This window comes from Mus caroli, unplaced genomic scaffold (genome assembly GCF_978045245.1).
Source record: "Mus caroli unplaced genomic scaffold, Mus_caroli_1 scaffold_14, whole genome shotgun sequence".
NCBI classification, from domain to species: Eukaryota; Metazoa; Chordata; class Mammalia; order Rodentia; family Muridae; genus Mus; species Mus caroli.
The window spans coordinates 112,530,180-112,602,268 of record NW_028227269.1 but is presented as its reverse complement, the minus strand read 5'-3'; the positions used below and the strand labels follow the sequence as shown (position 1 = coordinate 112,602,268).

At 38.9% G+C, this 72,089-nt stretch overlaps 1 pseudogene and 1 gene segment (V, D, J or C); one reads left to right on the top strand and one right to left on the bottom strand.

The window, feature by feature from the left end:
- The first annotated feature begins 24,212 nt into the window (after positions 1-24,212).
- On the top strand, positions 24,213-24,703 carry LOC110306612 (Ig heavy chain V region MOPC 47A-like). The segment is given in 2 exon segments: positions 24,213-24,258; positions 24,363-24,703. Coding segments are annotated over 2 exon segments (387 nt in total).
- A 7,344-nt stretch (positions 24,704-32,047) lies between these two features.
- Positions 32,048-32,611, bottom strand: LOC110306481 (jupiter microtubule associated homolog 2 pseudogene; annotated as a pseudogene).
- Between the last annotated feature and the right edge of the window lie 39,478 nt (positions 32,612-72,089).

Below are 72,089 nucleotides of genomic sequence, written 5' to 3'. Positions count from 1 at the left end.
AGCGGAGTAGTACTCTATTGTGTAAATGTACCACATTTTCTGTATCCATTCCTCTGTTGAGGGACATCTGGGTTCTTTCCAGCTTCTGGCTATTATAATTAAGGCTGCTATGAACATAGTGGAGCATGTGTTCTTCTTACCGGTTGGGACATCTTCTGGATATATGCCCAGGAGAGGTATTGCAGGATCCTCCCATAGTACTATGTCCAATTTTCTGAGGAACCGCCAGACTGATTTCTAGAGTGGTTGTACAAACTTGCAATCCCACCAACAATGGAGGAGTGTTTCTCTTTCTCCACATCCTCGCCAGCATCTGCTGTCACCTGAATTTTTGATCTTAGCCATTCTGACTGGTGTGAGGTGGAATCTCAGGGTTGTTTTGATTTGCATTTCCATGATGATTATGGATGCTGAACATTTTTTTTAGGTGCTTCTCAGCCATTTGGTATTCCTCAGGTGAGGATTCTTTGTTTAGCTCTGAGCCCCATTTTTTTGTTGTTGCTGTGTTTTGTTTGTTTGTTTGTTTTGAGACAGGGTTTCTCTGTATAGCCCTGGCTGTCCTGGTACTCACTTTGTAGACCAGGCTGCCCTTGACCTCAGAAATCTGCCTGCCTCTGCCTCTGCCTCACAAGTGCTGGGATTAAAGGCATGTGCCACCGTGCCCATGCCTGGCAGAGCACCATTTTTTAATGGGGCTATTTGATTTTCTGGAGTCCACCGAAACTTAGAATACCCAAGATACAAGATACAATTTGCAAAACACATGAAACTCAAGAAGAACGAAGACCAAATTGCAGACACTTTGCCCCTTCTTAGAATTGGGAACAAAACACCACATGGAAGGATTTACAGAGACAAAGTTTGGAGCTGAGAAGAAAGGATGGACCATCTAAAGGCTGCCATACCCAGGGATCCATCCCATAATCAGCCTCCCATAATCAGCCTCCAAACACTGACAACATTGCATACACCAGCAAGATTTTGCTGACCCTGATACAGCTGTCTCTTTTGAGGCTATGCCAGGGCCTGGGAAACACAGAAGTGGATGTTCACAGTCCGCTATTGGATGGAACACAGGGTTCCCAATGGAGGAGCTAGAGAAAGTACCCAAGGAACTGAAGGGGTCTGCAACCCTATAGGTAGAACAACAATATGAACTAACCAGTACCCTTGGACCTCTTGTCTCTAGCTGCACATGTATCAGAAGATGGCCTAGTCAGCCATCATTGGGAAGAGAGGCTCTATGGTCTTGCAAACTTTATATGCCTCAGTACGGGGGAATGCCAGGGCCAAGAAGTGGAAGTGGGTGGGTAGGGGAGTGGGGGGGGGGTCTGGGGGACTTTTGGGATAGCATTTGAAATGTAAATGAAGAAAATACCTAATTAAAAATAAATTAAAATAAAATAATAATAATAATAAAATTAAATAGAGTTAGGGAACTCTGAGAATTGGATAAATCATTTCAAGTCAGAAGCCTTACTTCACTGACATATTTTGCCCAACAGAGACAAATTTCCTAATTCTTCTCAAATAGATTCACCACTGTCTACAGATCCACTCATTCTTCCTCAGGAGAGTCCTCTGTGCTAAAAAGACCCCACAGTACAAGGCTGAAGGCCAAATCCTGACTAACAAGCTATCATAGGAGCTTTCTTCAGGGCATGTGTGTCCTGGGGCTGCTCCTGTGCTTTGTTTCTGCTCTCTGCTGAGTGTCTCAGAGACAATCCAAGGAGCTTCCAGCTCCCTAGCATTAATTTCGAAACTCAAAGGTATCCAATGGCATGAAGTCAGCAGGTTCCAGGTTCTCTCCATTTCTGGTGGGCATCCAGTGGGCAAATAGCCATAGGATATAAAATAAAATTTTATATCAGTGTTGATATATATGCATTGTATTGACTCCACCAAAAGGATCCTTCCTTGTCCAGGGGATAATATCTACATCATATAATTGACAAAACCTGCTAGATAATACTGATCTAAATGCAATTGAAAGAACAAAGGTTATTTTTTTTTTATAAAAACAGAGATATGTGTGTTAAAAAGGAAGAACACTGAATATATGTCTCTCATCAATAATTTAATGAAATTTAATGTCAAAAGTTTATCCTCATATATTGAGGATATATTCAAGGTAAAAAATGTGCTCACATCTGTGACTATGTTGATACTTACTCTAGGTTTCATGGATATGGATGCTTATAATTTGAATTTGTAAATATGCAGTCATCTGATGTCAAGTACATTTGCTTCAAATAAAATATGTATTCATGTTTTCATGAACTAAAATGAACAAAATCAATAGTTTTCCCTTCACATTTAGGGAAATTTTATAACTTTACCAGACAAGTCTAATTCTGAACAAGTGTTTTCTCATAGAGAATCTATATACAGCAAGGATAAATACAAACACAGAGACTGGGATAATATACCAAACCTGAGCCTGATCTGGCAACATAATAGTATGCAATGCTATTTAAATTTCTTATTTTAAAAGGAGGCATGACTTGTTTCTGCCCAGTCCTTGCTGCTGGGACAGAACCCTATTTCATCTGCTCCCATGAAGACTCCATATCTCAATGAGTCCTTGAAGACCCACTGCACTCAGAGCAGTTGAGCAGTTGAGGACCTGCTGCACTTAGAGCACTTGAGGAGATGCTGATGCTTCTCTCAGAGCAGTTGAGGATTGGGTAGACTCAGGGAAGTTGGAAAACAGATTGACTGCTCCAATGAAGACTCAATAGTCTGAAGGCCTCCCAGGGGATGTACTGCAGCCAAGGCAACAGATCACTATCTTCTCTGCTCCTGTGAGGATCCCCAGTTGGAAAGCCTCACAGGTGATCTGTGACAGAGGGGGCTGCAGGCCTACCAAGAGACATGAAGTAACCCAGGGACAAAAGAGGCAGACTCCATACAGTCACCAAGACTAACAAACACCAGGGATATCCAGATGGTGAAAGGCAAGACCAAGACCAAAAGCAACAGAAGCCAAAATACACAGGCATCATCAGAACCCAGTTCTCTCAGCACAGCAAGCCCTGAATATATCAACACACCTGAAAATCAGGAATCTGTCCTAAAGTCATATCTCATGAAAATAAGAGTCCTTTAAGTAGGATATCAATAACTCACTGAAAAAAAATTATAGAGAAACACAGGTAAACAGATGAAGGAATTGAATAAAGTGATCCAAGACCTAGAAATGGGAGTAGAAACAATAAAGAAAATACAAATGGAGGCAAACCTGGAAATGGAAAACCTAGGAAAGAGGTCAGGAATTAGAGGTGTAAGTATCACCAACAGAATACAAGAGATAGAAGAGAGGATCTAAGGTGTAGGTGATATAGTAGAAGAGATTGACACAACTGTCAAAGAAAATTCAAAACATAAAAAACCCCTAACCCAAAGTATCCAGGAAATTCAGGACACAAGAAAATACCAAATCTAAGAATAATTGGAATAGAGGAGAATGAAGGTTCCCAGCTCAAAAGACCTGAAAATGTCTTCAACAGAATCATAGAAGAAAACTTCCCCAACCTAAAAAAAAAAAAGATGGCCATAAAAGTATAAGAAGCCTATACAACACCATAAATGGCACCAAAAAAGAAAATCTTTGTATTATATAATTATCAAAACACTAAATGCATAGAGCAAAGAAAGAATATTAAAAGCTGAAAAGGGGAAAAAAAGGTCAAGTAACATACAAAGATAGACCTATCAGAATTACACCAGACTTCTCAACAGAGACTAGGAAAGCCAGAAGATCCTGGTAAGGGGGTCATCCAGAATCTAAGAGAACACAAATGCAAGCCCAGGCTACTATACCCAGTAAAAATCTCTATCAACATGATGGAGATATGAAAATATTTCCAGGACAAATCCAAATTCAAATAGTATCTATCTACCAACCCATCCCTGAAGAGGATCCTAAAAGGAAAACTCCAACACAAGGAAAGATAACTACACCAAAGAAGGGACAATATATTAAGGATATTACAACAAAGGCAAAAGTAGAGTGGCACAAGCACATAAAGCCACCTATTAAAACAAACATATAAACCAACAGCCACCTCTCTTTAATATCTCTCAATATTAATGGACTCAATGCAGCTATAAAAAGACATAAGATAACAGACTGGATACACAAACAAGACCCAGCATTTTGCTGCAAACAAGAAACACACCTCAGTAACAAAGACAGGCACTATCTCAGAGTGAAAGGATGGAAAAAGTCTTCCAAGCAAATTGTCCGAGGAAACAAGTAGGAGTTGCCATCCAAATATCCAATAAAGTAGATTTTCAACCAAAAGTTTGAAGTGTGATAAAGAAGGACACTTCATATTCATCGAGGGGAAAATCCAAGAGAAAGTCTCAATTCTAAACATCTATGCCACAAAAGGACACAAATCCATAAAGTAAACTACTACAACTCAAAACACACATTGAACCCGACACAATAATAGTGGGATACTTTAACATCCCACTCTCACCAATGGACAGGTCATTGAAACAGAAACTTAAAAGAGACAGTGATGCCAGGCAATGGTGGCACAGGCCTTTAATCCCAGCACTTGGGAGGCAGAGGCAGTTGGATTTCAGAGTTGGAAGCCAGCCTGGTTTACAAAGTGAGTTCCAGGACAGCTATACAGAGAAACCGTGTATCGAAGAAAAACAAAACAAAACAAAACAAAACAAAGAGAGAAACTGAAACTAAGAGATTATGGACCAAATGGATTTAACAGATATCTTTCATGCAGAAATTAGAGAACATTTCACTCTAAAACAAAAGAATGCACCTTCTCCTCAGTACTTCATTGTACCTTCTCCAAAATTGACTATATCATTGGTCACAAAATAACCCTCAACAGATATAAGAAGACTGAAATAATACTATGCATCCCATCAGATCTCCATGCCCTAAGGTTAGTCTTCAATAACAGCAAAAACTACAGAAACCCCACAAACATGTGGAAACTGAACAACTCTTTACTCAATGATAACTTGGCCAGGGAAGAAATAAATAAAGAAAAAACTTTCTGGAATTTAATGAAAAAGTTGACACATCATACCCAACTTAGGTAGAAGCCACACAGCTTCTGGGAAAGGCCCTGTTTCCCGCCTTCATCTTCTGCCAAGAGGCAGGTCTGAATGCCAGATATCTGTGCACCTTCCCTGCAAGAGGAGAGCTTGCCTGCAGAGAGTACTCCGACCACTTAAACTCAGGAGAGAGCTAGTCTCCCAGGTCTGCTGATAGAGGCTAACAGAATCTCAAGGGAAGAACAAGCTGTAACCAGAGACAACTATAACAAATAATTCCAGAGATTACTAAGTGGCTAAAGGAAAACATAAGAATCTTACTAACAGAAACCAAGACCAGACACCATCATCAGAACCCAGCACCCCCACCTCAGCCAGTCCTGGACACCCCAACACACCCAAAAACCTAGACCCGGAGTTAGAAGCATATATCATGATGATGGTAGAGAACATCAAGAAGGACTTTAATAAATCACTTAAAGAAATACAGGAGAACACTGCTAAAGAGGTACAAGTCCTTAAAGAAAAAAAAAAAGGAAAACACAACCAAACAGTTAGAAGTCCTTAAAGAAAAACAGGAAAACACAACAAAACAGGTGATGGAATTGAACAAAACCATACAAGACCTAAAAAGGGAAGTAGACACAATAAAGAAAACACAAAGTGAGGCAACGCTGGAGATAGAAACCCTAGGAAAGAAATCTGGAAGCATACATGAGAGCCTCAGCAACAAAATACAAGAGATGGAAGAGAGAATGTCAGGTGCAGAAGATTCCATAGAGAAAATGGGCACAACAATCAAAGAAAATGCAAAATGCAAAAAGATCTTAAGTCAAAACATCCAGGAAATCCAGGACACAATGAGAAAAACAAACCTACTGATAATAGGAGTAGATGAGAATGAAGATTTTCAAATTAAAGGGCCAGCAAATATCTTCAACAAAATTATAGAAGAAAACTTCCCAAACCCAAAGAAAGAGATGCCCATGAACATACTAGAAGCCTACAGAACTCCAAATAGACTGGACCAGAAAAGAAATTCCTCTCGACACATAATAATCAGAACAACAAATGCACGAAATAAAGATAGAGTATTAAAAGCAGTAAGGGGAAAAGGTCAAGTAACATGTAAAGACAGGCCTATTAGAATTACACCAGACTTCTCACCAGAGACTATGAAAGCCAGAAGATCCTGGACAGATGTTATACAGACACTAAGAGAACACAAATGCCAGCCCAGGCTACTATACCCAGCTAAACTTTCAATTATCATAGATGGAGAAACCAAAGTATTCCATGACAAAACCAAATTCATACTCTATCTTTAAACAAATCCAGCCCTTCTAAGGATAATAATAGAAAAAATCCAACACAGGGATGGAAACTCCACCCTAGAAAAAGCAAGAAAGTAATCCTTCAACAAACCAAAAAGAAGACAGCCCCAAGGACAGAATGCAAACTTTAACAACAACAACAAAAAAACCTTTAACATTTAATAGGAAGCAACAATTACTTTTATCTCTTAATATGAGTGGAGTCAATTCCCCAATAAAAAGGCATAGACTATCAGATTGCCTACACAAACAGGACTCAACATTTTGCTGCTTACAGGAAACCCATCTCAGGGAAAAAGACAGACACCACCTCAGTGAAAGGCTGGAAAATATTTTTCCAAGCAAATGGTAAGAAGAAACAAGCTGGAGTAGCCATTTCAATATCGAATAAAATCAACTTCCAACCCAAAATTATCATAAAAGACAAGGAGGGGCACTGTGTACTCATCAAAGGAAAAATCTTCCAAGAGGAACTCTCAATTCTGAATATCTATGCTCAAAATACAAGGGCAGCCACACTCATTAAAGAAACTTTAGTAAAGCTCAAAGCACACATTGCACCTCACACAATAATAGTGGGAGAATTCAACACACCACTTTCACCAATGGACAGATTATGGAAAGAAACTAAACAGGGACACAGTGAAACTAACAGAAGTTATCAAACAAATGGATCTAACAGATATCTACAGAACATTTTGTCCTAAAAGAAAAGGATATACCGTCGTCTTCTCAGCACCTCATGGTACCTTCTCCAAAATTGTCCAAATAATTGGTCACAAAACAAGCCTCAACAGATACAAAATATTGAAATTGTCCCATGCATCCTATAAGATCACCACGGACTAACTTCAATAAAATATATAAAAAATAAAAAGCCAACATTCTCATGGAAACTGAACAACACTCTATTCAATGATACCTTGGTCAAGGAAGGAATAAAGAAAGAAATTAAAGACTTTTTAGAGTTTAATGAAAATTATCCACAACATACCCAAACTTATGGGACACATGAAAGCCATTTCTAAGAGGAAAACTCATAGCTCTGAGTGCCTCCAAAAAGAAACTAAGAGAGCACACACTAGTAGCTTGACAACACACATCAAAGCTCTAGAAAAAAAAGGAAGCAAATTCAATCAAGAGGAGTAGACTGCAGGAAATAATCCAACTCAGGGGCGAAATCAACCAAGTGGAAACAAGAAGTCCTATTCAAAGAATCAACCAAACAAGGAGCTGGTACTTTGAGAAAATCAAAAAGATAGATAAACCCTTAGCCAGACTCAGTAGAGGGCACAGGAACCGCATCCTAATTAACAAAATCAGAAAAGAAAAAGGAGACATAACAACAGATCCTGAAAAAAATCCAAAACACCATCAGATCTTTCTACAAAATGTTATACTCAACAAAACTGGAAAACCTGGATGAAATGTACAAATTTCTAGACAGATACCAGGTACCAAAGGTAAATCAGAATCATATTAATGATCTAAACAGTCCTATATCCCTTAAAGAATTAGAAGCAGGCATTAATAGTCTCCCTACCAAAAACAAAACAAAACAAAAACAAAAACAAAAACAAAACAAAACAAAAACAAACAAACAAAATACCAGGACCAGATGGGTTTACTGCAGAGTTCTATCAGACCTTCAAAGAAGATCTAATTCCAGTTCTTCCCAAACTATTCCACAAAATAGAAGTAGAAGGTACTCTATCCAATTCATTCTATGAAGCCACAGTTACTCTGATACCTAAACCACAGAAAGACCCAACAAAAATAGAGAACTTCAGACCAATTTCCCTTATGAATATTAGTGCAAAAATACTCAATAAAATCCTTGCTAACCGAATTCAAGAACACATCAAACATTCATTCATCCTGACCAAGTAGGTTTCATTTCAGAGATGTAGCGATGGTTTAATATATGGAAATCTATCAACTTAATCCACTATATAAAAAAACACAAAGATCATCTTCTCAAATGCTGAGAAAGCATTTGACAATATCCAACACCCATTCATGATAAAAGTCTTGGAAAGATCAGGAATTCGAGGCCCATAACTAAACATGATAAAAGCAATCTACAGCAAACCAGTAGCCAACATCAAAGTAAATGGTGAGAAGTTGGAAGCAATCCCACTAAAATCAGGGACTACACAGGGCTGTCTACTTTCTCCCTACCCATTCAACATAGTACTTGAAGTCCTAGCCAGAGCAATTCGACAACAAAAAGAGATCAGGGGATATAAATTGGAAAGGAAGAAGTCAAAATATCACTTTTTTGCAGATTATATGTATATATAAGTGACCCTAAAATTTCTACCAGAGAACACCTAAACCTGATAAACAGCTTCAGTGAAATAGCTGGATATAAAATTAATTCAAACAAGTCAATGGCCTTTCTCTACATAAAAGATAAACAGGCTGAGAAAGAAATTAGTGAAACAACACCCTTCTCAATAGTCAAAAATAATATAAAATACCTCTCGGTGTGACTCTAACTAAGGAAGTGAAAGATCTGTATGATAAAAACTTCATGTCTCTGAAGAATGAAATTAAAGAAGAACTCAGAAGATTGAAAGATCTCCCATGCTCATGGTTTGGCAGGGTCAATATATTAAAAATGGCTATCTTGCCACAAGCAATCTACATATTCCATGCAGTTCCCATCAAAATTCCAACTCAATTATTCAACAAATTAGAAAAGGCAATTTGCAAATTTATCTGTACTAACAAAAACCTAGGATAGCAAAAACTCTTCTCAAGGATAAAAGAACCTCTGGTGGAATCACCATGCCCAACCTAAAGCTGTACTACAGAGCCATTGTGATAAAAACTGCATGGTACTGGTATAGCAACGGACAAGTAGTCCAATGGAATAAAATTAAAGACCCAGAAATGAACCCACACACCTCTGGTCACTTGATCTTTGACAAGGGAGCTAAATCCATCTAGTGGAAAAAAGACAGCATTTTCAAAAAATGGTGCTGGCACAACTGGTGGTTATCATGTAGAAGAGTGCAAATTGGCCCATTCCTATCCCCTTGTACTATGGTCAAATCGAAGTGGATCAGGGAACTCCACATAAAACCAGATACAGTGAAACTTATAGAGGATAAAGTGGGGAAAAGGCTCAAAGATATGGGCACAGGGGAAAAGATTCCTGAATAGAATACCAATGGCTTATGCTGTAAGATTGAGAACTGACAAATAGGACCTCATAAAATTACAAAGCTTCTGTAATGCAAAAGATATCATCAGTAAGATAAAAAGGCCACCGACAGATTGGGAAAGTATCTTTACCAATCCTAAATCAGATAGGGGACTAATATATATAAAGAACTCAAGAAGGTGGACTCCAGAAAATCAAATAATCCCACTAAAAAATGGGGCTCAGAGCTAAACAAAGAATTCTCACCTGAGGAATACCGAATGGCTGAGAAGTACCTGGAAAAAATGTTCAGCATCTTTAAACATCATGGAAATGCAAATCAAAACAACCATGGGATTCCACCTCATACCAGTCAGAATGGCTAAGATCAAAAATTCAGGTGACAGCACATGCTGGTGAGGATGTGGAGAAAGAGGAACACTCCTCCATTGTTAGTGGGATTGCAAGTTTGTACAACCACTCTGAGTCTGGCGGTTCCTCAGAAAATTGGATATAGTACTACAGGAGGATTCTGCAATACCTCTCCTGGGCATATATCCAGAAGATGTTCCAACTGGTAAGAAGGACACATGCTCCACTATGTTCATAGCAGCCTTATTTATAATAGCCAGAAGCTGGAAAGAACCCAGATGTTCCTCAACAGAGGAATGGATACAGAAAATGTGGTACATTTACACAATGAATTTCTACTCAGCTATTAAAAAGAATAAATTTGTGAAATTCCTAGGGAAATGGTTGGACCTGGAGGGCATCGTACTGAGTGAGGTAACCCAATCACAAAAGAACTCACATGATATGTACTCACTGATAAGTGGATATTAGCACAGAAACTTAGAATACCCAAGATACAAGATACAATTAGCAAAACACATGAAACTCAAGAAGAACGAAGACCAAAGTGTAGACAATTGGCCCCTTTTTAGAATTGGGAACAAAACACCCATGAAAGGAGTTACAGAGACAAATTCGGAGCTGAGACTGTCCAGTCCAGCAGGACCTAGTTATTCTGTGGGTTGAGGAGGACTGAGGCCTGCAAGAGAAGCAGACAGAGAAAAAGGATCGAGTCCAAGTACAGAGTTGTTTAGGTCTGTTTAATGAAGGCTAAGAGCCAGGTTATAAGCACACAGTGAGAAAAAATAGGGAGGGGTCAAGGGAGAAAGGATGGACATCTGGGGCAGATGCTGATTACAGGCTTCCTGCAACTTATCTTGGAATGTGGGCCCTAAAACTATCCCAGGCGGGCTTCAAACATTCTGCAGTTTATCTTGGAGTGCCTGTCCTGACTAAACAGTCTCGAGCACCAAATGGAGACATGGAGGAGGAGGTGAAGCTGCATTAATCTAAACAGTTCTTGGTACCAAGTGAAGGAGAGAGTGAAATTGGCAGTCTCAGTTGCCAGGTGGAGGCAATAAAGGAGGGGGTGACATAATTCCCTTCAAAGGTTCAGCCAGATCTTTAGGGTGAGAGTAACTGTGGAATTTAGTTTCCCACAATTTGGTCTCTCACATGAGACGAAAGGATGGACCATCAAGAGTCTGACATACCTGGGGATCCATCCCATAATCAGCCTCCAAACGCTGACACCATTGCATACACCAGCAAGATTTTGCTGAAAGGACCCTGATTTAGCTGTCTCTTGTGAGGCTATGCTGGGGCCTGGCAAATACAGAAGTGGATGCTCACAGTCAGCTATTGGATGGAGCACAGGGCCCCCCAATGGAGGAGCTAGAGAAAGTACCCAAGGAGCTAAAGTGGCCGGCAACCTTCTAGGTGGAACAACAATATGAAATAACCAGTAACCCCGGAGCTCATGTCTCTAGCTGCATATGTATCAGAAGATAGCCTAGTCGGCCATCATTGGGAAGAGAGGCCCCTTGGTCTTGCAAGCTTTATATGCCTCAATATGGGGGAACGCCAGGGCCAAGAAGTGGGAGTGGGTGGGTAGGGGTTGGGGGGGTCTGGGGGACTTTTGGGATAGCATTTGAAATGTAAATGAAGAAAATACCTAATTAAAAAATAAAATAAAAAATCAAATAGAGAAATACTTGAAGCAATCCCATTGAAATGAGAAGACAAGGATGTCTGCTCTCTCCTTATCTATTCAATATAATACTCAGTGTTAGCTAGAAGAATAAAAAAATAAAAAGAGATAAAGAAAAAAATGAAGGTTTCATAATTTGCAGATGACATGATAGCATACATAATCTACCCACAAAATTCTACAAGAGAATTTCTCCAGCTCAAAAAAACAACCTCAGCAAAGTGGCCAGATATAAAATTACCTCAAATAAATCAGTAGTCTTCCTCTCTACAAGGATAAACAGGCTGAGAGGAAAAAAAAAATTAGGGAAACAACTCCCATCACAGTAACCACAAATAATATAAAACATCTTGGGTTAACTCTAACTAAACACGTGAAAGACCTGTATGACAATCACTTTAAGTCTCTCATGAAAGAAGTTGAAGAAGATCTCATAAAATGGAGGGATCTCCCATGCTCATGGATTAGACAGAATTAATATAGTAAAAATGGCCATCCTACCAAGGGCAATCCCCTCCAAAATCACAATGCAATTCTTCAAAGACATGGAAAAAGAAATTCTCAAACTCATCTGAAAAGGCAAAAAACCCAGAAGAGTGAAAACAATTCTTAACAATAAAGGAACAACTGGGGTGTAATCACCATCCCTGACCTCAAGCTTAACTATAGAGCAATAGTTTTAGATACTGCATGGTATTGGTTCAGGGATAGATACATTAATCAATGGAATAGAATTGAAGACCCAAAAATCAAACCACACACTTATCATCACTTGGTCTTTGACAAATATTCCAAAAATATACAATGGAAAAAAAAGAAAGCATCTTCAAAAAATGGTGCTGGTCTAACTGACTATCTGTATGTAAAAGAATGAAAATAGAATCTCATTTGTCACTTTGTCACAAATCTTAAGTCCAAGTGGATCATGTACCTCAACATAAAACCAGATACACTAAATCTAATAGAAGAGAAAGTGGGAAAGAGCATTGAATTCATTGGATCAAGGGTGAAATTTCCTAAACAGAACTTCAATGCCTCAACAATTGATAAATGGACCTCATGAAACTGGAAAGCTTCTGTAAGGCAAAGGACATAGTCAATAAGACAAATTGGCAACCTCCAGATTGGGAAAAAATTGACTAACCCCACATCTGATAGAGGGCTAATAACCAAAATATATAAAGAAATCAATAAGTTGACCACAAACAAACAACCCAATCAGAAAATGGGTTATAGAACTAAACAGAGAATTCACAACTGAGGAATCTTGAATGGCTCAGAAGCACCTAAAGAAATGTTCAAAGTCCTTAGTGATCAGAGAAATGCAAATCAAAACGACCCTGAGATTCCACCTTACAGTAATCAGAATGGCTAAGATTAATACATCATTTGACAACACATGTTGGAGTGGATGAGTGGTTGTGAAGGAAGAGGAACACTCCACCATTGCTGCTGGGATTGAAAACTGGTACAACCACTCTGGAAATAAATCTGAAGTTATCTCAGAAAATTGGAAATAGATCAACCTGAAGACCCAGCTACACTACTCTTGGGAATATACCCAAAAGATGGCCCAACATGCCAGAGGGCACGTGTTCCATTATGGTCATTGTGGCCTTATATGTGAGAGCCAGAAGATGGAAACAACCTATATATCCCATGACAGAAGAATGGATACAGAAAATGTGATTCATTTTCACAATGGAGTTCTACTCGGCTATTAAAAATGAGCACCATGCTGAAGATGACTTGTGTGGGTTTGAAATGGCACTTTGAGTTTCTGTGTGACACAGCACATGTGAATGCAAGCGCCAACCACCACGCCTTTAATGTATAAAATCTTTGTTATCCAAACCAAGGGGAAAACCACAGCTCACTTCCCTGGAGTTTACTCTTTTTTATATGAATGTTTGTTACTGTGTCTCCGCATAATGTCCCTAATGTTGTTACATACATGCCAGATTTGACTAACCACTAACTTAGTTGCGTAAGTTAACATCTAGTTACATGACAAGGCTGCTCCACTGTCGAGTCGCTTTGTAAAGGTCTGAACACTGTTAAGGGGAAAGCTGAGTGCGTGCTTGCCTCTCTAACAACAAAAAGGTGTGTCTTGTGCCAGTTGTACTATTGAAATATATTTTTTCCTTTTAAAAAAAATGAGGACATCATGAGTTTTGCAGGCAAATGGAAGGAACTAGAAAATATCATCCTGAGTAAGGTAATTCAGACTCAAAAAGACATGCATAGCATATAAGTGGATATTAGGGGAAAAAAAGATGCAGTCCACAGAACTCAAAAAGGTCAACAAGCTGAGGTGCCAAATGAGGAATTCTCAGTCCCACTTGGGAGAGAAAAGAAAGCAATAACAAGTGGGAAGGGAGGGAGGGACATGGGAGGGAAAATGGATGAGATGAGGAATAGGGGAGAGAGGAACCTAATCTGGTACTGGATGAGGGAAAATGACCAAAGCCCTGACGGCCATCAGAAATAATGTAAACAGGCAACCTCAGGAAATAAGAGGTTGGGGAGACCCTCCAGAATGCACCAGAGAGCTTGGAGTTGTGGGACTCTCAGGACTCAAAGGAAGGGACCTAAGATGAAATGCCCAACAGTAAGGAGAGGGAACTTATAGAACCCAGCTCCAGCAAGAAGACAGGACATCAAGTGAGGGATGGAGTTGCCATCATACAGTCACATCTCTGACCCATAATTGTTCCAGTGTGAAAGAGTTACAGGGACAGAAATGGAGAGGGCCCTGAGGAAAAGAAGGTCCAGCAACAGGCCCAGAATGGGACCCAGCTCAAGGGGAGGTCCCAAGGCCAGACACTATTAATGATACTGATACTATGGAGTGCTCATAAAAAGGGACCTATGATGATTGCCCTCCAAAAGACCCAATAGGCAGTTGAAAGAGTCAGAGGCAGATATTTGCACCCATCCAATGGACAGAAGCAGCTGAAAGCTGTTGTTGAGTTAAGGGAGGCAGAAATAAAGCAGAGGAGTAGGGCGGTACTGTAGGAGGATCAGATGTCTCAATTAATCAGGACCCCCAAGATCTCCCAAGCACTGGACAACCAAACAGACAGCATACACCAGCTGATATGAGGTTCCCAGAACACATACAGTACAGGACTTCCGGGTCTGTGTTCATTCAGAGATGATGCATATAACCCCCAAGAGGCTGAAGGTCCAAGAGAGTTTAGAGGTCAGGTGAGGTGTGAGATGGGGTCTTCCAAGTGGAGATAAGGGCATGGAGAGGATCTATGGGGTGTGGAACATTCAAAGGGTGGACTGAGGGTGGATAAAATATAGACTGCAAAAAATAAATTGATTTTTAAAAATGCATGACATAACTATATATAATTGTCAAAATTCTCAGTGTCCAAAAAGGCCCTTGCATCTTCTCTGAGCAATGTCTTATTATGCAGTTAAACCCAGAGCACACTATATAGCAAGAGGAGATGCAAACTGGTATTTCTGCCACTCAACAAAACCAGCCCAGGCTGAGCTTCACCTGTGGCAGAGGAGCTCAGCACTGGATTCTAGCCAGGTCTCTCCATTCATTGATTAGAGCTAAAAACATGCTACTCATCATGGAGTTGGAGCTTAGAAGGGTTTTCTTTGTTGATCTTTTAAAAGGTAATGTACAGACAAGAGACTCTGTTTGTGTAAAAGAACATACATAAGATGGACAGAGGATATATGTGACAGTTTTCTGACTCTGATTCTCTCTGTTTTCAGGGATACAGGATGAGGTTCAGCTGGTAGAATCTAGAGGCGGCTTGATACAGCTGGGGGTTGTCAATTAAATTCTCTTGTGAAGCTTCTGGATTCACCTTCAGTAATTCCTGGATGAACTAGATTAGACAAGCCCCAGGGAAGGGGTTATAGTGGTTAGCAGATATTAAAAATGATGATAGTACAAAGTGGTATGCAAGAGTCTGTGAAGGACAGATTTGCCATCTCCAGAGACAATTCTAAGAACTTATTGTATCTACAAATGAACAAGCTGAGAAATGGGGACACTGCCATGTATTACAGTATGAGAGAAACAGTAAGGAAATTGAAAGCTCAGACACAAAACCCTCCACAAGGTGCTGATGGCCAGCAGAGGGCCCTGGCAGAAGGGGATCACCAAGTCAACAGAAGTGGTGAAGGACTGTGAATGGTAAGATATTTTATGCCTGAATGGTCTCAAATTATGGTTCACATTTTTCCCAGAAACCTCTACAGCGGCATGCATTCTAATAACCAAGTATTTAAAGAAATATGTCCATAATTATGATGTACATATTTAAATACAGGATACTGTCTCTTCTTAACAAAATGTAGGGCATTAACATGGCAGATATGACTCACCTGTGGGCATTAGGATCCCGTCCTGAGGAAGAATGGAACCAACCATTAGTTTTAAAACAAATGAAATTGGAGGATGGTATTGGTTTCCCTAGTGATTAAAACCAAAGCTAGGTATTCCAGGTCCACTTGTGAGAATCCAGGCCTAGATGCACTATACGTCCTTGAGTAGTAGTCTGGAAAATGCATCCAAGGATATGATATGCTCAGAATATCTGACTTCAAATAGTTATATCCTGTACACTATCACTGAGGTTAAATTCTATGATCAGCTCAGTTTTATTCTGCCTTCATTTTGCCAGAGATTCATCAGTTGTGCAAGTGGCAGATAGTCACCCTTTATGTACTAAAGCTGTAGAGAATCCTGTAGTGATATGTGGTTGTCCTTATCAAGAATGTTTACTTTTACTTTGCAATGACTAATGATCAGTCCGTACTACAGAATTAAATCTGAGAGACTTGTTCTGAACTACTGGTATTGCATATAACAGCTTAACTCCTTGGGCTACAGAAAATACATCTTTCACACCTGAATCTCTGGAGTTTGTCATTCCTTTATGTAAGTGATTTTAAAAGTGCTTCCATTGAATCATTCTTACCTATCCAATGAGTAACTGAAAGAATACAAACTGTAGATTAAATTTAGTCAATGTGCATCCCATGTGTTGTTAAGAATATAAGTTGATGCAATGGTGTCAGCGTTTGGAGGCTGATTATGGGATGGGTCCCTGGGTATGGCAGCCTCTAGATGGTCCATCCTTTTGTCTCAGCTCCAAACTCTGTCTCTGTAGCTCCTTCCATGGGTGCCTTGCTCCCAGTTCCAAGAAGAGGCAAAGTATCCACACCTTGGTATTTTTTCTTCCTGAGCTTCATGTGTTTCACAAATTGTATCTTATATCGTGGGTATTCTAAGTTTCTGGGTTAATATCCACTTATCAGTGAGTACATATCATGTGAGTTCTTTTGTGATTGAGTTACCTCACTCAGGATGATGCTCTTCAGGTCCATCCATTTCATTTGCCTAGGAATTTCACAAATTCATTCTTTTTAATAGCTGAGTAGTACTCCATTGTGTAAATGTACCACATTTTCTGTATCCATTCCTCTGTTGAGGAACATCTGGGTTCTTTACAGCTTCTGGCTATTATAATTAAGACTGCTATGAACAGAGTGGAACATGTGTCCTTCTTACCGGTTGGAACATCTTCTGGATATATGCCCAGGAGAGGTATTGCAGGATCCTCCAGTATTTCTATGTCCAATTTTTTGAGGAACTGCCAGACTGATTTCCAGAGTGGTTGTATAAGCTTGCAATCCCACCAACAATGGAGGAGTGTTCCTCTTTCTCCACATCCTTGCCAGCATCTGCTGTCACCTGAATTTTTGATCTTAGCCATTGTGACTGGTGTGAGGTGGAATCTCAGGGTTGTTTTAATTTGCATTTCCTCAAAAAGACCCTGATATAGCTGTCTCTTGTGATGCTATGCCGGGGCCTGGCAAACACAGAAGTGGATGCTCACAGTCAACTATTGGATGGATCACAGGGCCCCCAATGGAGGAGCTGGAGGAAGTACCCAGGGATCTGGCAGGAAGTGTAACCCTATAGGTGGAATAACAATATGAACTAACCAGTACCCTGCCCCGCCCCCAAAGATCCTGTCTCTCACTACATATGTATCAGAAGATGGCCTGTTCAGACACCAGTGGAAAGAGAGGCCCATTGGTCGTGCAGACTTTATATGCCTCAGTACAGGGGAACGCCAGGGCCAAGAGGTGGGAGTGGGTGGGTGGGGGAGTGGGTGTGGGAAGGTGTGGGGGACTTTTGGGATAGCATTGGAAATGTAAATGAAATAAATACCCGATAATAATAATAATAATAAAGAATATAAGTTGAATATTTAGAAATGTGTGAAAGCCCATAGTTAAAATGTCGCCTTTGCTGCTGAAATTAAGGGAAAAAACAAAATGCAATTGTTATAGTTGGGTATGTCCCCCTAGTAATTCACTTATTTTGGCCTTTTTTTCTCCTTGGATGCTGTTGGTTACCACCGTGAGAGGGAAAAAAGAGTAGAAGGAGAGCACGGGGTTCAAACCTCCATTGGATGATAGAATGTCCTTCATAGACTGCTGAATCAAGAAGAGTCTACTTTATTGTTTCAGGGAAGGGTTTTGTTTCATGGAATTCCAAAAAAAATGTTTCATTAATTAATAATAACCAGGTGATTTCCTGTGAGAGTTGGTGTCTCCCTCCTGTAGTCAATGCTCCTTTTCCTTGCTCATTTTAACATTCAGTCATTTCTGTTTTGGTAGGGAGGAGCTCATAACCAAGATAAATGATGGAAGTATAAGTAGGATGATTATAAAATCTATTGGTGCAGGCTCTTTATAAGCCATCACACAGAAATTATCTTTCTGCGGTTAAGGTAATGAAGAGACAGTCCTTTGCTGTAAATCATAGGAGTTTCCAGAGTCAGTATCCATTCCAAAATTAGATATCTTTTCAGAATTCTACTGATCTAGTATTTTAAAGGAGCTCACGATGATCAGGAAGATTCAAACCTCTTCCAAAACACAGAGTCATGTTGATGTTCCTAATTCTGTGTCTGTGATTCTCCAACCCACAGAAAGGTGACAGAGCATTGCAAAATGATCCAGCAGGCAATCATGAGCTGATAGTGAGAGCATTCCATACATGAATAATTTTAGATACAAGGATGGCAGTGGGATATCCACTGATTTGTCTGAACACCCTGAAGTATTTTACCCTCATCCTTTGAAATGCCAAGAATGAATTGATTCAACAGGCAGAGAGCAGATACTTTGAAAAATCTTAGTTTCTTTGTGTAATGGAAACATAAAACATATGAATACACTTATTCAGGTTTTCAGCATCTTGACTTATCAAGGAAATGGAAATTAAAAAGTTAGTTTGAGATGTCACTTGTTACTCCATCAGCAATAATTAGTACTGAAGCTGGATCCAGAAGTTCTCTGGAAATAATTTGGAGTGGATGGGTTATATAACTTATTATGGTAACACTGGCTACAAACCATCTCTTGAAAGTCAAATATCCATCACTAGAGATACTTCCAAGAACCAGTTCTTCCTGAAGATGTAAATGACAATGTAAATTAAAAAGTTAGTTTGAGATTTCATTCAGTCCAAGCAATAGGAATATTTATTAAGGAAACAAACAACACCAAGTGCTGATGAGAATTTGTTGAAAGGGAATACAAAATGGATGGTTGGATTAACCTGTTGTAGTTCCTATAGAATTTTGTCTGGATGGTCTATTAAAAGGTAAATATATAAGTAATCTGATCAATCTGCATCACCCCTGTGCATACAGATAAGGACTCTGTATTAGAAAGGTACCAGGTCAGCCATGTAACAATAGAAGAAAGGGTACCAAGTTATTGGAAAGGCAGAAACACATATTCTGTGTATGGAAAGAGAAAAAAAAAAACTAGGAAGAGTGTGGGCTGCCGAATAAAAAAGGAAGAAAACTGTAATCCAAGTGTGAAAAGACGGTTGACACTGAATTGAGACCTTAAGAACCCAGGAGCAGCAGAGGGTCAGTGGGGTGGATGGTCTAGGAACGGAACGCGGACTCATGCCTAGATGTGTTTCCAGTGATTTATACAGTGCTTATGCCCTCTTTTTGAGACTCACACTGTAAGAAACCAGAGACTGTGATGGTTTCATTTTAATAACCAAGTGTATTTAGTATTCACCCTACTCAATTATGAAGGTAAAACTCAGACACTGTCCCTCACCTGCACTGTCACTGGACACTCTATCAGCAGTAATAACTACTGGAGCTGGATCAGGAGTTCCCTAGAAATAATCTGGAGTGAATGGGGTATATAACTTATTATTGTAGCACTGGCTACAAACCATCTCTTCAAAGTTGAATCTCCATCACTAGAGATAATTTCAAGAACCAGCTCTTCCTGAAGATAAACTCTGTGACTATTGAGGACACAGCCACTTATTACTACACAAGAGACACTCTGTGGGATCTTCAGTATGAACCCAGACATAAACCCTCTTGTAGAGCATATCTCTACCAAGAGGGGGACACGTAGCATACAGTAAGCATAGGAGCAGGAAACTTCTGGGGAAGTGAGATGATGGAGAAGAGAAACAAGAAGAATTGAACACTTGTGGTTGAGTATTGAGGAAAGGAACAACATGACTGAGCATTAATTGTCATTGCATAAAAATTTTTTACACTCACCCTGTAAGGAATGTTCAGAGAACAGGAAGTTTTAAATGAGTAAAATTAACCCATATATATTCTGTATTGATAATAATAAGAGCACATATGTCTACAATATTTATGTCAGTGTCTTGGAGTAGAAATATAGATACAATAAGAAATAAATGTCTAGTTCCTGGGAGATGATCAAAATTGCTGATGAACCCACAAAATTCCAATAAGTTGCCAAAACACATTTCTAATTTCCTCCAATTGCAAATTGGGTATTGATAATCAGGTAGATGAATTTTGAAATTAGTACCATAGAGGTTAATAAGGGCAGTTGTCGACATAGCTGCATGACTGTACCTCAAAAGATATTCAGATGTCTGCTTTAGATTCCATTAGAAGAGCTCTGAAATCTTATTTTCTATGCAAGAGCCCTGAGGCTTCTGGGCTGATTATTAACTATAGATTTTATATGAAGAAAGTTGTGAAGAGCAAAGAGACCTGAGATTACCAATATGGATTTATCAAGATAACAGAGTTGAGGGCTTGACTCTGTTAATTGTTAAGAGCACAAGCTGCCCTTCCAGAGGACCAGGATTGAATTTGCAGCACCCACATTGCAGATGACAACGTCTCTAACTCCAGTTTCAGAGGATCTGATTTTCTCATACAGGTCTAAATACAGGTGAAACAAACATTGATTTTTAAAGATAAGGGTTCATATCAAGTCCATTGTTCTTGTCCATTTGACAACATGGTCTTCCCCAAAACTCTGATTTCTAAAAAGGAATAAATCAACTGTAATGATATCAAGTTATTTCTTCACATGCTGAATCTATTAGATGAAATTTCAATTTTATCTTCTACAATCTAACGACTCTCAGAGGCAAAGAATTTCTTATTAAGTTCTGGACATAGAGTGTCATTATATACTGAACTCCAATTTTCTGAAGCCAATATCTTTCTTAAGAAATGCATTTAATTTTAATAATAATTTTATATTTTCACATAAAGTTTATCATATACTTAAAAGCTGGTTACTTCTATTTACTTTCAGAGTCTTGTCATTGATATGACTTTGTCACCAGTTAGGGTAGTTTGAATGAAAATAACCCTTTTTAAACTTGTATCCAGTGCCAGAATTAGGAGATGTGACATTGATGGGGCAGGTGTGGCCTTATTGGAGTAAGTATGTCACCGAGTGTGGGATGTATGATCTCAGATACTCAAGTGAAGCCCAGTGTCACTCTCTGTTCCTGATATCTTCTAACCCAGATATATAACTCTAGCTACCTCTCTAGCACCATGTTTGCTGTCAGGCTATCATTGATCTTGCCATGAAAATAAAATAAATGTCTGAACTACAGTCAGCTCCAATTAAATGTTTTGCTTTGTAAGAATTGCTTCTGTCATGGTGTCTCTTTACATTTATAGAACATCAACTAACACACTGAGTTTCATATTCATGTGAGCTAAATAGCAAAGGCTTATATTTAATAAACCATCAGAGCCACTCTCCTTGACTTGTCCAGTCTGGCTCTTGTGTGAATAAATTCCAAACACTGATGCATTTTCCTAGACAATGTGCTTCAAGGTTTGTCCATAACATTGATCAGTACTATCTTGCAGCGAGGAGACTTCAGAAATCACGAGGCTTGTCCAAAAGTTCTTACCATGAAAATACCTAACCACTGAGAAATTCATGATGTATCTATCTGTATGATGTATCAATCTGTGAAAGAATTGACAAATGTGACCTCATAAAATTGATATGCTTCTGTAAGGCAAAGGGGACTGTCAATAAGACAAAACTGCAATGTACAAATTGGAAATAGATCTTTACCAACACTGCATCTTATACAAGGCTAATATGTAAAATATCCAAAGAACTCAGGAAGTTAGATGCCCATGACTCAAATAACCACATTAAAAATGGTGTACATAACTAAACAGTTTTCAACAGAGGAATCTAGAAAGGCTAAGAAGCTCTAGAACAATATTCAACATCTGTAGTCATCAAGGAAATGCAAATCAAAACAACCGTGAGATTCCATATCATGCAAATCAGAATGTCTAAGATCAAAACTCAGGCAACAGTAGATAATGTTGAGGATGTAGAGAAAGAGGAAAACTCTTCATTGGTGATGGGATTTCAACCTGGTAGAAACAGTTTGGGAAACAATCTGGTGGTTCCACAGAATATTGGAAATATTTCTACCTGATGACCTAGCTACACCACTACTTGGCATATACCCAAAAGATGCTCAAACATATAACTAGGAACATGCTTGACTATGTTCATAGCAGCCTCATTTATAATAGTCAGAATATGGAAAAAAGCAAGTGTTTCTCAACAGAAGAACGGATACAAAAAATGTGATACATTTACACTATGGAGTATTACATATCTATGACTTCATGAAATTCACAGGCAAATGCATGGAACAAGAAAATATCATCCTGAGTGAGGTAACCAAGACACAAAAGGACACTCATGCTATGTACTGATTGCTTAGTGGTTATTATCCCCAAAGCTCAGAATATCCATGATACAACCCACAAATCATACAAAGCTTAACAAGAAGACAACTAAAGTGTGGATGCTTCAATCATACTTAGGAAGGGATTCAAAATAATCACAGTAGGTAGAGGAAAGGATGGATCTGGGAGGGACAAAGGAGAATGAGGGTAAAAAGAGGGGCAGGATCAAGTAAGATAAAAATGTTCAGAGGGTCTGGAAAAATTATTAGAAATATGCAGCAGTGGAGGGTAAGGAACTGAGGGAAGCCACAAGAGAGTCCCAGACTCCAGGGAAGCAACCCAACCGGGATTATATTATCCAAACCTCCCAACAAAGGGGAGAGAGAACCTGTAGTGATCATCTCCAATAGATAAGCATGGTCCCCAGGTAAAGGATGGGGCTAGCTAACCAGCTCAGTTTTTTATTTATTTACATTTAAATGCTGCTCCTCATCCCAGTCCTCCCTTATCCCTCATCCCTCATCCCCTTCTCCTTTGAGGGGGTGGTCCCCTCTGGGTATTCCCCACCCTGAAACAAAAATAATGTTTCCCAGTTCTACCAAATGTCCTGATTATTGACTAAGTTTTTCTTTACTGACAAATGCAATTGCAGTGTGTATATTTGTCACATTTCTTTTATATATTCAGTAGGTCATGGACCTCTAAGATGATACTAATCCAAAATTAGTATCAGTTATTATTAAATTTTCCACATTAAATTTGAGTTCTTTGAGAAGTCATCACACTGATTCCCTTAATACTTGTACTAATTAACCTAACACCATCAGCATTCAAATATTGTACTTTACACACATTGGCAGCATATAAAAGACATTTTAATATACATTATTCATTTTAATGGTCCAGATGAAATTTAAAATTAGAATTAGTTTGGCTTTTCTTAATAGCTAGTGAAATTTGATATATTTAGTGGTTATTAATAAGAGGAGAAAATCTTTCTTATATATTTTTGAATAATATAAGTAGATAGAATCTACACTAAGCTAAAACATTAACCCAAATAACAAAACCAACAGAGAGAAGAATTAAACACAGATGGTTCTCTGAAAAGAAAACATGAATGTACAACACATATATGAACCAGTGTTCAATATTCTTAGAAATCAGAGAGAGGAAACCAAAGGTGGCATTACTCCATCTCATTTCAGTAAGAATGCTTTCACTGATAAAATAATCATCATTTCTGATGTAGACATAAAGTAAAGGAATTCCTGCATAACGCTAGTAGGAAGGTGAAATGGCTAAGTCAAAATATTGAAGTTTTATCACAGACACATAACAAACAATATTGTAAAAGTGCTCCTGCTGCAAATCCATTTCATTAGTGTATTCTGTAATAACTGCATATTCTACAGCTTCGACCCATGAGTTGATGTTATAGCAGGAAGACATGCAAATTGGAACCCACCCCCTTCTCATAAAATCCTGCCAAGACTCTCGCTGTACCATATGAACCTAGTCTTGATTTCCCCAGCCTTCAGTTCACAGATTCAGTGATCAGCCTTGAACAGAGACCTGTCACCATGAAGTTGTGGGTGAACTGGATTCTACTTGTAGCACTTTTAAATGGTAATTTATGGGGAACAAGGGATGCTGAGTATGTGAGTGTGTGTAAGTAAGAGGGACAGTGGATCTGTGTGACATTTTCCTGAACAAATTCTTTACTATTGCAGGTATCCAGTGTGAGGTGAATCTGGTGGAATCTGGAGGAGGCTTGGTACAACCTGGGGCTTCTCTGAGACTCTCCTGTGCAGCTTCTGGATTCACCTTCACTGATTACTACATGAACTGGGTCCGCCAGCCCACAGGAAAGGCACCTGAGTGGTTGGGTTTGATTAGAAACAAAGCTAATGGCTATACAACAGAGTATAGTGCATCTGTTAAGGGTCGGTTCACCATCTCCAGAGATAATTCCCAAAACATCCTCTATCTTCAAATGAACACCCTGAGAGCTGAGGACAGTGCCACTTATTACTGTGCAAAAGATGTACACAGTGAGGGTACTTCAGTGTGAGCCTAGACACAAATCTCCTTGCAGGGGTGCTCAGGACCAACAGGGGGCGCACATGACCAGAGAAAGAGAGTGCATTGCCTCTCCTTTTACTACTTAACATCTGGAATTTTCTCTGGAACTTATCATGCTTTATCTCCAAAGAAGTGTTTGCATTGGAAAATGACAACTGAACAGAATTGCTAATTTATGAGAAACTATATGTGGGTGCAAATTTCTTTTGTAAAGAAGGAAATTTTGAAGACACAAACACAGATATGTTTTGTTTCTAATTATAGTTTGCCTTTAGACATATTGCTTTATGACTCCTTGTGCATCAATTTAATGTGTTGAACTTCTACCATAAATGACACCTCCAGGTTACCTTTAAAAATAGATTACTGTCTTACTCTGCACCAAGATTTTGGAGCTTGGTAAAATTATTGGAAAATTATTACAGCAATGCACTTGTCATACTTGTATTTGAAAGTATTACTTTAAATAAAATATAACATGTTAAGTATGTGTTCATGAAAAATATTTTCTATAGTTTGATAAAATCCTATTTATATTATACATATTATATTACAGTATTTTTTTAAATTCAGTTTTATGATAAACTTTTTGAGAAATACTGACCAAATACGGAACTCTCCCAAATCTTGACATAATTCATTAACAGAGTATTCATTAAATGGTAGTCTTATTTTTTTATTAATGGCATTAACTCAATGGCCTTACTTTACTAATATAATACAATCAAGTCTTTCTATCTAATTCTCTTAATTTGTTTTGTGAAGAAAAGTATGATCAGTGAGATATCTTTGTAAACCAGATAATAAACACTAAGGATAGTATTAGGTTTTCCAAATGGCTTTTCTTTTGCAGTTAAAAGCAAACGTTATATATTTTTATTTTTTGTACCAATGGATCTTAGATTATACTAAGTCAATGTCGTACTGTATTTTAAATGAATCTGACAAAAATATCCTGAAGAATTGCTAATAAATAATTAAAAGCTTATGATCTCTAAGTTAATGTATAGAATAATTAATAACCATATAATTTTTCCTGCAATTTGTGTTTTAAAAAATGCATAGGATCTTCTCTTGTGCACTTCTCAACAAACAGGCCTACAGATGGGGCAACCTTGATGGAGCTGCTGATCAAATACACCCCATTTAAGTTCATGTCACCAACAATCTTCTTAAGAAAGATCACTGACTAGAGATAGTGCTTACCACCCAAACAGACAGAGACTACATAAGGATAGATGATAATCCTTGTAAGGAAAACTGTACCGTAGAAAACTCTAATTCCCTCCACCTCCCCAATCTTCTCTAATTCTCAGGGCCACTGTTATACTTCATAATCTCTACTTTGACTTTCCAATGGAATCATTTGGGTTGAACTGCGGCTTCTATAAAGGGACAAACTTTAAGACCTCACACAACCAGTAAAAGAGCAGCTTCTACTACAACACATCACCACCTATTACAGTCAATGGGACACCTTTGTGTTCACTATAAAATAAAAGCTCAAGGGGCTGGAGACTAATACAAAATTTAACGGCAATTAATAAAACCATATGAGTCTGGGGTTCTCCCCCAAAAGGGTGCTGCTATGACACAGCCACCCTTGACAATGTCCACCTATTGGAAATAGATATTAAAAACTGCCTTCTTCTATCCCTCTCCACCCTTGAGATGGTGAACACATTGTGTTATAAATAGCCACCCACCCCCCCTTTAACAAATCTGGTCCAGTCTTACCACATGAATGTACCATTCTCCCTTGAGGAATATCTAACTGCCCAAGCCTTTACCAAGAGGCTTTGGCCACTGCATTAAAACCTTATTAGTAAAAGGGCACAGTATATATCACTATATGGATAATATCTTACTATGGGTAGATTCTTCCACTTCTCCTCCCAACTTCAAGATCACTTAATTCCTTCACTATCTTCTCTAGAAATCAAAGTAACACCTCACGATATAAAACTTATTCTACCCATTGCATTTTTAGGCTATAAACCAGAACTTTTTGGCTAACCTTAATTGGCTAAACTCCTAAGTTTCTCTTCCCATAAGCACCCTTCAACATCTTGTCAACCTCTTAAAATGAGATAAAAGGCTCTCATCCCATAGGATTCTGTCCCCTGAAGCAATCCAAGTTCTAAATTCTGTCAATATATCCTTAAAAGACATGGCTCTTGGCAGATATGACAAAACAGTGTCCATACACCTCCTTATCTTTAATATCTTCCCTACATTTGTGGGAAGATTAAAAGTGGCAGGTATGGAGCACTACAACCTTTAGGAAAAGAACCTGACATTCTTGTCATCCCCCCTTTTCCTCTATGATGCTCAATAGGTAATCAAATATCACCTATCAGTTTAATGGGGTTTCCAGGACATATTGACATTACCATGATGAAAAATGGAACTCTGCCCTCCCTCTGTTGTAATGGATGCCCCTCAAAATATTTTGTAAAAGGCCCCCTCAATATTTGGAGCCCCCTCAATATTTACTGATGGAAGAAAAAGGGAGGCTGCAGCTGTAATATCCTACTCCCCTGTGGATGAACCCCTTATTCTTCAATTCAGAGAGCTTCCTCATCACTCTTCCTAATATAAATAATTGTATATGCTATCTATCTAGCCCTAAAGGAAGTCAAGGTGCTCCTAAGCTTTTACAGTGTATATTCTGTCAATTTGTTTCCCTGGCTGTCAAGATTCTTTGTCAAACTAGATGCCAGCTGACTTTCCCCTCTATTCACACTGGCTTCTTGCAGGAATGAGCCTCCCCATCTATATCCAGCATGTCCGATCTCATAGTCGCCTGCCAGGCCTATATCCAAAGGAAATGCCCTCACTGACCAAACCACCTCAACAGGAACATGCAAAAGCTCCAATGAGCAGGCAGACTAATTCCATTAACACATACACACAAATATAAAGGGGCTTTATAGTTGCTCTCCCCACATCAGCGTGTTCAACTCTAAAGGATAAAAACCTGTTCCTCTTGTGCATCCCTTATTATCACCCCAGCTTTATAAATGATGGACAATAATTGCTGAGGCCTTAAATTCAATGGTTTATGGAAAAGCAATGTAATCCATACATCCTAATTCAGTAGACAAAAGGTTTGCATTACCAAAGATACATACTCACACTTTATGTGGGCTACAGCCCCAAAGAGTGAAAACTCAAAAGGTTAATTCATCATATGTTCTCCATCTTTACCATCATGGGCATTCCTCAAAAGACAAAGACTGATAATGACTTTGCCTTCACTCAATTCAACACCTGTACACAATGGGAAATTAGTCACTATACCATAAGAGCTAAGAAATAGTGGAAAGAACACTTCAAACCTGAAAAGCCCAACTTCTAGAACAAAAGACAACCATCTAAACCCTAATGTATAATTAACAATTGTTCTGACTATGCTATACTGTCATCTACAAAAATACCAAACACGTCCTATCTCCCGCCATTGTCATACACCAAAATTAATGCTCCCTACCCTAGTATGATAGCATGATCCTTTGGATGGAAATTGGAAGGTACCAGATCCCCTCCTTACAACCTGGAGGGGTTTTGTTTATGTTGACCCACAGGATTAGCCTAAGTTTACCTGGATTCCCACAAAAAATTTCTGATATCACCTTTCATACCAAGAAGATGGCCTGTCTCTTGCTGGCAGATCAAGGCCAGAGGAGGAGGAAGAGAAAGAGGTAGCAACCACTTAATTGAGAGTGATCACAGTGCAAGCAACCAAGGTTTATGACCATATTCTAATTGATGGTCTCCTGAGAGATCTCTGCTTGAGTATCTGTTAGCAGAACACATAGTATTGCACATTCCTCCAGCTCTTAGGGTGGTAGGACTATTTCCTATGTGAGGACTATAGTAAAATGTTTTTTCTTTGGGGTAGCAGGATTTTTTCCTAAATGATAATCCATGCTGGTTGATAGTGGTTTTCTCTGTTAATGTCATCTTGAACTGAAGTATGAATTCTGGTCTTTTTAGTCTGAATTTTCACTGTATAAGTTTTTAGTACTTTATTCTTTCTGTTTACATTTAAAAGGAATTATATTTTGACAAACACTTACTTTGCATTTCATATTTTTCATATAACTAGTTTGAAAAATCATTCCTACCTGGTGTTTTGTGGCATTTCCAGAAATCTTAACTGTGATAAACTTGCATTAAAATCAAGAATAAAAATGTGTGTTTCTTCTTCCATCTCTTATTTTTTTCTGTTGAGACCTGTTTTAATTTAGGCAGCTATAATGCATGTGTTTGATGAATTATTCAATTGATCCTTCCTTATCAAATTTTCTGATTCACTTGATGTTTTTAAATGTTATTGTGTTATTTTATTCCATGTTAACTGCTTTCATGTATTCAAGAACTGTGTATCCTACCTTACTCCTCATTTAATCTCATTACAGTATAAAATTATTGTTGTTTCTGCTTTATACATTAGTTACATTTTCAATGTTTTGTGTGTGTGTGTGTGTGTGTGTGTGTGTGTGTGTGTGTGTGTGTGTACTTATATGGTTTGGTAATGAGAGATAAACATTTTGGGAGTCACCCTTTGCTGAAGTGAGATATTTGTTTATCCTGATGTGCTTATTTACACATCTTAGGTGCTTAGCATTGCTTTTACCTGATACAGTATTTTAGTTTCTTAAAGGTAGTTATACTTTAAGAGAATTACAAAGGCATTTTACCACCTCCTCTTCTATATAGTTCTTTGTACACTTGAGCTTCTGATCAGATACAGCCTACCATGGTCACCTTTATACAGCATATGATGAGGAATGTGTGTTCTGATCCAAAATATGTCAATGTCTGAATTTCTGAGAAGGGATTGTTCAAGGATAATTAACTTTATTCACTGTGCTGAGGCTATGCTATATGATCCTGTCATCTGTTGATTGTTAATAACACTCTTGATTCCTGTGAAAATTATCCTGTCTTTTTTTTTTTTTGTATGTGGTTAGTAAGTTTAATTCAACCATTATACCCAGTTCTGCCTCATAAAAAATAGCAAAATGTTCCTATCAAAATTGTATTATCGCCGGGCGGTGGTTGCGCATGCCTTTAATCCTAGCACTTGGGAGGCAGAGGCAGGAGGATTTCTGAGTTCGAGGCCAGCCTGGACTACAGAGTGAATTCCAGGACAGCCAGGGCTACACAGAGAAACCCTGTCTCGAAAAAGCAAAAAAATAAAATAAATAAATAAGTACAATGTAAGGGCAGGTTCCTTGCTCTGAGACAGCGATAGAGAAATATTGGCACCAGATACACTTAAAAAAAGTTTTAATCTTAATGTAGGTGACAATTGTACATTACTGGATTTAGCTGGGCACTAATTTACAAATTCACACTGAGTCCAGCTACAGCAGAAGATAGAAGGATGGGAGATGAATAAGGCAGCCACTGCTGTGGACCATTGTCTCAGGTCCCCATATCCTCTCAGCCATCCAGGCCAGCAGGTGGCGCTTGAAGCTTTTCTCTCATAGGGCTAACAGCAGAATCAGCATAGTGATGCTAGATTCCTCAGGACAATCCAATTTGGAACTCACAAATCATTTTCTACTTGAGAGAGCAGTTATAAAAGGTTTATCTCTATCATTGTATTATTTCATTATAAGCTAAAAAAGTTAGTGTCTGGGCTAAATAAAGTAAACATCATTTATGACATTTTCTTAAATGGAAAAAAATGCTCTAAATTCCAAAATAGATCTCATGATGACTGAACCACGAACCATTTGAGTCGTTAGAGAATTACATACATGTAAGACCTGTTACTTGGCTTCAGGATACAGGGCATCTGAAGAGGAAAACTCTTTGGTTGATAAAGCCACGGTCAGAGCCCTCAACAGACCCGGTAGGACGCAGAGCCCAGCAGGTGCCTCCTGCAGGCACTTGTAGGTCGGTGTGTCGGTGTGTGGCTGCAGGATTGCCACTTTTCTAAGATTTACTGAGGACATTTTTGGCACCTACCGTGAAGCGCTCTGTAGGCACTAGAAGAAAAAGTAGTACCACTCAGAAGCCCTTTCCACAGATGCGCACCAGAAGGGAAAGAAGGAACCCCCCCCCCCACCCAGGGCTGACCAGGGACATCTGCCTGGCAGGAAGTGACATGACTGTACCTCTGCTGTCAAGTGACTGTTCTGATTTTACTGCCAAAACACTTAGTATCCTGGCTTAAGGAGCACTGTTTATGAGCAAGGTCAAGAAGTCTAAAGCTTTCTAAAAGCAGCTCTGTGCTTTGGTGTACAGAGTAGCACTTTTCTAAGCGTTGAAGCAATGCACAGGTATTTATAAGAAGCTAACACTAAAAACACCTTTCCATACATTGGTAAAGCAGCCAACGAACCCAACATCCTTCAGTGGGCTTTCCTCCCAATTATAGGAACAAAGCAAGACAGGAGAACAGGAACCCACCCAATACCTGGACATATATGGCCCTGCAGAGGCCAGAGACCTTCTGTACAGAAAGAACCATGAACAGGGAGAACCCCTCACAGGTGAAGAACTAAGGCCTATGCTTAAGGCTGATGAGACAAACAAAAGGAACAACCCATATGCAAATCTGGCATGTCAGGAACTAAGCCAACTGTAGAGGAAGACAGGCTGCTACCTCAGACCTGGCCATGATTTTAGATGCAGTATGGGACAACTCAGAAGATTGGTGTATAAAACAAAACAAAACAAAACAAAACAAAACAACTTCCACCCAGGACAGGACTGAGAATAACGGCTTGATTTCCTGTTGACTGCTACCAAAAAGAGCAATCATGTTTCAATACTACAGAGTGACATAATGGGGGAAGGAGAGGACACATTAGGGTTCTGAGGTATCTCAGAGGGGGAAGCATTTAGTGATAGGCATTTCCTGAAAGGCTTAGTTAGTGCAGACTCCACTTTGTCTTTAAGAGTTTCTGTTTGTGTGTGTCTCCTCCAGCCCACAGTGAGAGTAGTGTGGGTTTTTTTTTTTCAACCAAACCATACTTTGATGCCCAACAGCCAGCAGCCTGCTAACACAAGGACAAGAAAGACCCTGGAATCCTTCTGTTAACAGCCCAGCTCTTCTGCCTTCCCCACAACTTTACAGATGTGTTTCATAGAGAGCAGTTAGAGAGGAGGGACCAGAGCATCCCAGTTTACCCCACAATGTATATCTTGGCATTCCTCTGTGCAGCTCTGCCCATGACAACAAGGCCTATGAGCAGTCAACCCCACACGCATGACAAACCCTCTCCCACCCCAGCTCATTTGAGTTAAAGGAAACACTAACATTCAATACTCTCTCTCTGTCTGGTCTGGTTACAGGCAGAGCAGGAGCTTCTCAATAGAAGGAGAGGCTGGATTTGCCTCCTGGTGGGTTCAGGACTTTGTTGTGGGAGCGAGGTCATGGCCCCAGTCAGGGCTCATGACTGTCAACTGTAGGTGTGGGCTCCAGTATCTTTGCATGCTCTACTTCTTTTGAGCTTCCTTTGTCGCCCTGCTCTCCTCTGGGTGTGGAGTCTGTTGCAGCTTTCAGGTCAGACTTAGAGTCTTCACGTTCACACAGCAAAACATGATCCTTGGGCTTGTTTGGGTGTGCCAGAAGCACAGTGGCAGTGACTGGGGACCCAAATATGTCACTGGTCTTCCCACCGGGTGGATTCAAACGTTGTCGAGTTTGCACAGGAGTTGATTCATCGAAGATCCCACTTCCTTTGCCTCCTGGAGGATTTGTTATCTTGAGTATGTCTTTAGGTTCTTCAGTTGGTCCGAAAATATTAGATGCCATCTTATTAGGCTTGCTTGAAGGAATACCTTCTTCTGGACTTCCAAAAAGATCACTGGATTCTCCTCCCGGGGGCTTCATGGACCTGGAACCCGACTTGCCAGCTTGGCCATCCGCGCGCTGGAACCTCCTGTCTTTTGTTAAGAGTATATTATTTTTCTACATTAGGAGACCTTTGGGTTGATGTCCTTCTGAATTTTAATGGAAGTGTGTAGAATTGAGTGTGTGTGTGTGTAGTGTATGTGTGGTTTGTAACCTGCTTTGCATCTTCTTAAATTCTTGAGTGTAAGGTTAGATGATTATCATCAGTTAGATTCTTTTTCAGATATCTGTGCATGGAATGTCCATATGTCTCATGATTTTCCCATTTATATTCTGGATATTCCTCCATCAATAAGACCATTCCTCTTAATAATCTCACTACCAACGGTCTAAGCATATTCAAACCAACCCACCCTGTTTCGTTATTTCTTTGTTTCAGTTCCAATGGAGAGTCTTGGGCAGATTTCTCGATAGCACTTACTTGTATTTGGTGGAAAATACACAGTGAGATGGGGATGAATGGTTCATAAACCTTAATAAGTCTTAAACCTCCACTCTTCTCCCTGAGGACTGTGCACATCACATTTCAGATAGGATCCCCTCTTCTTTTGGGTACTTCAGTTTGTTACTCCATGACCTTCATCATTGTTCACTGTAGGACTTTATATAAATTTATGTATTTGGTAAAGTCTGCGTCTATATGGAAACAGACCTTTTGAACATGGTTCTTGTTTTCTACAGGACATGAAGATGGAATTACACATTTAGAAAAGTATTGAACATATGCATCTGAGAACATGCTGTATTTCATGAGAAGTGGAATCTACTCTCCTAGAAAATCTCTCACACACAATTAGCCATTTTCTCTAAATCCATCATGGATAACATGGATATCAGTTATAACCTTAACAATGACAAAGCCAGCTCATTTTTTCAAGAGCCACTGAAATTCCAGCTTTATTTTTGAAGAATTACCTTCACTGTAAAAACAACAACAAAAACAACAACAACAAAAGCTGAGAATGTCTCTCTTAGTTATTTTCTAGATGACAGAAAAAAACATGAAACTGCGTAAAAAATTCTGAGAAAAGTTAGGGGAGAAGAAAAAGTTAATTAAGTTGAATCAAAAAGTAAAAAAAAAAAAAGCAACATGCACATGTGTAAAGCATACAAATATGATGAATTCGGTAATTATGTTCATGTATCATTTGAAATGAGAAAATCCAGTAGACATTAACAACATACTTCCATATAATCATGAGTGTTTGAAAGTTGCTGTTTACAATTCATAAATTGGTAAATTAGTAATTTTAGATTAATAATACCTTCTGTTTAATGTATAAATATATTGTGGAAACAGAGGGGTAGGCAATTAACATTCTGACTTACATAAAATTTTCTGGCACAAATATTAAATATATAGTGAGTAAACAATTTTTAACTGTAAAACTGTCTGCACAGTCTGTCCTGTTCAGCTGGGATTTACACATTTCCTCTGTCACCTCTCTTCCTCTCTGCATCTCATGAGCACAATGCTCTCCATTCCAGGATTTTCTCCATTTCATGTCACATTTAACTCAGCTCAGGCAGCATTTGTCTTCATGTATCTGAAATTTCTTACTTAGTACAAATTAGACAGGGTCAACCCTATTCTATCACAGGACAGCTTTTTTCTTCATCTCAAGACCACATCACAGTATTTTACTAAATTCTCATTTTCTTTATCCATTCCTTCTTCTATAAGCAATGTGATTTTTCTTGATAATTTTTGTTGCACCTTTAGCATTTAGTAATGTGTTTTGATCATACTCAACTGTAATTCCCCTTAATAAGTCCTGAATTTCCACAATCAGCAAACCACTTTCAACTTGATAATAATATACCTTCCTTTCATATCTCTACCCCTATTAATAATTCCTTAACTGTTGCACCTCTCATTGACACACGTCACTACAGTTTATTCATAGTATAGTAGTTGATTAGGAGAAGTTATTGTGTTACTATTTTTTTTGTTGTTGAACAGTACACACCAGTGTGACCAATTTGTCTACACTCAAATCAAGAAAATGTCCAGGTCTGTGCATTGTCTTCAGCAGTTTTCTTTTTCTCTTTCTGCGACGTTATTCTAAGTACGTGATGGACATCCCAGCATGTGTTTAATTTTCATTTTAATGATGGAATTTTTTTACATACTTATGAACATGAACATGAGTTGTTCATAAAAATATTTGTAATATGTTTGACTATTTATTTGAATTTTCTTTTCCTGTGACTGATTTGATTTAACTGCATATATATCCATAAGCCCATAATCATATTTATGCTGTGTAAATATTTTCAAATGCTGCTACCAAGTGTTCAGTGCTAAAATCCTGTAAAAGAAGCCCTGAACAAACAAAGCAATGTGTGTGTGTGTGTGTGTGTGTGTGTGTGTGTGTGTGTGTGTGTGTGAATATCTAATAGAAAGTGGAAGGCCATCAGAGTTTGGAAGTGAGAAATATAGGTGGCATGATATTTGTTTTGTTTTCTTCTTTTTTGATTTATTTTTAATATAACTAGTATTGTTTATAGAAATATACCTATGGTGTTGTCCTTTGTTTATTGGTTTTGTTTTTGGGAAGTGTCTGAATGTCTGATTGTTTTTGGTATATAAATTCATATCATCTGGACTATTAAATTGTCCTAGGCAGGCTTGATGTGTGACAGTAGGACGCAAGAGCAGTGAGGAGGATGTGGGTGATTGGCTTGTGGAGCTCCCTCATAAAGGCAAAGGGAGGGGGAGAGGGGGGATGAGATATGAGGTGTATGGAGGAGTAACCTGAAAGGGGTGTTCCAGTCACATATGTAGCACATGATGGCCTTGTGAGACATCAATGAGAGGAGAGACTCTTGGTCCTTTGAAGGATAGATGCCCGAGTGTGGGGGAATGGCAGGCTGAGGAAGCAGGAGTGGGTAGATGTGTAGAGGAACACCCTCTTAGAAGCATGGAGGGGGGGTTGTGATAGGGGGGTTGGAGGGAACTCCAGGAAAGGGGATAAAACCTGAAATGTAAATATAGAAAATATCTAAAAAAAAAAAAACCAATCTGTCCATAAATAAAATGAATAATAAAATAGAAATTAATTTGTATAATATAAAGCTATTACTATAAATAAAATGTATGATAGGGATTGATTCTACAGTATGGGCCACCTTGAAGATACATAACTAAAGTGCATGAAATATGGCTCATATAGTACTTTATTAACATTTTCAATAATTGTGTGTTAAATTAGCCATTGCCCATTGAAGCTATAGATCTTCCCGTTGAATAGTATAATTTCCATATCAAATACACTCTTTAAAATTATCTCTAATCAATTTTTTTACAGTCCAGTCGTTATTCCCCTCCAAGTCTATCCTCTGACAGTTGCTCATCCCATTCCTCCTCCCCCATGTCCCCAACCCCCACCCTGGAAGGCCTCCCCACTCCCTGGAGCCTCAAGTCTTCTGTGGGTTAGATGCATCTTCTCTCAGATCCATCAGTCCTTTGCTCTATATGTGACAGAGGCCTTGGACCAACTAGTGCACAAGGCCTGGATTGTGGCTTAGTGTGTGAGAGATCTAGGGGGTAGCCATGCTATGCTCCTGTCTGTAAACACACCACAGTAGTAGTAATAGTGTCAGACCTTGCAGGCTCACCTCGAGATGAATCCTAATTTGTGACAGCACAGGATTTTTCCTTCAGTATCTTCTCCATTTTTGTCTCTGCAATTCTTTCAGGCAGGAACAATTCTGGGTCAGAGTTTTTGACTGTGGGACAGCAACACCATTCCTCCACTTGATACCCTGTCTTTCTACTAGAGGTGTAATCTATAATATCCCTCTCCTCACTATTGGGGATTTCATTTAAGGTTCCTCCCTTCGAGTGCTGAGACTCTCTCACCCTTCAGGTATTTTGTACATTCTAGAGGGTCCCACACACACAACTTTTACCTCCCCAGGTTGCTTGTTTCCATTCTTTCTGATGGCCCTCAGGGCTTCAGTCCTGTACCCCAAATACCTGATCATGTTCTCCTTTCCCCCTCACTGTCCTCTCTTCCACTCAGGTCCCTCTCTCCCTCTGTATCCCATGATTGCTTTCTTCACCCAAGTGGGATTGAGGCATCTGCACTTGAAACCTTCTGCTTGGTAACCTTCTTGAATTCTGTAAATTTTATCCTGAGTATTCTGTACATTTTCTGGCAAATATCCATTCATTAGTGAGTACATACCATGAATGTCCTTTTGAGTCTGAGGTACCTCACTCAGGATGATATTTTCCAGTTCCATCCATTTACCTACAAAACCCATGATTAACTCATTCTCAGTAGCTAAATAATATTCTCTTTTGTAAATGAACCACATTTTTGTATCAATTCTTCCATTGTGGGACATCTGAATTGTTTTCAGTTTCTGGCTATCTCAAATAAGGCCACTAAGAACATAGTATGTATTTGCCCCTGTGACATAGTGGAGCACAAGCTATGCCAAAGAGTGGTATAGCTGGGTTTAAAGGTAGGTCTATTTCCAATTTTCTGAGGAGCCTCCAGATTTATTTCCAGAGTAGTTGTACCAGTTTGCTATAGCACCATCAATGGAGGAGTATTCCTTTTTCCAGACATCCTCACCAACAAGTGCTGTCACCTGAGATATTGTTCTTAGCCATTCTGATATGTGTGAGGTAGAATCTCTGTGTCATTTTGATTTGCATTTCCCTGATCACTAAGGATTTTGAACATTTCTTCAATGCTTCTCTGTCATTAGACATTCCTCTGTTGTAAATTCTCTGTTTACATCTATACCCCATTTTTTTTTTATTGGATTGTTTGGAATTTTGGAGGTTAGCTTCTTGAAGTCTTTTTAAATTTTGGATACTAGCCCTGTTTCTAATGGGAGATTGCTGAAGATATTTTTCCCAATCTGTGGGTTGCTGATTTGTCCTATTGACTATCCATTGCTTTACAGAAGCTTTTTAGTTTCATGAGATTCCATTGATCAATTCCTGGTCTTAGAGCCTAAGCCATTAGGGTTCTGTTTATGGAATCCCACCCATTGTCACTGAGTTCGAGCCACTTTCCCAATTTATCTTTTATTAGGTTCAGTGTATCTGCTTTTATGTTGAGTTCCTTGATGAACTTGGTTTGAGCTTTGTTCAAGGTGACAAATATGGATCTATTTTCATTTTTCTACATACCGACTGCCAGTTAGACCAACAGTATTTATTGTAGATGATTTCTTTGTTCCATTGTATTTTCTTTTTTGCTTCATAGTCAGAAATTAAGTGTCTATACGTGTGTGGTTTTATTTCTGGGTCTTCAGCTCTATTCCATTGATCCATCTCTCTGTCTCTGTACCAGTATTAATAAGTTTTTATCGCTATTTCTCTCTAGTATAGCTTGATCGGGATAGAGATTCTCTCAGAAATTATTTTATTCTTAAGAACTCTTTTTGCTATCTTGGCTTTTTGGTTTTCTGTATGAAATTGATAATTGCTCTTTTTATGTATTTGAAGCATTGTGTTGGAATTTTGATTGGGATTGCATTGAATCTGTAGATTGATTTTGGTAGGATGGCCATTTGTACTATGTTAATCATACCAATCCATTAACATGGGAGATCAAGCCATCCCACTGCCCTTATTTACAGCTGATCCTAACACCCCCATTTCCCTCCCCATCTCTTCTCCCTCCAAATTTACTTCATCCATATGCTTTTTATAACTATTTTATTACCATAATGAAACTACAAATGATTGTAGCAAAAGTATTAAAATAACTAGAAAGAAATGCTTCACTTAGATGTCTCTCTGTCTCTGCTTCTTTCTGCCTCTCTCTCTCACAAACATACCACACACACACACACACACACATGCACATGCACACACACACACACACACACACACACACACACACACACCATGAAAATAACAGGACCTAGCATTCATTGATCATGATTATTTCTCAACATCAATTTTCACAATTAACCAATAAAAATGACACAGGCTAACAGAGTGGATGCATAAAGGATATACTTCATTCTGCTGCATATAAGAAACATACCTCAGTAACTATGATAAACAATACTTCAGAATAGAGGGTTTTTTTTTTCTCTCTCTCTTAGGGAGCAGAACTAGGAAACTGTTCTCTTACCAAGAGAAGGTCGTCACTGATCAAAGACATTAAAAATACAGTTGTGGAAGAGTGTCAATGGCGACATTGGGTGAGAAGGTAGAGGTGAGGCCATGCCAAGATTTGTTCCCTCTGATCCCAACAGTCCTCAAGTTTTCTTATTCCACACTTACACTATAGGAAGGCAACGACCAGGATGCCTATATTGTAATAACTAAATGAAGTCACTATCCAACTTCCCCAAGTATTAAGGCAAGGGAATCTCCCCATATGGATAAGCATCTCAACAAGCATCCAAAGATGAGTTCCTCCTGCCTCTGAATTCTGTAACCACTGAGGGCACTCTCATGTATTACTGTGTAGGACACACAGTAAGAAAACTTCATTGTGAACCCAGTAGAGGAGCTCTGCACCCTAGGAGGCACTGAGCTTGCACCTAGCCCAGGAATACTACTTCAGACCACAGAAAGATAAAGGGGTGTTTTCATTTGTTTATATGTTTGATTGATTGATTTTGTTGTCTGTTTTGGTTTTGGTTTGACTGTGCTTCTCTTCTTACTATTGGCAGTGAGGCTTCAGGTGATTTCTCTATCTGTTCATGAAATACTGTGTCTTGGTAAATTCCACTATGTTTATTTTTCACTATGTCTCTCAGGATTGTTCCTTTGTGAACTAAAATATTATCAGCCTAACCATCTCTCTGGCTTTGAGAAAAAAAATATTAATAAAAACACCTTGAAACTCAGTTGACCTTGGCATGGCAGTATTAGTCACACTAAAATATTAATCCAACATTTGATTGCTCATATCTTCCACCCTTAGATACATAAGTATGTTGGAGCACATTCTATACTACTTACACAAAGCACTTGATGTGATGATTAGAAAAGGAGACAGAGTTATGTGAGATTCCATATATCATGAAACTTTTATTTCTACCATACACTACACAACAAGGGATTCCATGGGGTCAGGTGTTTATGGATGACGCACATGGTCTCCATGGTTAGTGATTACTCCCTCCAAAATAAGGAATGTTTTGTTCAAACAAATATATCATTTTATATTAAAATTAAAACATATTTAATAAATACTAAAGTGTACATGGCGATAACTACTGTTTTTAAAAACACCAGAGAAAAATCTACCTCTGTCATAAAAGATAATTAATTTTTTTGTATATAAATATACATCAACCTGCACAATTTGAATGTGGTCTTTGTTTTGTGATATCTTCCTATAGAGTGTAACTCAGATAACCCAAATGCAGATCCTGAAACACAGTCCCATACCCTAGTATTAGGTGTAAAAGCAGCAAAGTAAGTGGTCTTATAATATATAAGTGTAACAAGAGTCACATTCAATTCTGTGATATTTTTGCCAAATTTTGTCTGACCATTTGAGACAAATGGAAGGAGGAAATTTGAGACAAAACAAAGAGTAGATTTAATGTCTGAAATAAACTTATGGTATACTAAACACGGAGGCACCACATACAAAGTGATGAGAGTACCTCAGAACCTGCACTGGACACCTGACTCTCCTCTGCTGAGACCTGTATCCACCACTGATACCCACAGCTCAAAGATCAGGCATAAAAACAAAAAGAAACAAGGACTCAAGAGATATACATCCAACCAGTCAGGAAATACATACAGATTATAGTCAGTATTAAGGATGCCTCTGATTCAATAGGGCAAAATGAAGTTGGGAAGAAGACATAGTGTAGTAAATGAACAAAGAAAAGGTCATATCCATCTTCACAGAGCAATGTCTATGTGGACTGATATATATCATTTCTTATTTTTCTGGGAGTAGTTGGTCAAGGTAAGGATGAAGAAATTATTCCTGAGGTCTGCGTCTCTAGTTCCTCTAGACAACTCAAAGTAAACTGCTCTGTCAAGGTAGGACAGTTGGCCTGTGATTTGCTTCCATTTTATATCCTCTAGATCCCCACTTACTCAGAGTAAGACCCAGTCTAAGGCTGAAAGACAGGTCCTGGCCAATGAGCATTAGTCTCCTTTTCATCTGAGCCTCCATCAAATAATGTATGTCCTTGTACTTTTTCATGCCTGGTGGCTTTTCTCTGAAGTGAGGGTCACAGGGTTTAAGGTATGGGAAATGAACATGTGACTTATAGTGTGTGTGACATGATAATTTTCATTATTCTCATATTTCCTGTCCCCATGTATAGCTGAATGAGTTACGTATGTCTTGGTGAAACTCTCACAGGTCCTGTCCCTCAAATGTACTCTCTCTCTCTAGATTCTCTTAACAAATTATCATATTATCTTGCTCTACCAGCATTAAAGAAAGAAATAGAATATGGTAGCATTATAATACTGATTATTAGAGGCACATCTAATTGGAATATCAAATCCAGAGTCAGTATTAATGGAGATACTTCCAACAGACACTCATTTAAATTGAGCTGCATTCCATCTCTTATTGTGCCAAAGACACAAGGGAAGAAGACCTTAATGTTAACTCAGAAGAGCTCAGGACCAACTTAATAACTGATGAGGCTTCTCAGAACTGTTAGATGCTACTCAAATTTTAGAAGGTTAAGAACTGACCCATGTGCTTCCTAACATACAAGCTTATGGGAGATTAAGTGTTAGAATATGTGGCTTTCCTTTCCCGCCCAAGCAATCCTTTAGAGACCCTTTGCCTTGTCATATTCTATGATATATTCTTCTCCTGTAAGTGTACCCACTTAATTTTGTCATGCCATAAGATACATATATACTCTTAAATTGTATTATTGCTTACCCAGAAAGTTTCTTGATATGAATACAGTTTTCTTATAATCATTAATTGTAGTTGATCTTTGTACAGACTATCTCTTCTGTTTTCAAAAAGCACTTCATGTTTGAACCTTTGTTTTTCCAGTATCTGTATCTTCTGGTTGGGGTATGTTTTGTGAAGGTGGTTTTGTATTTTCACTTATTTATTAGCATAATGGCAAAGAGCTCACTGGATCTTGGTATTTTCATTCCTATATTTCTTCGCAGGCCTCATGTTAGCATTCACCATATTCACTTGGTTATCTTAATAAAGATCTACCAGACAATATCTAGGCAGTAAGGGGAAGATGAAATTTCCAGGCTAAGAGGGTCTCTGGGAGAAGAAATCAGTAGTAGGTGATTTGCTAGAGGGGCATGGAGGTTGAGGATATGAACATCAGGAAAGAGGTAGACCTGGCCACATGGCAGGATGTAATGCCAGTATTAGCCTGATTAATTTAGATGAGATGTTGTGGAGGTAGAAGAAGCTAAAGGGAAAACTATAATAAATATTAATAAGTCTCTGTGCCATTATTTAATTGGTAGCCTTCTCCTTATGTATGTATGCTTTATTCTTATTTTTCTTAAAGAGGAAATATAAAATTACAATAATTGCTGAACATTCAATTATTTCACTGTTGATAATTGAAACATAATTACACAGGCTCCAAGAGTCCTCTACCATTGTACTCTTCATTTTTTAACGCAGAAAATATTTTCATTTTTAAGCTCCAGCTCTCTTCTTTCTTTAGATACTTTAACTTATTTAACTTAATATTTATTTTTATGATGGTCTATTAACAAATTCTTTTACTTTTCACTATGGGAAAAATTTTCAAACCTATATTCCCAAATCAGAGGCTGATGTGTGCTGACTTCTAGGGATCAGCTTCCTAGACATGGTTTCTTTTCTCAGCCACATGAGCTGCACAGTCCTATCGTCCAATTTGAGGCTCATGGTTATGTGATGTTTTCTTCCATCACTGAGGGCCTCATTTTCCACTAGGTTATGGGACTCAGTAACATCTGGCTTGTAAAGCAGCATGCTCAGCTGAATCTCAGCCACTCAGCTGTTTTTGCCACTTGCTCATTGCTCTGGCTGCTCTTAGGTCCTCCTCGAGCCCCAAGGAATTTGTCCTTGGTGCACATGTTTTGAGACAGTCTGTATTCTCATGTTTACAGAATTGGCATCTAGATTTTGGAGATCATAAATGGCAACAAATATCTGACAGTACTAGAAACATATATAATTAACTACCTGACCCCAAAAGTTAGCATGGTCTGAGGCTGGGAAATACTCACAAAAGATCTAAACTGTTTTGTTGTCGTTGTTGTTGTTGTTGCTCTGTTCTGTTCTGTTTTGTTATTTATTGGATATTTTCATTACTTACATTTCAAATGTTATCCCCTTTCCAGGTCTCCCCTCATGAAACCCCCTATCCCATCCTCCTTCCCCTGCTTCTATGAGGATACTTCCCCACTCATTCACCCACAGCCCCTCCTAACCCTGGCATTCACCTACACTGGGGCATCAAGCCTTCCCAGAAACAAGGGTTGCTCCTCGCATTTATGTCCAACAAGGTCATCTGCCACATAAGTGGTCAGAGCCATTTGGTTGGTTGTACAGTCCCCAGGATCTCTAGAGGGTCTTGCAAGTTGACACTTTTGCTCTCCCCATGGGGCAAAATACCTCCTCAGCTCTTTCTGTCCCTTCTCCCATACTTCTATCTGGGACCCGGAGCTCAGTCCAGTGGTTCTCTTCAAGCATTCACTTCTGTGTTTGTAGGGCTCTTGCAGAGCTCTTAAGGAGACAGCCATTTCAGGCTACTGTCATCAAGTACTTCCCAGCACCCACAATAGAATCCAGGTTGGATAACTGAATATGGGATGTTTCCCCAGGTGGGGCAGCCTCCGGAAGGCCTTTCCTCTGTCTCTGCTCCACACTTTAATCTCCATATTTCTTTCTGTAAGAATTTTGTTCCCCCATCTAAGAAACACTGAAGAATTTACACTTTGGTCTTCCTTCTTCTTGAGCTTCATGTGGACTGTGAGGTGAATCATGGGTATTCCAAGGTTTTTTACTTATAACCTCTTATCAGTGAGTACATGCCAGGTTTGTTCTATTTTGACTGGGATATCTCACTCAGGATGATATTTTCAAGTTCCATCCATTTGACTGTGAATTTCATTAAATCATTGCTTTTAATATCTGAGTAGTCCTCCAGTGTGTAAATGTACCATGTTTTCTGAATCCATTCCTCTGTTGAGGGACATCTGGGTTGTTTCCAGTTTCTGGCTATTATAAATAAGGCTGCTATGAACATGCTGAACCATATGCCCTTATTACATATTGGAACATCTTCTGGTTATATGCCCAGGAGTGCTATAGCTAGGTACTAAGGTAGAACTATGTCCCATATTCTGAGGAACCGTCAGACTGATTTCCAGAGTGTGAGGTGGAATATAAGGGTCATTTTGAGTTCCATTTCCCTGATGACTAGAGATATTGAACATTTCTTTAAGTGGTTGCCGGCCACTGGAGTTTCCTCAGTTAAGATTTCTCTGTTTAGCTCTGTTCTCCATTTTTCAAAGGGTTATTTGGTTCTCTGGACTCCAAAATCTGGAGTTCTTTGTATATATTGGATATTAGCACTGTATCAACTCTAGAATAGGTAAAGATCTTTTCCCAATATTTTGGTTACCATTTTGTTCGACTGACAGTCTACTTTGCCTTACAGAAGTTCTGCCATTTTATGAGGTCCCATTTGTGTGTTCTTGATTTTAGAGCCTGGGTCATTGGTGTTCTGTTCAAGAAATTTTCCTCTGTGCCCACAAATTCAAGGCTTTCCCCCACTTTCTCTTCTATTAGATTCAGTATATCTGGTTTTATGTGGAGGTCCTTGATCCTGTTGAACCTGAGTTTTGTACAGGAAGATAAGATTGGATCAGCATTCTTCTACATGTTGACTGACAGTTGAACCAGCATCTTTGTTGAAGATGCTATCTTTTTACCACTGGATGGTTTTAGTTCCTTTCTTAAAGATCAAGTGACCATAGGTCCATTTCTGCATCTTTAATTGTATTTCATTAATCTACATGCCTGTCACTGTACCAATACCATGCAGATTTTATCACTACTTACCTATAGTACAGCTTGAGGTCAGTGTAGGTGATTCCCACATTAGTTCTACTTTTATTGAGAATAGTTTTCATTATCCTAGGTTTTTTGATATTCCAGGTGAATTTGAGAACCTCTCTTTCAAACTCTGTGAAGAACTAAATTGGAATTTTGGTGGGGATTGAATTGAATCTATAGATTGCTTTCAGCAAGATGGCCATTTTTACTATATTAATCCTGCCAATCCTTGAGCATGGGAGATCTTTTCATCGTGTGAGGCCTTCTTTGATATATTTCTTCAGAGTCTTAAAGTTTTTGTCATACACATCTTTCATTTGTTTGGTATTGTGAAGGGTGTTGTTTCCCTAGTTTCTTTCTCAGCCTACTTATTCTTTGAGTATAGGAAAGTTACTGATTTTTTTGAGTATATTTTATATCCAGCCACTTTGTTGAAGTTGTTTATCAAGTTTAGGAATAAATTCTGATGGATTTTTTGGGGTTACTTAAGTATACTATCATATCATCTATCATATCATCTTAAGTATACTATCATATCATCTGCAAATAGTGGTATTTTGACTTCTTCCTTTCCAACTTATATCCATTTGAACTCCTTCTATTGACTTATTTTTTTAACTAGAAACTCAAGTACTCCATTGAATAGATAGGGAGAGAGTGAACAGCCTTGTCTAGTTATTGGTAGGTGGTACACAGCCCAAACTCAAGAACCACATCTCCATCATTAAAGGCACTTTCAAAGCCCAATTCTTAACACAACTGAACTATATCACCACAACGGACACAGCCATGCATTACTGCAAAAGAGAGTGAAAGAAATTCTGTGTGGCCCTAGATACAAACCTCCTTGCAGAGAAACAAAAGCTCACCGTGGAGGTGGTCAACACACATGAAGCACAGAGACTTAACTTTGTGGTTTGGGTGTAAAGAGACTGAAGTGTATCTCTAACCTTCTCATGGCTGTTTCACATATCCAGGCACTAGCCTGATGCTGGCATGGGGAAAGTGCAGTCAAAACTCTTACATTCTGCCTCCACAAGTGTCACTAGCCCTGTGATGGACCAGAGACAGGACACCACACAATCCCACAGCTCCCTGCTGTGAATGTCTCAGAGATGTTTCTGGGAGGTTTGAGCCTTAGCACATATTTGGAAACTTGAAGGTATCACATATCATGAACTCAGCAGCATTCAGGTCCTCTGCATTTCTTGTTGGTTGTCAGTGGTCAGATTGTCATGGGATGTAAAATAAAATTTTATATCTGTTTTGGTTTATATGCATTGTATTAATTCTTTGCACCAATTGTATCCTTCCTAATCTAGGGGATAATGTCCATACCATATATATCATAAAAAGACTAAAAGAGCTAGAAAATACTGATTAAAATGCGACACAAAGACAAAAGATAATTTTATAAAAAAATAAAAGATTCATTCAACAAATGCTTAGCACAGAATCAATGTCTCTTATTACCAGAGCAATGAAAATTAAGGTCAGAAAGATATATCACTTCATATGTGGATGTATTCAGGATATGTGTTCATGGCTGTGGCTATGTTGACAGTTACACAAGGTTTCGTGAACAGACTGAGAAATAAGGACACTGCCATGTGTTACTGTGTGAGAGATACAGTGAGGAAAGTAAATTGGGAGCTCAGGCAAATACTCTGTAAGGTGCTCATGGTCAGCAGGGGGCACTGGAACATAAGGAGCTCCAGGTCAAAAGAAGTGGAGAAGGATTGTGAATTGTAAAATTACTCTGAATAGTTTCAAATTATAATTCACACATTCCAGAAATAAATAGATCAAATATTTAAATAAATACATCTTTAGTTCTGATGGACAAATTCGAATATAGGATACATACTGTTTAGAACAAAATGCAGAGCATTAACAAGGCCCATTTGACTCCCTGGTCAGCACCAAGATCTCACCCTGAGGAAGCATAAAACCAACAAGTGGTTTTAAAACAACTCTAGTTTGGGGATTATTGATTTTCCCTGATGACTGTAACCAGTACTATGGATTCCAGAAACACCTGGCATAATCCAGGTGTAGTTGCATTATGAGACCTTCAGAATCGAGGTGAGAAATACATTCCATCATATGATATGATCAGAATATTTGTTTGTAAATGGTATTATTGAATATAGTAAAACATACTATATTCCACAATCAGACCAGTTGTATTCTGCCTTCCTTTGTGCCAGAGATTTGTCAGCTGTGCAAGGGGAAGATACTCATGCTGTATGGATTAAAACTGCAGAGCATCCTATATTAAAAGGAGGTTGTCCTTCTCAAGTATGCACACTTTCTTCCCTGCAATGACTAATGGTCAGTTCTAACTATAGATTTCAATGAAAGCGACTTGCTTTTCTGACATCCTGGTGATGCAAGGAACAGCTTACCTCACCAGACTGCAGGAAATGCATCTTTTACTCCTCAAACAGATGGTTTTGGCACTTCTGTAGTTGAGTGATTAAACAGGTGTTCCCATTGAACCAGTATAACATAACCAAGGAGTAACTGAAAGAAAATAAAAGAAGAAACAATATAGTCCATGTATGTCCGAAGTGCTGTTAAGAATATAAGTGCATTTTTAGAAGTAGGTGAAAGCTAATTGTTAAAACGTTGTGTTTGCTGCTGAAACTAAAGAAATAACCAAAAAATATCAGGAATGTTCCCCTGAACATAGACAAATAAAACTGTCATTTTCCTCACAGATTCATTCGCCCATTTGTCTTCATTTTCTATAAAGACTCATGAAGACATTAGGAAAAGTCCATCAAAGAGTTCTTCAGTATAAAAGTTATTTAGGGTGTTTAATGACAGACCAGTAGATTATTTCATTGTTTCATGAATGGTACATAGCTCCCACTATGGACAAGTATAGGAACACTCATCCTTAGGGAACCAGAACAGTGTGAAGATGGGTGATTTCCTGTGAGTATTGGTGTCTCCCTCATTCACTCAATCCTACTTCACTTGATCATTTTAACTTTCAGTTATATCTCTTTTGGTAGGCAGGAGCTTATGCACACCATGATAAAAGATGGAAGTGTAGGTAGGGAGATTATAAAATCTATTGGTGCAAGCTCTTTATGACTAGACCTAGCACACAGAGTCTATCTTTCTGCTGTTAAAGCAATATAGAGACAGTCTTTTAATGTAAATGACAGGAAATTTTGAGAGTCTATCCATTCTAAAATCAGATACTTTGTCAGAATTCTACCGACCTTGTATTTTAAAGAAACACACAATTATCACACCTCACTGTCACTGTGCTGTTCCTAATTCTGTTTCTATGCTTCTCAGACACTGAGAAGGATGACAGAGCATTGCAACTGTCTCCAGCAGACAATCATGTACTGAAAGGACTGTAATGGATCACACAGAGGGCAGTCCACAAATGATATAGTGAGATTAGGTGGAAAAATGTCTAGTGGGTTATTCACTGATTTCTCTGCACCACCCACAGAATTCTACCCTCAGCCTTTGAAAGAACAAGAATGAATTGAAGATAGCAGACAAACTTTGAAATTTTTTTTATAGTTTCTTTGTGTAATGAAAAAATCTCCATAAAACATATGAGTAGTAAACACTTTTTCAAGTTCTCAACATCATGATATATCAAGAAAATGTAAATGAAAAAGCTAATTTGAAATGTCATCTAATCCAAACAACCATGGTATTTATTAAGGAAAACAAATGACACCAGATGCTGATGAGAAAATGATTAAAGGGGAAAGACAATGTGTGGTTGGTTTAACCTGTTGTAAGGCCCATGGAATTCTGTACGAAAGTGATCTCAAAAAGAGGGGAAAAAAAAGTCATGTGACCTAACTACATCACTCCTGTGCAGACAGCTCAGGTCTCTCTATTGGAAAAGCAGGAGATCATCTGTGCAACAACAAGAAGAATGTGTGCAAAGTTTTATGAAAGATGCAAACACATATTCTGGATGGGATAAGAGAAGAAAACTAGGAACAGTGTAGACTTGCTAATAAGAAAGCAAGAATTCATGAACCTAAATGTGAAAGGAAGGTTGACACTGACTTGAGATTTTAAAATTACAGTGTCTGAAGGGGGTTTGTATGAAGGTTGGTCTAGGATTATAAGATTGGATCATGTCTAGCTGTGATCCCTAAGATTTCTAGGGTCTTAATGCTCTCTTATTGGAGACTCACACTAGAGGAAGCCAGAAACCATGATGGTCTTACTTTAATAACCAAGGACATTCATTATTTACCTTCCCCAATTAAGAAGGCAGGGTTGTCTCCCTGCATGCAAATGCTTGTTCAAGTTCTAAGTTAAATCCCCTACTGGGTTGTGGAAGCTCATATCTCTCTCACTGGAGGTTGATTTCTGAAGAAAAGAGGGTGTAGCCTAAAGGATGAGAATGTTGAGTGTTCTGTACCTGTTGTCAGCCCTTCCTGGTTAGTGTTGCCATTTCATACATGGGTCTTGAGGGTTATTTTTTCATGTGTGAATGAAAAAAATGACTCTTTTTTTTTCTGAAGGTATCCTGTCTGATGTGCAGCTTCAGGAGTCGGGACCTGGCCTGGTGAGACCTTCTCAGACACTGTCCCTTACCTGCACTGTCACTGGCTTCTCTATCAACAGTGATTGTTACTGGATCTGGATCCGGCAGTTTCCAGGAAACAAACTGGAGTACATCGGGTACATATTCTACAGTGGTATCACTTACTACAACCCATCTCTCGAAAGTCGAACGTACATAACGCGTGACACATCTAAGAACCAGTTCTTCCTGAAGTTGAGTTCTGTGACTACTGAGGACACAGCCACTTACTACTGTGCGAGAGACACAGTGTGGAGTCTTCAGTGTGAGCCCAGACATAAACCTCCTTATAGAGCAGCTCTGTACCACCAGGGGGCTTGCCCCATACACGTAGCACAGGAAATCTATTTTAGGGTATGGTAAAAAGAATTATTGCCCAAAACTCTGGCAGAAGACCTGCTAAACAGGAAGACACGTCACTGATAATGTCTTTAGTTAATACAATGCCCACAGCCCACTAAAACTCTTTAAATTATACCCAGAAGTCTTCAATGGCATGCTTCCTAGAGGCTCCATGTGCCAGCCCACTCTGACCAAGAATTGTTCCTTTCGAAAAGAATTTGAGGGACAAAACCTGAGAGAAGCCTGAGCGAAAGGAGTTCCAGTGATAGGCCCATTTTGAGATCCATCTCAAGGGGAAGCTCCAAGGCCTGACACTATTACTCATGCTACTATGTGCTCATAGACAGGACCCTATCATGGCTACCCACTGGGAAGCCCAAAAAGCATTTGAAGGAGACAGATGCAGATACTTACACCCAATCAATGCACAGAAACTGGGGATACCTGAGCCTGAGTGAGAGAAAACCTGGAAGAAGCTGAGGAGCAGGGAAATTCCATAGGAAGACTAGCAGTCTCAGCTAACCTTCCTCCCCACCCCTGAGATCTCTCAGACACATGGCCATCAACCAGGCAGAATACAACAGCTGATATGATACCCATCTACATGTATACAGCAGAGGACTGTGTAGTCTGGCCTCAATGATGGAAGATGCATATACACCTCCAGAGACTTGAGGCCACAGGGAGTGGAGAGGTATGGTAGCGTGTGTGGAGGAGGTTGCTAAAACCTCAATGAGATGGGGTGAGGAGGTATGGGATGAGGAACAGTCAAAGTGAAGACCTGGAGAGGAATTACAACTGGACAATTAAAAAAGGTTAAAGAATAATGATTAAAATAATTTCAAATTAATAAATTCATAAAAGAAGAATATATGTGGTCTGGAAGACAAATCTGTCATATGTTGTATACCCTGCTTAACTCAGATAATATAATCATTAATGATTGCTGAAATGTGAATTCACAGAAAAATATCTAATTAATTTCCTTTTATTTTTGTACAACACTATGTCCAAGGAAACTTATGAAACAAAATGTTTAATTTGGCTTATAGTTCTAGATGGCTATAACATGATAATTCAGCATGGCAGCAAGCAGAAATCATGTTAGTCAGGGAAAGTGAAGATCATGAAGTTATCAACAAGTAAGAAGTAGAGTTAGGGAACTCTGAGAATGGGATAAATCATTTCAAGGCATAAGCCTTACTTCACTGACACATTTTGCCCAACAGAGACAAACTTCCTAATCCTTCTCAAATAGATTCACCACTGTCTCCAGATCCACTCATTCTTCTCCAGGAGTATCCTCTATGCAAAAAAGAACTCACAGTACAAGGCTATAAAGCTATCACAGGAGCCTTCTTCAGAACATGCATGTCCTGGGGCTGCTGCTGAGCTTTGGGTCTGCTCCCTGCTGTGGCTGTGAGTGTCTCAAAGACAATCCAGGGAGCTTCCAGCTCCCTAGCACTAATTTGGATTCTCAAAGGCATCCAATGGCATGAAGTCAGCAGGTACCAGGTTCTCTGCATTTCTGGTTGGCATCCAGTGGGCATATAGACATAGAATATAAAATAAAATTTTATATTTGTGTTGATATATATGAATTATATTGACTCCACCAAGGATATCCTTCCAAGTCCAGGGGATAATATATACATCATACAAATGACTAAAATTTCTGGGTAATACTGATCCAAAAATCATTGAAAGAATAAACGTTATTTTCATTAAAATAGAGATATAAATGTTAGAAAGTCATAACACAGGATAAATGTCTCTCATCACCAATGTAACAAATTTAAGGTCAGAAGATTTATCCTCATGTACTGTGGATATATTCAAGATAAAATATGCACTCTAATCTGTGACTATTTTGGTACTTACACCAAGTTTCATGTATATGGATGCTTAGAATTTTAGATTGTAAATATGCAGTCTTCTTATGTGAAGCACATTTGTTTCAAAAATATTTATTAATGTTTTCATGAAATAAAATGAACAAAATCAATAGCTTTCTCATCACATTTAGGGAAAATTTAGAACTTTAGCAGACAAGTCTAATTCTGACTAAGTGTTGTCTCAGAGAGAATCTGTACACAGCATGGATAAGTACAAACACAGAGACTGGGGATAATACACCAGACCTAAGTCTGATTGGGAAATATAAGAGTATGTGATGCAATTTAAATTTTTATTTTAAAAGAGGCGTGACATAACTGCGTATAACTGTCATAATCTTCAGTGTCCTGAAAGACCCTGCATCCACTCTGAGCACTGTCTTCTCACACAGTTCAACCCAGAGCTTGCTATCTAGCAAGAGGAGATGGAAATAGGGGCTTCTGCCACTCAACAAAGCCAGCCAAGTGCTGAGTTCCACCTGTTACAGGGGAGCTCTACACTGGATTCTAGCCAGGTCTCCCTATTCATTGATTAGCGCTGAAAGCAGGCTACTTACCATGAATTTGGAGCGTAGATGGGTTTTCCTTGTTGCTCTTTTATTTTAATTTTTTAAAAAGCTTTACAGTGAGAGGGCTCACTCTTTTGTATTGTTCAACAGGAAGAGAATTTGGAAGTGATGTGCCCCATATTCATTACACAGCTAATACATGTTGCAAATTGAAGTTGACTCTTTACTGTTTCTCAGAACTATTCTTTTTTTTTTTACTTTGCCTACCTCTTTCACTTTTATTTATTTATTTATTTATTTATTTATTTATTTATTTATTTATTTTATTAGATATTTTCTTTAAATACATTTCAAATGATATCCCAAAAGTTTCCTATACCCTCCCTCTGCCCTGCTCCCCTACCCACCCTCTCCCACTTCTTGGCCCTGGCATTCCACTTTACTGGGACATATAAAGTTTGCAATACCAAGGGGCCTCTCTTCCCTGTAATGGCCAACTAGGACATCTTCTGCTACAAATGCAGCTAGAGATATGAGCTCTGGGGGTACTTGTTAGTTCATATTGTCGTTCCACCTATACAGTTGCAGACCCCTTCAGCTCATTGGGTGCTTTCTCTAGCTTCTCCACTGGGGACCCTGTGTTCCATCTTATAGATGACTGTGAGCATCCACTTCTGTATTTGCCAGGAGATGGCATAACCTCATATGAGACAGCTATAACAGGGTCCCTTCAGCAAAATCTTTCTGGCATATGCAATAGTGTCTGGGTTTGGTGGCTGATTATGGGATGAATCCCCAGGTGGGGTAGGTAGTATCTGGATAGTCCATCCTTTTGTCTTAGCTCCAAACTTTATCTCTGTAACTCCTTTCATGGGTATTTTGTTCCCTATTCTAATGAGGAATTAAGTATCCACCCATTGGTCTTCCCTCTTCTTGATTTTCTTGTGGTTTGCAAATTGTATCTTGGGTATTCTAAGTTTCTGAGCTAATATCCACTTATCACTGAGTGCATATCAACTGACTTCTTTTGTGATTGAGTTACCTCACTCAGGATGATATTCTCCATATACATCCATTTTCCTAGGAATTTCATAAATTCATTGTTTTTAATAGCTGAGTACTCCATTGTGTAAATGTACCACATTTTCTGTAAATATAAATAAGGCTGCTATGAACATAGTGGAGCAGGTTTCCTTATTACCAGTTGAATATCTTCTGGGTATATGCCCAGGAGAGGTATTGCTAGATCTTCAGGCAGTACTATGTCCGAGTTTCTGAGGAACTGCCAGACTGATTTCCAGAGTGGTTGTACAAGCTTTCAATCCCACCAGCAATGGAGGAGTGTTTCTCTTTCTCCACATCCTTGCCAGCATCTGCTGTCACCTGATTTTTTGATCTTAGCCATTCTGACTGGTGTGAGGTGGAATCTCAGGGTTGTTTTGATTTGTATTTACCTGGTGAGTAAGGATGTTGAACATTTTTTCAAGTACTTCTCAGCCCTTCAGTATTCCTCAGTTGAGAATCCTTTGTTTAGCTCTGTACCCCATTTTTAATGGGGTTATTTGAATTTCTGGTGTCCATCTTCTTGAGCTCTTTGTGTAGATTGGATATTATGTTCCTGGCTGCCTGCCCTTGTGTCTCAACTAGATCCAGCAGTCAAAGGTGTTTGTTGAAATAATGATTTCCTATCCTAGTTACAGCCTCCACTTCCACCAGATGCTTAAAGATTGCCCTGATTTCACAAGGGGAATTGAGGCACATATCTAGTTAGCATACTCTCTATGTCTTTAGTTAGCAGTAAACAAATATGCTCAAGGAAGTGGGTAGTCCTTCTAGTGTACCAAAGTGTAAGGATTTCATTATATTTCTTCTTTTTTTATCATTTATTTTTTTTGTTACGTATTTTCCTCAATTACATTTCCAATGCTATCCCAAAAGTCCCCCATACCCTCCCCCCCCCAACTTCCCTACCCACCCATTGTAATCTTTATTTGGAATCTTGCTCCAGTTCTGGAGAGGAACTCTTTTCTCAGGGTGGAGTAAAGGCAAATGATACTCTTGAGCCCAGTTCTTACTGACAGAGAACTAGTTTAAGAGTGCCTCTTCCCTGGTAATAGCTGTTTGCAAAACACCCAGGTGAAGCCCTGACTCAGGCTGCCTAGCTGTCTCTTTAAATGCCCTGGTCTGTGTGGGAGAGGAAGGGAACAACTCTGGAGTTCATGAAATTCTCAGACTCAGAGCTCAGCCCCACACATCTCCTCTTGCATGCAACTTACTGAGGGAGGGAGAAGCAAAGCATTCCCCTCTCAAGTAGCCACCAGCACCTCCAGACACAGAGGACCTGCTTTTTGTACCTCCAGCTTTTCCCCTTCTTCTGTGCCACTTCCTCCCAGAGAGAAAAAGGAAAATCAATCAGAAAGATTCTGGGATTTTTATCTTTCCAAGGAAGAAACACCCAGCAAACTCAGTTGATTAAACAACAAATTGATAGATCCCAACTCTTCAGTTGAACCCAGAGGTAAGATCCTGGGGGGAAAGGCAGGCAAGCAGGAGGCAAAGGGACTCCAGGTTTTCTAGGAAGAAAGGTCTGGGAAGAGGTTGCACCTGAGGAGGGGGTAGAAATTTTCTGTTGCCAGAGGCCACCCTAGTTTGTTTTTTTGTTTTTTGTTTTTTGTTTTTTTTCTGATTTGCAGACCAAAACTGACTAAGATGGATTTTCAAATCATCCTGTTTAACTTCTATTTCTCCTGGAAGTTGTGTTATTTTGCTCGTGGTATTAGCAATGTCAGAAAATGTTTTAGATTTATCTCCTTCTCTTAATTAGTTGTTTGTTTTTTAAGACTTTCTCCTATTTGATTGGGTTATTAATCCAAAATGACATGTACCTATCACTTCATGTATCTTTAATCCTTTTTTATTTCCCTTGACAGTTTGAAGCCACTTTCTCTCTTTTTCTGGAAAAGAGATTTTGAGAATCACACAAATGCAAAATAGGATAGACATAAGGATTTTCCCTTAGTTGTTAAGAAATTGAGATGTGTGGGGGTGGGAGAAGAGGAGGAAGTAGTGAGGTCAGAGAGTGTTGAGTATTCTGAGTGTACCTGCCATCCTGCCCTGGAAGTTATAGGGGATCCATGATGCAAGTAGCCCATGACTGCATCCTGCCAGCCTGGATTTGTGGTGCTGATAAGCTCTTCTAGGCTATTACCTCTTGATTCTTAAGGAGGAATATATAGACCTACACACTGTGTTTAGGTTGTGTTCTCAGAGGCTGGTTCGAGATATTAATAGTGTCAAATATGTGTGAAAGTCTTCTACCAGTCTTCTCTGCTCTACCCTAGGGTTGGACTTGAATGATCCAAAGTGGGAGTCGGAGATGGGTGACCTTGAATGTGTGTTAGAGATGAATGGTCCTAAATAGGGGTGGAAGATGAGTTAGAGATCCTAGACAAGAGTACATCTCTTTGTTTGGAGGAGGGTGTATTGGCTGTTTTGTTGTTGTTGTTGTTGTTGTTGTTTGTATTTTGTTTTTTTTTTTTTGTCAACTTGACACAAGATGGACTTATGACAGAGAAAGGAGCTTCTCTTAGAGAATGCCTCCATGAGATCCTGCTGTAAGGCATTTTCTCAATTGGTGATCAAGTGTGGGAGTGCCCATTGTGGGTGATGCCATCACTCTGCTGGAAGTCTTGCAGTCTATAAGAAAGAAAGCTGAGCAAGCCAGGGGAAGAAACATTTCTCCATGGCCTTTGCATCAGCTCCTGCTCCTGACCTGCTTGAATTCCAGTTCTAAATTCCTTTGGCAATGAACAGCAATGTGGAAGTGTAAGCTGAATAAATCCTTTCTTCCCCAACTTGCTCCTTGCTCATGATGTTTGTGCAGGAATAGAAACCCTGACTAAGACAAATTGGTACCAGCATAGTTGGGTATTCCTGTGACAGCCTGACCATGTTTAGGGGAGGACTGTGGAAGGACTTTGGAACTTTGGGCTAGAAGAGCCATTGGGTGCTAAGAGATCTGTGGGATGATCTGTAGGAGCTTAGACAGTAATGCTGAGAACAGCAAAAAAAAAAAAAAAAAAAAAAAAAAGATGGAGGCCTGGCTTGTGTAATTTCAGAGGGATGATTAAAGACTCTTATCAGTGCACTTGCTATTTTGATTGTGGGGTTTCTGTGGTTTTGGTTAGCTGGAGCTGAAGAATTAGCTGTGATTAACAAGGTAGCAGAAATACTAAAGGAAACCTTTGCATTACTGAGACTATTGATGCTAGTTAGCTGGAGTTAAGAAATTAGTGATGATTAAGAAGAGACCAGCAACGCTTAGGTGAAATCTTCTGGAAAGTGTTTTCTGAGAGCACAAATAGGCTGAGGCTATGTTCCAGAGAAAGCCAAGGTTGTCCCTTGTGATTCAGCTTTACTTGGTAATGTGTATGAGTCATCCTTGGTGGTACTGATTCTGAAGGCATGAAGGCATCATGAATAGCAGCTGAAGACATGGAAAGCCATTGGGGAAGGTACAGCCCCAGTTGCAATTGGTGGACCAGGACTGAAGGGGTCACACAAAGGAGTTAAGGCTTGGCACCCAGAAGAGATCCTGTAAGAGGCTATTGGTAAAGTTAGTTGCAGCAGAAGAACCCATACTGGGTATGAAGCAAGTTGGCTCTCATGGGAGGTCACTAAGGTAGTTATCCAGGTTGACTTCAGGGCCAGCAGAACCTTAGATCCCTCTACTCAGTACATGGACATGGCAGCATGAGAAGGTGTAACACAGTTAGATTTTCCTCCACAGTAAATATGATAAGGACAGTTAATGTCCGCGGCATGCCTGTGTGTTCTGTTAAGCATTACCTAATCTAGTGTGTCCTCTCTCTCTCTCTCCCCTCCTTTCCCTCTCTCTCTCCCTCCCTCCTTCCCTCTCCTTTCCTTTCCTTCTTTCTCTTTCTCTCTCCGTGTCTTCCCCCTTTCTCTGCCCTTCTCTTTTTCTCATCTCTAGAATATCTAAACAGCTTCACTACATTTCCCAAGGTTGCTCACCTACTAGCTGGAGATAACTGGAATATAGGTATTCTGGCCCCTCCCACCTCAAGACCACTCCTTCTGTGTGAACTCATTCCCTTGCTTTGTTGGCAAAAAAGACCTTATTCAAACCATAGGTGGGAGGATCCTCAGGTAGTGTTCTTTTTCCTGCTTTTGCAGGTAGGTAATTTTGTCTCCTGGGAGTCTTGATGAGCCCTGAAGACTGTTGTTCTGTTTTTCAGATGGAAGGGATCCAAGCTGCTGTGAACTAGGGAGGAGCTTGATACATTATGCAGGAGTGACTTGTTTCCCTGGAATGAATGCCATAGACTTTTGTTCCAGCAACAAGTGAATGCCAGCTGTTTGGAAACTAAAGTGGAGCCCTGGAAGGTAGAGGACAGAGAAGATAGGGGAGAGTTAATGGCTCCTGGTGTTGAACAGTCTCTGTCAAAGCTGGTGTAGTGGGTGTATTTCCAAAATAGTTGGCTGCCTGCTGGTAGTGTGAGGTTCCTTGTTGGCTCATATGGCTTGGGGTAACCTCAAACAGCACAGTAGCAGGTGTTGTTAGGAAAGAAGACTGCTTTGACCTTGACTGTTAATAGAGATCCTAAGAGAAATGCATTATGTTGTAATATCAGTGGTCCCCTTAATCGGAAGGAACCATTAGATAAGTTTGTAACCATGGAGGTGCTTGAGTGACTGCAGGGCCTATGAATGTCCAACTTAAGTTGGGGGCAGAGGGAACCATGGACACAGAATTGTGTGTCTCAGGAAAACCAATATTTTTCACAGCAGGGTCTCAGACTTGCCTGAGAATGTTTATGGGTCCTACTTCAGAGGTCCTGAATATTACACTCTAGGGATAGGGTCCAGCAACCTGAGCTTTAAAAGGCTTTCTCTGTACCTCCAGGGGATTTTCTTCCCTGGAACCATAGGCTTTCTAATCCCACTGAGAGCTGAGTTTATAAGTAAAACATTATGCTCTGCTAAGTTCAGATTTTCAGTTTGCTCAACAAAACTTAAAATCCAAGAGCATTTTTTGGTAATTATTAATGTATAGATCAGCCCCATTAAAAGTGTAGAATATAGTCATTTCTTAGTTTTTGTGGCTCAGATGTAGTTACATGATTGGAATATGATGTGTGTCCCTTCTTGGTGAATGCCAAATCCACTATAGTGTTGTCCTTTAAATTATGTTAAACTTTGTAGAGAGCCTGAGGAATTCCACCACCATATAGTAGGTTGAAGTTTCCATTCTACCAGGGTTGATTTAAAACCTTTCAAACTCCTTAACATTGCGACTTTGATACAGTTTGGCTTTTTTTCCAGTTCATCCTTTCATTTACCAAACTCTTATATGGTATGTAGGCATTGCTTTTAGTATCTACAGCACAGTGTACTGAAGTGATTTGGTAAAAAGCTTACCTTCTCAAAATGGTTCCTTTAGTGTGCTGGCTTTCTGTTGCACTGGCAGAATATCTGATATAAACAGTTCAAAGGAAGAAATAGTTTGAGTCCATCTTTCAGCCCAGTTTTACCCAGGCTTGTTTGGATTTGTCTTGGCATACTATATTATATTGGTGGCAGAAGGTGGAGGAAGGCTGTCTATTTCAAGAGAGAATGGGTAAGAGTCAGAAGCCCCAGTGTTCCTTCATGGGAAGGGCCTTGTCTTCCTTCATGAGAAGGTCTCTTCCACTACTGTAACATTCTTCCACTAACTAGGCTCTACATCCTAAAATGTTCCCACGTCCAATAGCAACACACAGGCTGGCAACCAAGCCTTTAGCATAGAAGGCCAATGAGGGATATGATACAGCTAAACCATAAGATTGGAAGGGTTTTCTAGAATGTTTACTGTCTTGTTTTAACATGAATGTTTGCTGCTATTTTACCTAAACTCCAGTTTTTATGCTTTCTAAGGCTCTGATATTGCCAATCATTAAGGCCTTTCAGAAATTTAGCTTCTGATTATAGAAAGATTATTTGATGTTTATTTATTCAGCCATAATTGAAAAGCTTTACTGTACAATACACTATTATCATAGAGTTCCATGATATTCTTAGTTAGGTGATACTGATTTAAAATTTTTTTTCTAACCAGTGTTGGTGGCCATGGCAGCAGAGGCAATTGTAACCACTTTTAATCCCTTCACATAGGAGGCAGAGACAGGTAGATCTGAGTTTGAGGCCACCCTGGTCTACACTATGAGTTCCACCTCAACAAAGGCCACAGAGACACTTTGTCTAGATAAGAACAAGTAAACAAAAAAAATTATAGTATTATATAATTTCTCCCTTACCCTTCCTCCTTCCAATCCATCTCATATATCCCATTGCTATTACGATTTGGGTTGGTGTTATACTTCCGAGTTCACAGCTGGGTTAGACCATTATTGCCTTTATCCCATAGCAGCATGCATAGTACCACATAGCATTATAAGACCCAGCCAGTACAAAGGAATCTTCTAGCACAGATGGGAAGTCATGTAGCCTGGGCTGGCCTCCAACTTGCTTAGCAAGGATGATCTTAAATCAGCATGAGTCTTGGCTGCTTCTTAAATGCTAGAATTACAGATGTTTACCATTATACCCAAATATTTTCTCAGTTTTAATGCAAACTTTTAATGCCCTGGCTTTTGAAAATGGTCCCAGGTGAGCACTAGACCTTTGGGACTGGATTATTGTCTGGACGACCCGCTTTTCCTACATCCTATGTTAACAAAAATACCTTTGATGTATCAGAATAATATCCAATTGTTTGTGTTCTGGAACAGTATGCTTTTGTAAGAAAGACTAATAAGGGCCAAATATATATCTTCACTAAATAAACATCATTGTCTTCTACTAGAGGGTTGGAGAGATGAGAGAGAGTGCCTCCAGGCATACTAGAATCTCCTCTGTGCCTGATACTAGGCCAAATGATAAACACTCTGCCTCTTCCACAAGGGAGGTAGCAAACTGTTTAACTTGAAGCTTGGTGCTGGAGAATGCACCTGTTGAAGAGGGGAGTGGTGAAGAACACTTGTTGCTCTTCCATAGAATCTGAGTTTAATTCCTAGCACCCACATGGGATGGCTCACAGCTACCTCTAACTCCAGTTCCACAGGATCTAAGATCCTATTCTGGTCTCCATGTTGACATATATACATGTGCCATATATTTGGACAGGCACATACCCATGAACAAAGCATGCAATGCGGTGGTACTGGTGATGAGGCTTATTGATCTCAGATATGCCCAGATGCACCTACCTTTGGGGCCATTAAAAAAAAGCAATTACTTCATTAGAAACAAACAAACAAATAAAAATGAAACACAAGTACTTCAGAGGTGTTTCCTTTGACTAAATCTGTTAGTGGTTTACTTCTTTGACTTTTGACTGTATCAAATGTACTTGAAGAAAGCTTGTTAGTATTTCCTCAATTTTCAGTATATTAACTCTAAGATTTAGCCTTGGATAACCAGGAGGGTATATAGTAAGGGCTACTGACATGTATATGTGTGATCTGATTTTGGGAAATGACAAAGTTGGTAGTTTTATGTGAATGGGATGATGGTAATATGATGCTCATGGTTAAATTTTTCATTTTTAGGACAAACAGACTGAATTTCACAGAGGCATGGGTTGGGTTCAGTTTTCTTCACAGGAAGAACTTCAGAATGCACTACAAGAACATCCTATTGGGTGGAATAAAAGTGAGTATTTCTGCTGTGTGTCCCGTGTCCCTTTTAAAAGTAGAAGTAGTTGCTGTCCTATAAAGTTAAAAAGGGGGTCCCTGAAGACCCCTCTGTAGTTTGGGTGCTAGGGATTGAGTGCATAATGCTAAATACATGCTTTTCCAAGTTACATCTCCACATGGAAAACCCTTTGATGGCTTATCAATGTAAATTTAACACCGAAGAGAATAAACAGCAGTGTAGACAAAAGGGCTGAAACTTTATCATTCCCACTGTCTTAAGATGTTTCAGCTGATGAATACCGGGAAGACAATAGCCACTTGATTCCCTCGGTATGATTCTCTAATCTTATAAATTGGTAAATTCTGCTAATAATGTTTCTTAAAGAAAGTTACCTTCTCTGACGATGGTACATCCCCCACCCCAGATCCAAGTATAATTTCAAAACCAAAGATATTGCACTAGACTCAAACATCTAATGAAGAGAAAGACTTCTGAGATGATGTACTGTTTATGTTTTTATTTCAAATGAGCTACACTAAGCAAGACCTTGGTTTCTTCTCTGCACAGTAGAAGAGCACAACAAGGCCAATGCATCTGCTAGCATAGTTCTAGTGTGTGAACATTATCCCATTCACCATTTGCGGTGATGTTATTCAGAAAGAGAACATGTTACCCCTGGATTGATTAGTAATAGCCATACAAGAGGAAGTAGTCTCATTTCTGTGTGGGGTGGTATTTTCTGTAAGTGCTGCAAGATTGGAGAACCACAAACACTCTTTAAAAAGAAACTAATCTGAAATACAATACTCAATGCCCCTATCCCCAGGAATAAAAAGGAGTACGGGGATAACTCGAATATGCTTTGTTTTGTTTTGTTTTTTCCTTTGTTGTTGTTGTTTTGTTTATTTTATACTTAGGTTTTGTTTGTTTGCTTATTTTAAATTTCTTCTTTTAATTAATGTATTTATCACTATTTTTATCTTATTTTTTACACTCCAGTCGTTATCCCCTTCCCAGTCATCCCTCCAAAAGTTTCCCATCCCGTTCCTCCTCCTCCATGTCTCCAATAGGATGTCCCCTTCCCATTCACTCCCTGGGGTCTCAAGTCTCTTGAGGGTTAGTTGCATCTCCTCTAACTAAGGCCAGACCAGGCAGTCCTCTGCTCTATATATCATATCTGACTTTTACCCTGATCATTTACAATGGGTTTCTCAATACTTGCAGTCAGGGGTGGTGGACTGTGAGAGGAAGTCTGGTAAGATGGAGCTAAATGCTAGAAGCCTCAGATACCCTGAAGGAATGGTAGGAGCTTCACCTGCTCCCAGCATCATGGCCCTGACATGTCCTCAGACTCCCAGAGAGATTTGTGGCCATCAGTCACAAAAGGACAAAGTCCCAAGCCCCATGTACTGAGGCATCATTCCTAACATCTCAGACCAAGACAATAGGAAAGGAGACATGACCACAGTCGTGTCCAAAACAGTTCTCCATGCTAATGCGGTTCCTAGAGTCCTGCAGGTGTTAACCAATAAGCTTCTGTTCCCAGACATTCCTCCCTACAAAAGGTATTTAAAAAAAAAACTTGTTTAGAACCATGGAATGTCTCTTTTCACCAGATTCCACCATGGAGAGCCATGAAGAAGGCCTTCCCTTATGGAGCCAAAGCCAAAAGACAGATTCTCTGTGCTTCCAGCCACATACACCACTGAGCCTGCATCCAACAAGTTAAGGACAATCATCTCTGCCAGGACAAGCCAGTGCCCGCCTTGTACCCTGCCCCTGCCTGGGCTGGATGCCATCCCCAGCCCGCAGGCACAGAACTCCAATCTCTGCTCCTTCTAGTTTAGCCTCTGTCCATCAAGTGTAACATGATACCTGTATTTTATGGCTAATATACATACCATGCAAGTCCATTTGGACATCACTCAGGTTGATACTCTCATGTTCTCATCATGTATCTGCAAAATTCATGATGTCTTGGTTTTTAATAGCTGAATAATATTCCATTTTGTAGATGTACTAACTTTCTTTTGCCCATTCTTCACTTAAGGGATATCTAGTGTGTTTCTATTTACTACTTATTACAAATATAGCTGCTGGAAACAAAGTTGACCAAGTATCTTTGTGCAGTGTTGGAGTATATTTTAGGTATACTCCCAGGACAGGTATAGTTGGGTCTTGAGGTAGAACTATGCCCAGTATTCTGAGAAACCACCAAATTAGTTTCAAAAGTGGTTGTAGAGGTACGCACTCCCATTAGAAATGAAGAAGTGTTCTCCTTATTCCACATCCTTGTGGGCATATGCTATCTCTTGAGGTTTTTTTATTATCTTAATAATTCTGATAATTGTAAGATATAACTTCAAGATGTTTTGAATTGCATTTCCCTGATAATTAAGGATATTGAACATTCTTAAGTGTTCCTTGCCCACTTGAGTGAGATTCTTATCTTGAGAATCCTTTAGTTCTGTATCCTATTTTTAATTGTGTTATTTGGAATGCTGTTGACTAACTTCTTGAATTCTTTTCAAAGTTTGGTTATTAGCTCTCTGTCAGATTTAGGATTAGTGAAGATCCTTTCCTGATCTCTCAGCTACCAATTTGTCCTATTGTCAGGGTCCTTTGCCTTACAAAAGCTTTGCAGTTTCATGAGGTCCCACTTATCAATTTTTGATCTTAGACCCTGAGCCACTGGTATTCTGTTGAGGAAATTGTCTCCTGTACCCATAAATTCAAGGGTATTTCCCAATTTCTCTTGTAGAGATATAATATATGTGGTTTATATTGTAGTCCTTGATCCACCTGAATTTCAGTTTCGTGCAGGGTGATAAGTACCGATCTACATTCTTCTACATATAGACAACCAGTTAGTCCAGTACCATTTGTTGAAGATGCTTTCATTTTTCCATTGTATGTTTTTGGCTTCACATTCAACATTCACAAACATTCATTCTTTATCAAAAATTATTTCCATTATTTTGTAGGTTTGGTTTTGGGTCTTCAATCAGATTCCATTGATCAACATTTCTGTTTCTACACTAGTTTCATGTAATTTTTATCTCCATTGCTCTGTAGTACAGCTTAAGGTAAGGAATGATGATAATTTTATTTATTATTTATTTATTTTTATATTAATTTATTTTATTATTCATTATTATTTTGGCTCTTCTGGGGTTTCTGTTTTTCCATATGAATCTGAGAATTGTTTTTTCAAGGTCTGTAAAAAATATTGTGTTTAAGTTTTGTTGAGGAGTACATTGAATCTGGTCATTGCTTTTGGTATTTGTTGAGGAGTACTTTGAATCTGGTCATTGCTTTTGGTAAGATGGGCATTTCCATTATGTTAATCCTATTGATTCAGAAGCAGGGGAAAACTTTCCATTTTCTGATATCTTGTTAACTTTTTTTGTTAGTGTCTTGACATTCTTGTCATAGAGGTCTTTCAATTGCTTTGTTATTTTATATGATTTTTTGCTATTTTAAAGGGACTTGTTGATATAATTTATTTTCTAGGCCAATTAGTTCATTTTCATCAGCACTAAGCTACATACTTAGAATGAATTTCTTTAATTTAATATCTGCATTCAACATTCACAATGTTTGTTACTTCTCTTAAAATTATCAACAGTGTATGTAGCAGGACTCTGGCTACATTGTTGGTTCTTATTTCTTTTTCCCTTTTCTGTCCCTCTTTTTTTTCTACCTTTCTATTCCCATAAGACTAGATAGAATAGCATATAGGTTAGAGGCAAGAGAGGGCAATGTTATATTTAGACTACTTCCTGCTAAATTGGGCTGTTGAGTTCCTTGGGGAAAGTTTGATCTTTACTCTAAAGAGATTTAATTTCTTCTTGTTTCTTCTTTGTCCACTAATTCTTAATAAACCACAAAACCACAGCAATGAACCAACCAGCCCCCCCACCAAAAAAAAAAACACGACTAACATTGACCAATCTCATCTTTCAGGGCTCTAGCATGTATATACCCTCTGAAAAGTTCCCAGAGTTCCAAACAAATGTCACACAAATGCAGAAACTATCTGCACCTGGCAAAACCATGCCTCTTCTGGAGGACAGGTTAGCACCAGGGAACAATCTGAAGCAGTCCGGTATCCCACAATGGAGATTAAAAAAAAAAGCATATTATTATTATTGTAATAATTATGTATTTTATAAAGAAACTAAAATTCTCAATAAAAGCATATTATAATATTCATTGTGGAGCACATAAAGCAGAGAGAGGTATATCAATGGTCAAAAAATAGTAAAGTAAGAAAGTGAATTATACCACAAATGTACAATAAATACTACATATTTCTCTAATTCTTTAACAGTTCTTAGTTCAGTTTATTCAACTGATTTATATATTCATATGGCTAATGATGTCAATTCAGAGCTTATAATGCAGAAGTGGAAAATGAAAACAAGGCCTCCCAATGTTCATGAAAACCAGATCAGCCCTGGCCTTACAACTCTGACAGAGGACACAAGTCATGGATTCCCAGGTCTTCCCATTCAGTATAGTACTGAACACAGACCACTCAGCATAGTGTTGGAGCTGAGGTTAGATTTACTTCATGGTAATTTTAATTTTTAATTAAAATGTTTTTGAAATTTTTTTACCTGAATACTGTACACATCAATATCTCCACTGGAATCCCTCTTTTATCTATTGATCACTTCCTCTCAAATTGAGACCTCCTCAATTTTTTTCCATTAATCTATTTATTTGTTCATTTTACACCCAGATTGCTGTTCCACTGAATAAGTTCTACCCCACCCCAAGACCCTCCTCTTCACTTCTGAGAGGGTGGATCCCACAAATGCCAGACCAAAGAACAGGTTCCACAGAAAAACAACAGCTTTCGGCAGGTTCATTGAGTCACACGGTAGTTGAAAGAATTCCTAGTCATAGGACCAGAAGCTTATAAATAAATATATTTTTTCTGTCATTATTCGGGAACTGAGGCAGGAAGAGAAAGGCCCTGGGTCACACAAGAATAACCCTGCTGCAGGAGGAATGCAAGTTAGCAGGTGGTACTGAGTGTACATCCAGATGAAAACTTGAAGAGCACATTTAGACAAGTGAGCCTCCAGACTCCATCAGGATTTCCTTCCCTCACTGAACCACAAGTAACACAATTTACCAGTGAAGCTCTCAAAAGACTATGCTCCAGTAAGTTGTAATGTTTTTGTTTTTGTTTTTGTTTTCCTGAAAGACCCAAACCAGATGTGACTACAGATCACTAACTTTTTACAGTTGAAATTAAATCACTCTCCTGGGACTGTCACAGAAATAGAATGCCACAATCTACAGGCCCAGTTTGATAAGAAAAACACATTTTCTCTCACAATGGAATAAATTCCTCAGTTGAAAAACTAAGAAGCAACATTGTTTCTTTTAAGGAGAAATGGGCAGATATTTCAACAACTTAATCTTAAACTTAAATGACAGCTACTATGGAAGTATTGTGTCCTCAGGTAGAATATGGGGAAATTGCATTGTAACATGGTCTGAGGTTCATGATGAAGACATCTCTCCATAACTTTTTGATCATATATATGGTGCCTTTGCTTACTTCTAGGACACAAAATAGTGACTTGACTCCTAAGGTTGTGAACTCAAATATACCCTACAAAATATGTTTAGACAATAGATATATAAATATAGATCATATAGATAGAGACAGAAATACATAGAAACACACACACACACACACACACACACACATATATATATATATATATATATATATATATATAGAGAGAGAGAGAGAGAGAGAGAGAGAGAGAGAGAATTTCTAGGTTATTTTATTAATATAAAATATATTTAAAATATTAATTCTTCCATTACTCGGGATTAATTTCAAGTAGTGTACCATGATACACTACTGGGTTATAACATTAAATATTGATTTATATATACATTTAATATAATTTGCCCTTATGTGATTCCTCTAAAAATCTATGAATATTTATTACTGTCTTTGAAGCAGGAAATTCAAGCAGAGGGGTACTATGGACAAAAAGGCAGAATATATATATATATATATATATATATATATATATATATATATTATCCAATTAAATGATATTTTAATGCTCTAATTAAACTAGAGCATTAAATGCCCCAAATTCCTTTAATTTACATCTGGCATCTGTACTAGTAACTGGTATCTTTAAAGTTTTCACTCCATAACTCCTTATTGAGTAGGAAGTCTGGCAAATAAAGTCTTCCTGAACTTACAAAAAGCAAACCAGCCCTGATCTTGCAGCTCTGGCAGAGAATCTCAGACATGGATTCTTGGGCCTAGCTATTCACTGATCAGCACTGGACACAGACTGTTTACCTTGGAGTTGGTGCTCATCTTGAGTTTCCTTGTTGCTCTTTTAAAGAAGAATAAGAGATAATGAGTGTGGGAGAGGATGTGAGTGGAAGGGAGTTTGGACTACAGGGTATGATCCTCATTTACAAAGCAAACATTTTAACAAAGTGATAATAATTTCATCATAGAGTGACCCCCATCAGGTATGGGAGCTCCCTTCTCAACTGGAGATTCCCAGAGATCCTTCCCAGATATTCCAGTCTGTTAGACCTATGATTTCATTGTAACATAAAGGATTCCAGTTTTGGTATTGATCTAAACAAATTGATATTTACCACAGGGCCAAATTTCATAAGATCACCTACTTGCATCTATAAGGATAGAAATGTGCATTTCATGGCCATTGAAAGTAGATGTGAAGAAACACAAGTATCCTGGAGAGACCTTTCTGTGAGGAGGCTCATGTGGACTTCCTGACTAGTACAGTGTTCATTATTGGGGCTGGAGGAGAGAAATGGAACTTGTCCTATTTTAGGTGCTATTCCTATGGTAAATAACACAAATACAGCATAGTTTTGCTTGACTTACCTGTCCCTATCACATATCCCATTCCTGCAGTGTAAAGTCAAGGCTGGGACTAAAGGCAGGAACCTCAAGGCATGAACTAATGCAGAGATCAGAGAGGAATTCTGGCAACTGGCTTGTTCTGCATGGTTCACTCAGCCTGCTTTTTAATATAAACCAGGACCATTTTTTTTTTCGCCTATGGAATTGTCCACAGTGTGCTAGTCCCTAAAACATCAACTGATAATAAAAACAAATTAACAATCTTAAAAATTTAACCAATCATCCTTTTTATCTGCTTAGAAAATTTTTAGAAAAGCAGTCATATTTCTACATTGAAGTGACACTGGGTATATCAACTACACTTCAGAGAAGGGCCCTATGATCAGGAAAAGTTTAACAACAAACCATGGACTTCATGGTATTTTTTTGTATTTGTTTTGTTTCTGTTTCTGTCTAAGTGTGAGAAAGAATATGAAAGTGAAAGTAGGTTTGTAGGAAGATGGTAAAACATCTGGAATGAATTAGGAAAAAAGAATTTTTAATTAAATTCATTTAAAAATAAAAAAAAAACCACAAACTTATGTAAGACACCAATACGATCAATTCAGTAATTATTTACATGTATTATACTGAAGTAAATTTGTGAGAAGATATAGTAGAAATCAGCAATGTATTTCCACACTATCACCATTATTTGATATTTGATTTCAAACATCATACATTGGCAAATAAAAATTTTGTATATCAAAGTCAATATCTTACTTTAATTTATTAATATAGTATGGAAACCGAAAAACAAGCAATTAACATTCTGATTAATATTTTTTGGTTCAAATATTTAACATATATTTATTAAATAGGGGGAGCTGGCAGAAGGACTGGAAAAGCTGAGGGGGATCACAACCTCATTGGAAAAACAACATGGGGGGAGGGAGAAATCCGGCCTACATAGGGCCACAAGCCTCTTCCGGTCAGAAAAGCACCAGGGTAGCTAGGGCGCAGGGTCGGCTGACACCCGCCAGCTACCCACGATCCACGCCACAGGATTTTGAGACTGCTGGTGAGTGGAACACAGCTTCTGCTCCAGTCCAATCACGCGGGACCTGAGACTGCTTTGGTTGGGGAGGCAGAAATCCGGCCTACGTAGGGCCACAAGCCTCTTCCGGTCAGAAAAGCACCAGGGTAGCTAGGGCGCAGGGTCGGCTGACACTCGCCAGCTACCCACAACACCCGCCACAGGATCTTAAGACTTCTGGAGAGTGGAACACAGCTTCTGCTCCAATCCAATTGCGCGGGACCTGAGACTGCATTAGTTAGGGAAGCAGAAAACCGGCCTGAGTAGGACCACAGGCCTCTTCCGGCTGGACCAGCACCGGGGTAACACCAGCTACCCACGACCCCCGCCACAGGATTTTGAGACTGCTGGTGAGTGGAACACAGCTTCTGCTCCAATCTTTAAACAGTGACAACGACAACAACTAACCCCAGAGATTACCAGATGGCGAAAGGTAAACGTAATAATCTTACTAACAGAAACCAAGACCACTCACCATCATCAGAACCGAGCACTCCCACTTCGCCCAGTCCAGGGCACCCCAACACACCGGAAAAGCTAGACACGGATCTAAAAGCATATCTCCTGATGATGGTAGAGGACTTCAAGAAGGACTTTAATAACACACTTAAAGAAATACAAAGGAACACTGGTAAACAGGTAGAAGACAATAAAGAGGAAGCACAAAAATCCCTTAAAGAATTGCAGGAGAACACTGCTAAAGAGTTACAAATCCTTAAAGAAAAACAGGATAACCTAATCAAACAGGTAGAAGTCCTTACAAAAAAACAGGAAAACACATCCAAACAGATGATGGAAATGAACAAAACCATACTAGACCTAAAAAGGGAAGTAGACACAATAAAGAAAACCCAAAATGAGGCAACACTGGAGATAGAAACCCTAGGAAAGAAATATGGAACCATAGATACCAGCATCAGCAACAGAATACAAGAGATGGAAGAGAGAATCTCAGGTGCAGAAGATTCCATAGAGAACATCGGCACAACAATCAAGGAAAATGTAAAACGCAAAAAGATCCTAACTCAAAACATCCAAGAAATCCAGGACACAATGAGAAGACCAAACCTACGGATAATAGGAGTGGATGAGAATGAAGATTTTCAACTCAAAGGACCAGCAAACATCTTCAACAAAATTATAGAAGAAAACTTCCCAAATCTAAAGAAAGAGATGCCCATGAACATACAAGAAGCCTACAGAACTCCAAATAGACTGGACCAGAAAAGAAATACCTCCCGACACATAATAATCAGAACAACAAATGCTCTAAATAAAGATAGAATACTAAAAGCAGCAAGAGAAAAAGGCCAAGTAACATATAAAGGCAAGCCTATCAGAATTACACCAGATTTTTCACCAGAGACTATGAAAGCAAGAAGATCCTGGACGGATGTTATACAGACACTAAAAGAACACAAATTCCAGCCCAGGCTACTATACCCAGCCAAACTCTCAATTAACATAGATGGAGAAACCAAAGTATTCCACAACAAAACCAAATTCACACATTATCTCTCCACGAATCCAGCCCTTCAAAGGATAATAACAGAAAAAAAAAAATACAAGGACAGGAACCACGCCCTAGAAACAACAAGAAGGTAATCCCTCAACAAACCTAAAAGAAGACAGCCACAAGAACAGAATGCCAACTTTAACAACAAAAATAACAGGAAACAACAATTACTTTTCCTTAATATCTATTAATATCAATGGACTCAACTCCCCAATAAAAAGACATAGACTAACAAACTGGCTACACAAACAAGACCCAACATTTTGCTGCTTACAGGAAACTCATCTCAGAGAAAAAGATAGACACTACCTCAGAATGAAAGGCTGGAAAACAATTTTCCAAGCAAATGGTATGAAGAAACAAGCTGGAGTAGCCATTCTAATATCTGATAAGATTGACTTCCAACCCAAAGTCATTAAAAAAGACAGGGAGGGACACTTCATACTCATCAAAGGTAAAATCCTCCAAGAGGAACTATCAATCCTGAATATCTATGCTCCAAATACAAAGGCAGCCACATTCATTAAAGAAACTTTAGTAAATCTCAAGCACACATTGCACCTCATACAATAATAGTGGGAGACTTCAACACACCACTTTCACCAATGGACAGATCATGGAAACAGAAACTAAACAGGGACACAGAGAAACTAAGAGAAATTATGAATCAAGTGGATCTGGCAGATATCTACAGAACATTCTATCCTAAAACAAAAGGATATACCTTCTTCTCAGCACCTCATGGTACCTTCTCCAAAATTGACCACATAATTGGTCACAAAACAGGCCTCAACAGTTACAAAAATATTGAAATTGTCCCATGCATCCTATCAGATCACCATGGACTAAGGCTGATCTTCAATAACAAAATAAATAATAGAAAGCCAACCTTCACGTGGAAACTGAACAACACACTTCTCAATGATACCTTGGTCAAGGAAGGAATAAAGAAAGAAATTAAGGACTTTTTAGAGTTCAATGAAAATGAAGCCGCAACATACCCAAACTTATGGGACACAATGAAAGCATTTCTAAGAGGAAAACTCATAGCTCTGAGTGCCTCCAAAAGGAAACTAGAGAGAGCACACATTAGCAGCTTGACAACATACCTAAAAGCACTAGAACAAAAGGAAGCAAATTCACCCAAGAGGAGTAGACGGCAGGAAATAATCAAACTCAGGGGCGAAATCAACCGAGTGGAAACAAGAAAAACTATTCAAAGAATCAACCAATCAAGGAGCTGGTTCTTTGAGAAAATCAACAAGATAGATAAACCCTTAGCCAGACTCACTAGAGGGCACAGGGAAAGCATCCTAATTAACAAAATCAGAAATGAAAAAGGAGACATAACAACAGATCCTGAAGACATCCAAAACACCATCAGATCCTTCTACCAAAGGCTATACTCAACAAAACTGGAGAACCTGGATGAAATGGAGAAGTTCCTAGACAGATACCAGGTACCAAAGTTGAATCAAGATCAGGTTAATGATCTAAACAGCCCTATATCCCCCAAAGAAATAGAAGCAGTCATTAATAGCCTCCCAACTAAAAAAAGCCCAGGACCAGATGGGTTTAGTGCAGAGTTCTATCAGACCTTCAAAGAAGATCTAATCCCAGTTCTTCACAAACTATTCCACAAAATAGAAACAGAAGGTCCTCTACCCAACTCATTCTATGAAGACACAATTACTCTGATACCTAAACCCCAACAAGACCCAACAAAGATAGAAAACTTCAGACCAATATCCCTTATGAATATTGATGCAAAAATCCTCAATAAAGTTCTTGCTAACCGAATCCAAGAACACATCAAAACAATCATCCATCCTGACCAAGTAGGTTTCATCCCAGGAATGCAGGGATGGTTCAATATAGGGAAATCCATCAACATAATCCAGTATATAAACAAACTCAAAGACAAAAACCACATAGTCATCTCGTTAGATGCGGAAAAAGCATTTGACAAGATCCAAC